At 36.7% G+C, this 64,793-nt stretch overlaps 1 protein-coding gene across 1 annotated transcript; it reads right to left on the reverse strand.

Annotated features, from left to right (window-relative positions):
- Positions 1-848: 848 nt before the first annotated feature.
- On the reverse strand, positions 849-60,686 carry ICOS (inducible T cell costimulator). The gene is made up of 8 exons (XM_054586123.1): positions 60,583-60,686; positions 57,890-58,089; positions 38,026-38,149; positions 11,329-11,405; positions 4,821-5,150; positions 4,035-4,141; positions 2,897-2,981; positions 849-912 (listed from the first exon to the last, which is right to left on the reverse strand). The coding sequence occupies exons 1-8, from the start codon at positions 60,684-60,686 to the stop codon at positions 872-874; spliced, it is 1,068 nt and encodes a 355-aa protein (XP_054442098.1). The 3' UTR covers positions 849-871.
- Positions 60,687-64,793: the final 4,107 nt, after the last annotated feature.

The raw sequence follows: 64,793 nt of genomic DNA on the forward strand, positions 1-64,793 counted from the left end.
TCATAAAATAAAGTTGCTTTTCATTCTGGCCAATGTTTCCTACCACTAATATGAACAAGTTAAGAAAGTACACCATTTTAACTGAATTTGGAGAGCAAAAATATTCTTGTAGGAAGAATATAGGTAAACTATATTTATTGGTCTGCAGCTATATATATTAATGTATATTTTATATATATATATATGTATTTTATTGAAGAGTAGAGGAAAAATATAGACATAGCTCCCTACACAGGGGATCTGTCAAGTAGTCATGAAGAAGTATTTTTAAACAGAAAATTGAGAGTAGAAGGCATCTAAACTCTTGGTGGAGTGGTGGACTGGGGTTCAAAAGTTGGAAAAAAGTACCATGTACTCATGTATTAGTACATTTTAGTTGCATGATGACACCTCAGAAATAAAATTTGAAGTATCTCCTGCTATTGTCTGATTAAAAAAGGAATGCATATCCTACAAGAAGAGGTAGTCTGTTCATGAAATGTGGACAGATGCTGGCCCTTGGCTGCCCATTTGCTTTATAGATTTAGTACCCTTGACATATTTTTAAAATGTTTGTAGAAGTGCTCATTTACTGGCTGGTGCATTGCTAGAAGCAGATGTGAAGACAATGGTTCCATCCCAACGAGGTCTATTTGTTGAGCACACATGAGCCAGGTTTTCTATAAAGCTAATTTTGAAAGGATGTTTGTTTTGTTAGAATTCAACAGTACTGAGGCAGTCTATTAAAATCTCTGCTGACTGATACAGTCACTGGTCCAGACTGAACAAAACACCAGTAGAAGATGTATGTAGTCAAATCAAGTCAGACTCTTCATGGTCCAGGAAAAAAGGAAATCTTGCACTTCAGGTAGGGGCAGATGGCCAACGCGGTTCATGCCGGGGGACTAGAGAGCCCCAAGTTACGAGTAACATCTGTAAGAGAAATTTAGTATAAATTCTTTAAAAGCTCTCCATGCGCCTGTTCCCTTCAACAAGCTTTCCACTTTTCTTTGCCTCATGTAAACCCACAAACATACACCCATGTACACACAAGCACATGCCCATCCAAACTCTTCTTTATCTTTAAAGACCCAGCACCACATTTTCCATGAAGTTTTACTCAGCCCACTCTCAACTCCTATAGCAGATATTATCTTAACTTTACATCTCCCATTTAGTACTTTTGACACAATCATGTGACCCCACCCTCCATGTAAATATATCACCTCTCCTAATGACATTACAAACCGAAAACAAGGACTATCTTGGGCCTTCCCTCCCTCTATCCAACATACATTATTTAGCACAGTGCAATTCACATAATAATCATTCAATAAATATTTGACAGAGGTGCTGAGCCAGGCTTTGCTTGTAATAGTGTATGTGTAATGCTTTCAGAATATAGAGAAGAAAGATCCTGACTCCCCTCAAGAAGTTTACACTCTGGCCATTTTAACAATTTTTTGTTTAAATATAATTGCAAGATATATGCTAGACTTGGTAGGTGGAACATGAAACCACCAACCCTTCATTTCAGCCACAGCTGGGGTGGACACTTCTGTGCATGCCAACTGTTTCGGTACTCTCAATGCAACAGCCCCATCATGCATTTCTCTGCTTTTCCGCCTCAGGGCTTTCCCTGAAGGCTTGTGAGCCAGCTCATTTCAAGCACAGGGTGCAGCTCAGGGATGAGGGAGGTAAATGTGCCCTGCAAGCAACCTCAGACCAGTGGTGTTGGGAGCCAGTGGTTAAATGCCCCACTTATGAGAGATATCTGTGTACTTCTCAGAGACCCTGTGGCCTCTAGCTGAGATCTGAGTAATGCAACCTTCATTTGCTTTTCCTCCTTACCTGTCTCTCCCTCCCTCCTCCCTAACCCCTTCTTCTTGGGGTCACTTTTCACCTAAACTACTTGCAGCCACATCTCTATCTCAGGGTCTGCTTTCGGGGGTCCGAACCAAGGCAGACATATTATTATGAGCAAAGAAACTGAGAGAGATTTTTTTTTCAATAGCAAAGCTATATTAAACACAACTTCTTTTGCTACTGTTAGAGCTACGGTATTCAATGGTATTCAACCTCTGGGAAACAAAGAAGTCACTGAACACCCTGGACATCAACTTCTTGCACCTAAAAAATGAGGAGATGGACTAAAAGTTCTTTCTCATACTTTATGATGACAGATGTTTTGTGCATTTCTTTAATATAAGTTCTTCACCACTGAGTTGTGGCAAAAATGCAATGGCTTCTGTCTCGCTGTAAACTTCATATCATTGCAACCTCAAAAGCATAAAACTTAAACATTTTCCACAATAGGTGCTTCAAACTTTTCAATGCTCCTCAACTTAATGATATTCAAGCTGACAGCACTTACTATTAATAAAAAAGGTCAAAGTCCCACCTAACTGGTTTTCTGTGGCATCCAAATTCTTTAAACTTGCATATTTTAACAATATCTTCACCAATTCTTCCTTCTTCCCCTTGGTAACACCAACCCAGATCTCTCTTCCAAACTCAGTCAAAAATCTCCATATATCTATATATCTCCCACAATGCATCACTCAGATTTTTTGCACTTAAGTGATATTAAGTAAATCTCATTGTACAACTTAATGAACTTTTTACCAAAGAAGTCTTAGAATCATCTAAATTTTTAAAATATCAATTGGAAAATTGCCTTGATGCAATAATGATTTATGAACTTGTTTGTTTATTTTTAATGATAGGTTACAAACTTGTTTGTTTACAATGCACTGCAGAAAATATAAATTCAGTTAAAATAAAAATTCAGTTTTTCACAGAAAATACTACAATTCAAATTTAGAGGCATTTCTCTTCGATTAAAACCATAAATTAAAATTCCAAGCTTACTGTGAAGAATGCTCTTTCCTCCCCAAACCCCTAAATGTTGCTGTACCTGTGAGTCCAGGCTTCTTGGTTGTGTTCACTGCTGCCATGATCATGTACTCACTATTAGGGTCATGCACACTCGATGGGTACTTCTGAAAGAAAAAGTAAAAAACATGGTTTGTCATCTGCTCTCTCCCATCTCCATCCCTGTTTCCTGGTTTGTTTACTTATTTTTGGGTTTTGTCTATTTGTTTATGATTTTCGATTCTTTGTTGAAGTGGAGTGACAAATGTTATAATGGGACTTGGACTCCTGGCTTCAGGCTAAGTAGGAGACTAATATTGAAAAGTAAATATGAACAATAGGAAAAGTAAAAAGAGCTTTCTGCTGAACTAACTTCCTCATTTTTGCCTTTATTGTCCTTTCCCCGGTAGGTTTAGATGACGGTCCCTATCTCCCTCTCTTCCTTCTGTATTTCTCTTTTTATATTCCATCATGGCACAGATACAAATAGTGTCTGACCAATGATCACACTGTGGATACACTTGAGTATTAGCATACTTGCATAATATGCAGGATGGTATAAGTTCTTTGAGAACCCGTGTTGTGAAAGACTAAAAAAAATATGCTCAGCACAGAAAGATTTTTGTTGTTGTCATTATTGTTATGGTGTTATCTTTTTGCATAGCTTTTCAGTGGTTTTCTTTAAAAATAAGACCTAATAATTCACCATGCAAAGAAGCTGGTCATTTGCTTTGGAGCTACTACTGGTTCCTTATAAGACTTTCTCACTGATTGTTTCTTCACTGACCAACGGAGTGAAACATAGCTGTTTCATCTTTGAACTGACTTGTAGAAAGCTTAGAATCAAATGTGCAGTCCACATTAATTTTTAAAAGTCAACACAACTGTTTTTATGTATTTACCTTTCTCCTAACTTTTTGTCTTTCATTGGCCTCACTTTTACTGAATGATAACAATATATCTCTGTAATGCCATTGAATAATTTTTAAAATAAAGCAGCTATAAAATAAATAAACTTTTGTTCCAGGTTAGTAGTTTAATTAGCAGGTATATATTGAGAAAAAGAAACCGTCTACCTGTTGATCAGTTTACTCTGGCAAGAGTGACATGTACTTTGATGAATAAATAACAACTGATATTCCTCAGTAAAGCAGATGCAGAGAGAGACAGACATAGCTCACCTTTTTTGTAAGCAAATATAAAAATATGCATCCAAAAATGCAGACTACAACAAAAGCTGCACATCCTATGGGTAACCAGATCTTCAGTTGGCAACAAAGCTGTGATTCTGAGTTAGAAAAAAAGATATGTTAAGGAAAAGTTCTAAGAAATCTTCTCTTTCAGAGCTCAACCACAGGTTATTTTATTCATTTACCAAGTTTAAAAGTACTATTTAATCAAATGAACTTGTCTTTATTACAACCATGTAAATAGCAAATAACATCATTTTAGTATTGTAGCAAGGATCCAAAAACTAAAACCTAAGAGACTCTGTGGCCGTATATGTTTACAAGTGTGGTGAATAGAAAGCACTTTTCTGTCTATGTTTTTATAAAAGAATAACTAGGAAAAGTAATGACATAAAACTGTGATTTTTTCAACCATCTCACTGCATTCCACAAACAAGCATAAAATTAAAACAAATGTTAAGTAAATAAAAGTAATAGTCATTAAGCCATGGGTTTCAGTATCTGTCTTCATTTTACTGATTTCCAATGGCATATGTGTTTTAAAGACAACATGGCCTATTTCTAAGTCATCAGTCTACATGATTAAATTGCATATTACTGATGAATAATAATAATTATTAATAAATCATCCTTTACATATTTTCATCATAAGTGATTGCCATCAATTGCACCTAAATGAACTCCAACACAAAAGATATTTGTTTGTTTTTGTTAGTGAGAAAAGTTGTCAAAGTGCATATGTACACTTACATTCAGAAAATGAAAACAATGTCTTACCATAAATATGCAAATACTCTCTGTTAACAATCTCTCGAAAAGGAGGAGGATCAAAAATTGATAGATTGCAGATGTAATAGCTGGCATGAGAACTGTCCAAGTTATCCAGAAAAAAAGAGACACTATCATTGGATAACTGACAGGATTTCAGATTCTCAGTAGATGCCATGTTTCCACTTCCCTTTGCTTTAGTGAGATTACAGAACACTTGCGTCCCTTTTAGCAACTGCATTCTAAATTGCCGGACATTCTCAGGGCACTTGCATAAAATTTGTATACCTCCATTGTGATATGTAAACATTTCAGATTTGGCAGAATGATTGATTTCTCCTGGATAAAAAGGAAAAAAACAAGGTCAAAGAGATGTTTTATGAATAGATTATCTTAGTAATTATATTTGAACCCAAAAGTAATCTCTTCATAAGGTCACTTCTATTGCACCAGAATGACAGAACTTCCCAACAAAAAACACAGAACACAATAGTTAGAACTGTTCCTTCGAAGAAACCTAACCAGAAGTTTGTTTGTTGTATATGAATATATAATATGCAATATATTAGGTAATATATTTACAAAGTATGAATCAAACAGATATGGTTTCTGCCTTTTGGCAGCTTCCATATTGAAAACAGATGGTAAACAAATAAATATGTAGTAATGCAGCATAATTTGTTCAAGGAGTACTAATCAAATAAAGGTGGTGGGATTTGTTCTAATTTTGATGGAGAATCAGAAAATGCCACTTTAAGGAAATGACTTTTATTATTGAAATTGAAGGAGGATTTGCACTTAGTCAAACAAGGATAGTTTAGGGGAGAGATCTGGGGAATGAAGTAGTTAAAAAAACTTTTAAAAGTACAAATAGCTTAAGTATGTATTTACATTGTACTCTCCTGCTACAGCTTAAAGAACAGGTGAATCATTTTCAAATGATAGAAATGTGTCTTCTCCGTACCTCATCCATTGAAAGCTACATCAAAGTCTGATGTTAAACTTAAGGCCCTAAATTTTGACTTACTGTTTCATTCTTTCAAATAAATTTTAAGCTTATAGGAAACCAAGGTTGTTTTTGTGAGCTACATTAGGATCACAGGAGGAAAAAACTGAAATTGTTTTGGCCTGGATGCAGATTCTGAGTTATTAGATTATAAATTCAAACTGCTCTTTGTCTTCCTTTATTTATTTATTTATTTATTTAATGTGAGAAAGTTTTATGCTGAAATTGTTTGGGAAAAATATTAATATGACAGTTCTTTATGTGTTTTAAGATCTGTGCTCTGATCAGGTGGCTCAGTTAGTTGGAGCGTTGTCCTGTACACCAAAACGTCACAAATTCAATCCCCAGTCAGGGCACAAACCGAGGTTTCAGGTTCAATTCCCAGTTGGGGCACATATGTAAAGCAACTATTGTATATCTCTCTCTCATATTGATGTTTTTTCCCCTCTCTCTCCCCCTTTCTTCTCTCTCAAAAAATCAATAAACATATCTTTGAGTGAGGATTAAAAAAATTAATAAATAAATACCTAAATAATATCTTTTTATTCTGAAATATTTGTGTATTTTTGCTTTTTATCACCCAGGTATATACTTGTTTTTTATAGCAAACATATTATTTTGTGTTTCTTCATTGTCATTTAATGTTATATCATAAACATTTCATTTCGACATAGTCATCATAATTATCCTTTTTAATGATTGCTTTAAAAAGGCTATAATGTTAATTTATCATAATTTGTTAAATAATTTATTAGGTATTGGGTTTTTTTAACATTTTGCTTTTATGTAAATATATTTTGTCAAATTATTTAAACATTATTATGACACTGTGTTTTGCCATATTACTGAAGAAACTGCTCTAATTTATAGTATGAGTTGTATTATGCAAGAAGATTCATTTACCACAACTCTCCTTGCACTAGTTGCCTTGATTTTATTTAAGATTTACCAGAGTTACTCATTTTTTTTTAACTGAAAAAAGTAGTTACTTTCATTTTTTTGTTTAAGAAGATTTTGGATTCTTATTACCTGTAAGCTTTTGAAAATAAAAATGCAAACTATTCCAGAGTGAATAAACTTACATCATAGACCGCAGATCATATTTAAAAAAATTTTTAAATACAATGACGAGCACACTCTAAAAAATAGTCAGACACAAGGGAAACAAGATAATAGAAACAACTGATAAATGTTTCTTTTCCTTTCTCTCTTCACCCCTCTTCTCTCTCTTTCTCTCTCTCAAATCAATAAACATATCCTCAGGTGAGGATTTTGTAAATAAATAAATGTTTTAAAAGTATAGAGAAAATAATGCTTATTTTATTTTTAAAATAGAGGGAATAATATAAGCAAAGGGGAAAGAACTAATAATATGAGAATAGATGAAGTCTATATTATATGACAATGAAAGTTGTTTTGTTTGAGACTTATTTGTCTGAGTAAATTATGTTGCACTATTATTGTTTTGATGCTTATATCTCTACCATCTGCTGTAGAAGATAAAATTAGTGGGTTTGTTCTCAGTTCCTTTAGAAATGACCAGAGTAAATTTCCCAAGGACTAAGAATGGCAGTAAGTAAACCACAGAAACATCTTGGTGTAAAAGTTTCTGTGGCCACTGTGTGTACAAACAAACGTAAATGCATTGTCTTCTATTTCTAAAGATGATTTTGTCATCAACTTTTCCCCTTTTGTGTCCACACACTGACTTATAACCTGACACAAAATGAAATGTAATGGTCAGCAGCACAGGATGGTAGAAGTCCAGTGCAGTGGTTCCCAAGGAAACCAGAGGAAAATTCTGGCTCTGGCATTAGCAAGCCTCTGTGACTAGTGTACCCTTCTAGACTTCAGTCTCTTCATCTGTGAAATAAGGAAGTGAGACCAAAACATCTTAAAGTACTTTATAACACTTACTATCTATGGATCCAGGATCAGAACATACCCACCATATGGGACAACAAATAACCAAGAAAGCTATTACTTTGGTGTTGGATCCTCCAGGGAAGAAACCATGTTCCCATAATCCCTCTCCATCCCAGCACCTTATTGGGTTGTTCCAGGAAGTCAAGAAAAATGAAAATGAATGAGACTATCTTACTTGTCCATAGAAGTGTTCAGGTAGGGCTAGGAAGACTACCTAAAGTTTTCTTGAGTGATAGTGCCAAGAGTTTGTGCCATTGACATCAAAGGAGTAACTGGAGATTCCTTCCAAAGTGTCATTTCTCCTGGACAGGCTTAATTTTTCATCTCATCATAGTTAGTCTAAAAATTACTTAGGTCCCTTTTTTATTATTGAATGTAGCGATAAGAAGCCAGACTTAACTTTCCACATACTAAATGCTTAAGCTCTCCATCTGGAAAACCACTTGAGGGCAAATCTAAGTCTGCAATTTGAATGATTTAAGTAAAGGTACCAGGTATGGCATTTAATCAATTGTTTCAAAATTATTTTGGCATCTATAAAACAGATATGCTCAAATATCTAACCACAAATTCTACTGAGTCTTTGGTGACACTTGAAAAACAGTAAAAAAGGAGGTTATACCTATAACCATAACTAAAACATTTAATGTATAGACAGACAATTTAAGGAACACCTATACATTACTTTTATATAACTACAGAAGCAGCTAGAATCTTTTCTTCACCCTCCCTAGATGCTATCTCTAAGGCTAATATTCAACCAGGAGTACTGATAGGATAGCACTGTTTTTATAGCCAGGGTCTGTTTTAACTGCTTGGGTGTCAAATCTGTTCAGTCAGTTCTTCTGCCATACCAGTATTTAAAAATTGTGAATGTCTCCTTTACCAAGTTTTTTTTTTTTCTTGCTCTTTCTTCCTTCTTCTTCACATACCACCTCTTAATATAAAATCATCACCCAAAATATCCTCTTCCACACTCTCTTATGTATGTTCCTCACTCTCCTTAACATACTCTCTCCATCTCCAACACTCATAAATTCTCATTGTCTGTCCATGTTTCCGACATCCTATAAACATCCCCACATTCTCACACACATTCCCTGTAACATAATTCAATCTTTGCCCAGCATCATATGCAATCAGACCTGGTATACTTAGAAATCATACATCAATTCTGATTCTTTCATGTACAGACCACTGATGGCTTTGACAGTTCAGATTATTTGTCTCTAAGGTCACATAAATTCTTGGGTATGTGAAAGATTGTGGGTTTGATCTAAGGTTGGCGTGCCACTAGCAACAACCAAGGTAAGTGTAATAAAGGCAGGCAACCACATGAAGACTGAGTCTCATTAGGACCACTGTTAAAATCTGTCTACTGGAATCAAGCCTAATTTCCTGTCTCTGTTTTATTTTGAGTAAAATGTATTGACTTCTTTTTCATCTGAAGAACAACTGTCCAAACTAGCATTATCCCTCTCTGAGACTACAGCAGTTTCCTAACTCTCTGTTGTCATTCTTGCCCATTTACCATCCATTCTCCTCAAGGAAACCAGAATGATTTTCTAACATATGCAATTGAATAGTGCCATTGCCCTGCTTAAAAAACATCTAGGGCCATTCCAGTTCACTTAGAATAAAATCTAATCCCTTACCCTGGTTTCCATGACATGCATGACCCACCCTATTTTTCTAATATCATTTATTTCAGCCATACACTACACTACAGTTATACTGCTCTTCTTTCTGCCCCACAAACAGAAGAAGCTGGATCCCAGGGCTTTGAAACTTGTTTCACTGCCTGAAATGTTCTCTCTGATCTTCACTTGCTTCTTACTTCTCTAGAAATCATTAACTACTCAATCCAGAGTATACCCCAAGTTATCTTCTAGCATATTACCTGAAATTAAGTTTTTATCATTATCTGAAATTATCTGGTTTATTTGTTTACTTGTTTGTTGTCTGGCTACCTCACCATAACATAATCTTTAAAATCAGGGACCTTGCTCATCTTATTAGAAATCCATCCCAAGTACCTATAATAATACCTGATATGTAGTAGATCAAAATGAATATTTCTTGGATGGATGGATGGATGGATGGATGGATGGATGGATGGATGGATGGACAGACGGACAGATGGGTGGATGAATGAATGAATGGATAGATGGACAAATAAATCTATAGATATTTTTAAATCTGGGGAGATGAAGCATTGAATATAGAATGTCAGAATCAAATGGCTATTAGAAATGATCCATTTAAGGCTTTCATTTTACAGTTACATTTATCAAGCTAACTTGGGGCCAAAAAGTGAGCATCTTGCCCAGGATACTTCCTTAACTGGGATATCAGATTCTAATGTAAATCATCTGTCTGAGTTTTAAAGAAAAAAGTTTTTCACCTGAAAATATACCCCAGGTTCATAAAGACTTGTTGAGATTATTAATTATTCTCTTGGCTCTTTTATGTCTAGCGATCGAAGGTCAGGTTTAAATCTAGTTGATTATTTAAATCTCCAGAGTGCACCGTAATTAAATTTGCCCAGTGTACAGGGGTCCTGGGACCAATAATTGTTCCAATACACCCAGATGTTTCATAACCACAGCATGCCAGTGATTTGTGATATAAACACCATGCTCTATCTTTTAGTATTTAATGCATTATTAAAAACACAAACAGGAACATGTTCTCTTGAATCCTGTTGATGAGTCTTAAAATCTGAATATTAACTCTTAGTTTTTGTTTTCATAGTGTGTCTGTTTACTTCTTGTTGGTACTCCCAGATGATAAGTACTCTAGAGCAGTGATTTTCAACCTTTTTCATCTCATGGCACACATACTTATTTCTAAAATTCTGCACACACCAAAAAATATCTTTTTTGCCCATCTGACAAGAAAATAGGTATAAGTTTGATTCATTCATGCCAGACAGCTATTGTTGTGTTGGCTGTTGTCATTTTTTTACTTGACAATCTAAGGGAAAAGAGGTCAGTGCCCCAATTAGTCAGGTTTTGCATGGTTTAAAAATTCTTGTGACACACCAGTTGAAAATTGCTGCTCTAGAGAACATGTACTACATCTTAATCACATTGACTCCTATATCTAAAGGGTACAATCTTCCCAATAGAGGCTTAAACCTGTTAACTGCTGCTAACTAAGATTTTTATAATATTACTGTTGATAACAATAGGTTAATGTTTTCAGGAGAAAAATAAGACTCTGTATATTATGTGATTTCTTCGGGTTTTTGAATTTTTCAATGGATAAAAGTATTTTCATTTTCATTTTTGGGGAGGCTATTAAGAAAATCCCTGAATAAAAATATATTCACCTGAGAATTGCACTATGGTATGGTTCAAAAGTTTATTTGTAGATTGGTTCTTTTAATATCTAAACTACATTTCTTCAGTATAAGGTGGTCATGCTGAACCCATCCTTCCAGGACTCTATGTAAGTAGTTGTATTGCCCCTCGTTCAAAACTTTTTGAGAAAAACATTCAGAAAATGCACACAGTACAGCAGCTGTGAGACAAATCAGCAATTTGACTTTATTGTTCTTAACTCAGACCTCTAACCACAAACCTCCAAAAGGTGTCAGAGTGATGGAAAGATAAGATCTCCGGAGTTCACAACTATTGATAGTGCTTATTACACATTTTCTGTAATCAAACAATGATAAGTTTTAGCTGAGCACAGCATGTGCATATGACTTAAGAAGAAAAGTTCTAAAAATTGCAATGTTTATTTTGTTAGATTTGATCTTTGACTAAGGAATTCTAAAAGTGTGCTTTCTACCACTTTTTTTCACCTTTCATAAAAACATTGTCATTTCTTATGAGTCTACCAGCTGAAAACTTTATATATGCATCATTTCTATACTTAACATTATTATTCAAAGTTATCCATAAGCTAAAGAAGGGATTGAAATCAGTAGAAAGAGTCAGCAAAATAAGCCCATTACAAATTCTTAATATTTGCTAAAAAGAAAGCCAAAAATGTGAAAATAATGAGAAAATTTTAAAACCAAATACACACACACACACACACACACACACAATGTGTGAGTTGTTTATAGTCTCCAAGGAACTCTGTAGTGGGGAATAAAACAACACTTGGTCCTCTAAGTAAAATGAAAGATTAATTTTCTTCTAGTAAAAATTGATTTTCTTTGAGAAAATGGAAAAATCCCAGAGGTGATATAAAACTTTGTAGCAAATATTCACAAGCTAATTAATTTGCAAACAAGTTATTTCGTTAGTTATTTCATTGCCATTGATTTGAAATTGCCCTACTAGGGAAATCACATGAGATTAAGTAGACTCAACTCTTCCAGGGAGAGGTAGAGGGACAGAGAATTTTATCAGTACCCATGAATATCCACACTACTTTCCAGCTTTCAGGTGCCATGCAAAAAGCGCTTCGGGCATGCAGATGAGGTGTTCATTGGCTGAACTCGTTTAAATGTAAGGTTCCGGCTCTCATCTCTACTCCAGTGATTCACACTTTTCTCTCAAGCCCACCCCACCCCTTGGCTCCAGGAAATGTTTTTAATTTCCTTTTGACATCTCAATCTGTAAATATCTGATAGATCAAGAGTAGCATTTCCAAACTAAATTCATTATTCACTCACAAACCCAAACCTCATCCTTTAAGGGAGTCACTAGTGTGACTCTCAGAATCTCAGGGTCTTCCTCATTTCTCCCTCCCTGACTCTCCTGATCCACCTGGTCACCAAGTCCAGTTGACTAGCTTAAGGGTATCTCCTGAAGTCAATTGTTTTTCTCTACCTCCATTGCCAATCGAGATCTTTTCATTTCTTCCTTCATCTGTGAAAGCATCGTCTTGGCTATCCTTTACAACAGCAGTAGAGACTGAGAACTCCCCTCTGAGTTCCTTCTCCAGATTGCTCCCAAAATTGTATTTCTAGAAAGCATTTACTCTCCAGCTTAAAGCTTCCATTACATTGTTGCTTATGAGATAAAAAATCAACTTTCTTGGCATGACACAAAATCCTTTGATAATCTTACATATCATATATTCAAGCCACATTGTGTTGTGTTTTTTTTTTTTTGGCCATTCTTTTTACAGTTACTTCTGTTCCCATAGATTAAAGTATCTTATTACCCCTTTATCTGCCTAGAAACCCTCATTCATTCTTTTAAGAACTATTTTGAATTGGTCCCTGAGACCCACCACCCTCTGACAAAGACTCCTATCTCTATTCTTTCAATAATATATTGCTTACACCAATATATTTATAATTCATTATGCTTACAGCATAATTATTTTGTCTATCTCATTTAATCATGAGCTTCACAAGAATAAGGACTGCATCATGGTCCCCTAAATAATCCCAAGACCTGGAACATATTACAAGCTCAATAATATTAAATAAATGCATACATAGAAGAAAATAGAGGTTGAGTTTGGTTACTAAATGTCCTGCAACAGGCTGAGGAGAAGAACAAGAAAAGCAAGGCAAGATCCTATTTACTAGATACTGAAGGATACTTGTTTCCCAGTCCAAAACCAAAGACTCATGCTGAATAATTTCCAGGCAATTCTCTGAAACCCAGTAGGTCTAGAAGTAATGTAAATATCTAAGCTTTCAAAAGCTTCCAAAAAATAATACCAACAATAACTTATAAGCATGGAGTGCTTCCTCTGTATTGAGTATCATGTTAAATGCATTACATGCAGTACATCATTCAATGTTCAAAACAACCCTTTCAGCCAGATTTTTTATTTTTATCCCATTTTACAGATGAAGAAACTGTGGCTTTGAATTACTGGCCCAAGGTTATAGAGCCAACAAGTGCGGAAGCCAAAATTTGGACCTAGACAGTCTGAGACTAGAGTCCACACTCTTTAAGCTACTAAATGCATTGGGATAAATTTGGAAGGTATTTTAAGACATTTCTTTTCCTTTGAGGTGTATTGGGTAGATAATAATCCCAAATAATTAAAGTAGTCACATTCATTCCACATTTATGCTGTGATTGAAAGGGTTATTATAACACCAAAAAATATAATTTCTTAGCTATGAAATTACATGTGCTTAGTACATTGAACCTGCAACAAAGTCTGGGTCTTTGTTCTGAAAGGGTCTAAAGTCTTAATGATTATTCTGTGATTTATCTACCTATAGAAATTTAAAAATATGGATTCACATATACAAAAAAATTTTCATCATAATTAAATAAGTATAAACAGATACTACTATGAAATTTTTGCTTTAGACCTAGATAATACAAAATGAAAAGAACTTTAATTGTCATGCAACAGAGATGCTGTTGCTGATGTTGTTTCTCATTAATGGATTTTTTTGGTGCCAAGTCCTAAGAAAATATAAATGTTATCTGCTAAAAGTTTGATTTCTCAAATTCAAAAAAGTTACATTTACAGTATTTTGCCATGTATAATGCACACCCACATTTTGTGCACATTATACACAGGATTATTATACCCATGATATGTAATTGTTATACCCATGTATAATACACATCCTTATTTTCCCTCAAAAATTTGGGCAAAAAAATGCACTTTATACATGGCAAAATGCATATATAATGCACAAATACGATCTTTAATTGCTTATTGAAAAAATCATGTCTACCTTATGTTGATGGCTCAGATAAACAAGATTCTACCAGAACTGGTGGTTGACTGAATCAAAACTCCTGATTCTGTCTTTCTCTCTCTTTTTTAATGCAAAATTGAAAGGGACATTTAAGTTTCAAGTCTCCACATTGAACTTAAAGAAAAAGTCATCATTAGCATGCGAAGGTAAGCAAGCCAAGTTGTATAACTCCAGGAGGTGGAGGCCTCTGATTTGTGTTCACATATACATATGTACAGAAGAATTCAGTGTTCCAACAGAAAAAGAATTTATCAAAAAGAAAAAAAAAACAGTAATGCTATTTACTATTGTGACATTTCAAGGCTCCCATGGCTTTGCCTAAGGACAAATACATTTGACATAATTCACCACACTCCTTTTTTTATAACTTCAAAATTTTTTAATTTGCTTTTGTCTTTTATTTATTTTTATTGGCCAATGAAAGTAGTCTCACAAAATTTCATAGACCTAAAATGTGCAAGCTAGTTCTCTCTATATACAGCAATGTTGGGATTTTGCTTTCATTCTGAACCGCATTTTGTACCACCACCAATGTCTTCCTTTTCTGTGCTCAGGCACATCTGTCTTATTACAGTTCCCTGGCCTTAATTTTTCCCTCCTACTCTTGGTGCTTCACACTTACTTTTTTCATGGTGTAGAATGCTCTTCCCCATCCTCACACCATTTACCCCATTTACTCCTACTCGTCCTTCAAATATCAGTTCAAGTGTCACTGTCACAGGAAAGGCTTCAATGAACCACACTTCCCAACCCCACTTCCATAGCCACACAGTATAGACAGGCTTCTTTATTACATTCTATGACAGAACTGAATTCTATTTGTAATTATCATGAATTCATGGGATTATTTGATTAATGTCTCACTCCCAACCATTCAGTTAGCTTCATGAGAGCAGGGAGTAACCTAATTTTGCTCATAGTGTACTTATAGCACCTAGCACAGTACTTCCTGCATGGCAAGTACTTGCTGCTGTATGAAAAAGATGGATGAGTGAGTGAATGAATGAATGAATGAATGGTTAATTCTGAAGCTATTCATTTGTTGTCTATGCTGCTAAAACATTCCATTGGGTAGTTAGACAAGCAAGTTGTCCCACACTGCTCTTGGGACTTACAAGTAGGCTTTAGTTCCTTATTTCTCATCCTTCTTTACTTAAGAGCATCTGAGCCACTTTGAGCCACCACAAGATCAAACATTTAACCGATCTGCTTTTGTTTTTTATTTTCCTGGAAAGAAAAAATAGTCTATTTCTTTGTACCACTAAAAAATTTATTTCTAGATAAGATTATACCTACTAAAAGTTGTGATTTCACTTTTAGAGTTAATAGAACTCCCCAATTTAATATAATTTCACCTTTCTTTTCCTACACTCAAGAACAAGGATCAGAGTTAAGGATAAAATAAATGTAATATTAAATAAAACATACAGGGTAAGAAGAAATAGAAACACATATATTAATTTAGTTGTAGGTAGCATTATTTAAATTGTTCAGATAGAGTCTGACATATACCATCTAAGAGAAAGAATTGAGTACTTTAAAATGATCTTTTTAAATGTCTGCAAGGGCTGGGGAATGTTTTTACATCACCCACTACTCCTTAGCCTTTTAGAGGCACTCTGACACTTTATAGGCCACCCAGAGAAGATTAAAATCAAACTTCTTTTTTCAAAGTCCTTCCATTTCATTTTCTCCTCCAGAAATAATTCCCAGCCCAATGCCTGGACTTTTCATTTTCAATCTGTTGACACAAGCCCTTTTGCCTTTCATCTTTCTCCAGAATAGTAAACCATTCTTCTACTTTATCCACTAAAAGGTAACTCCAAGCAGGTAATTTAAAATTTTAATGGTCTGGTGAAACTTTTTTTTAATCTTAAAACATAATATCAAAGGAAGCAGTACTAACTCAATGCCATCAACAGTGACATGGATGATAAATGCCCTTAGCCATCATGTACTCGGGCACTTCTGCAATTGTTCTGACTTTCAAAAAACCCCTTTCTATTTGGTGCCTAAATTTTCTTCCTTTGATTTTTCTTACTGTTCACTTGAATTAAACTTAATAAGAAATATCCAATAGGCCACTCACCTGTTAGAACTTCAACTTGGAAGCAGAAGAAAAAGAAATACCAAAGGTCAGACTTCATCTTTGCCAAGAACAGATAAAATCCTCTCCTTCAGTGTTGAAAAAAAAAAATGAAGCAAATTCGTCTTCTCAGGTGTTTTCTATTTGCTGGAAAGGAAGTGGTTTTTGTGTGGGGGTTGATATAATGTGAATGCAAGGATGTGTTTTTTAATTGATGGCAGTGGCTGTATGAGAGGCGTTACTGCTAAAGGGGACTAAGCATAATCCATGGATTGTTGATGATTTTAAAGACACAGGAAAACTCTACTCTCATTCTGGTTCCAATAAAACAAGTGAAAGAGATAATGCCCATTATTTTCAGAACCACCCTACTTTTTTGAATCAATAGTTATTGGGGATAACAGGATCTAAAAATAGCCACATGATGAATAACATATTCTGACAGATTTCCGTCTTATGCTATTTGTTGAGAGAAAGAAAGCCTTTGAAATGGAACAACAAATAAGTGAAATTATTACAGAAACTGAAATAAAGATATCTGAAAAAGAGTATAATGCAATAATCTGAGAAGTAATATTTGCATGGCATTCATTGTTGAGTATAATTTTCCAAATGATGGAGTCAGTTTTAATCCAACTTAAGCCCTGCTCTGCACATTGCAGAAAAATTTGTAGAAACCAGGAATTCTGCATCTATAACCTCAAATGAAATCAAGGAAGTTGAAAAGTCTACCCATGACTCCTCTATTCCTGCAAAGAGATAGAGTAAACAATGACAACAACAGTAATAATAAGTAATTATATTTATGTGTACACAAATGTTTTATATGAAATAATACATAAAATATATAAAATTAAATGCAAAATAGTATATATTTAATATGTATAAAATATTATATGAATATAACCAATATTTTTATATTGTTTCACATGTATTTCAGTAGATTAGTTGTGTATATATAAATATATATTATGTTTTATATGTGTATCAATCTATTTAATCCTCTTAACCATCCTATGAGATGGAAACTACTAAGTGCCCATTTTACAGATAAGGAAAACCAAGGCACAGAGTATAAAATAATTGATCCAAGTTGCTTCATTAGTAAGTAGCAGGGCTGGGACATGGAGAGTCCAGCTCCAGAGTCCTCACTCTTAACTAAGCAGGTAGAATCGTTAGTGCCACAGGCTCTGAGTATACTGTCCAGAGGTCTGAACCAGCTTCCAGGAGGCTGAATCCAGGCTGGGCTTCTGAGAAGTGACAGACAGAGCAGGACCAAGTCAGCCTATGGAAGTAATATCCAGGTGAGAAATTGAAATCAGTTGGACAAGGCAACCAAAGTATCAGTCCAAAATGTCCAGGCTGTAAAATAGAATACAGGTTTCAGGCTACAGACAGCAATTAGGGAGGTTGGACCAGAGTCAAGGAGTTCCAAAGGAAAGGTAGGAGGCTGAATCTGCAGTGATTTCCCTAAGCTGCAGAGGGTTTCCCAGGTACAATTTTGGGGGTCTCATGGGCCTCGGTAGTTGGTGTGAAAGATGCTATTGGAGGTGCTAAGCTAGTCCAAGCGGTAACGATTGCACTACCAGGAGCCCTAGGTACCTGGTACCCTCATTCCTTCCTTTCCCTTCCACTGTGTTCCCTGGACTGTATCAAGGGGAAATGCTTCCAGATGCATCGTCATTGCTTTGGAGTCCTTTTCCAGCAAAGATATGGGGAGTGGAGAATAACTAACTTCTTCTAAATTTTTTGTGGTGTAGCTCTGTGTAAGAACAGTGCGGAGAGCTTTTGCTTTATTTGATAAAAGCTGACACAAATTCTAAAGCTCGGCTGCAGTTATGTGAAGGAAAATAGGAACATCTAATAACAACTATTCATTGGGCACATACTATGTGCCAGGCACTGTGTCTCACATCAATTTTCTCATTCGGTTCTAACAGGTACTCTGTGAGGTAGATCCCATTATCATTCCCATTTTACAGATGAGGAAGCTGATAGTTAGAGAGATTAAGTAACTTGCTCAGGATCGCATACCCAATAAGTGACTGAGCCAGGTCAGACTCAGAAAAGGAAACTGAATTCCACACTCTTCACTGCCACACTATACTCTCCTGTATTGGCCTCCTCTTTTAGTGGAGGAAGGATACTTTTAGGTACTAGACAAAGTTACAAAATTTTTGAACACAAAAAAAGTTTTTCTAATAAAATATAGGTGCAATGTGTCTATCTTAAAAGGAGAAAATTACACAACAATGAATACAATTACTTATGGTTTTAAATATTCAGAATTACTTTTCCTATGCTTGCAAAATTGGGCAAAAAATTTCCATTCACCGCACAGGAAGCACTTTTGTTTGCTTTTATGTTATTTTTTTTTAATTCCATGACTTAAGAAGGTTTTGATTTGTGTGTACAGATGTCTGGGGCAAAGGTGGGGAATGGAAAGTCTGTTACATTAAAAGCAGAATGTTTATTATAACCTGACTTGTGGGCACAAGAGTTCACAATGTTTGTGTGCTCCCTTTTCTGAAGTTCCACACCAAGGCTATTGAGTCTAAACAATTTTGTTAAAAAGCACCCCCAAAGTATCTGTGTGTGACCTAAACTTGGCTCACCAATTTGAAAGAGAAGGGTTGTTTCCAATCAAAATTGTTTCTCCCCATTTCCTTATTGTTGAGTAGCAACACTATCCAGTCATTTAGCCAGAAATCTGTGAGTCAGCCCTCTCCGCTGTCCACTATTCACCAATAAGCTCTTTCTTAGACTTCTTGCTGTCTGCCATGTATTCTCTCTTTCTTGCCAAGGTCACTGACTTTCTTCCCCTACTCTTGTTCTATTTCCATGTGTCTCCACACCACAACCAGGGTAAGCAATCTTTTTAAAATGTAAATCTAGTTTATCTGTGCTCATCTGCTGAGCTTCCTGTCAGTCTAAGATAAGGCCCAAACTCCTTATAAGACCTTTTACCATAGTTCCAGTTCAGCCTCATCTCCTGACACATTTGATCCTTCTTCACGCTGTACTGAAAATGTCAGCCGTATTGAATGACCTGGCGTTCTCCAAATTCCCCAACCTAACACTTCCTCCAATTGCCAGGAGCCCTCTTCTTGTCCCCACGCCCCATTCCTCACCAACCAGCCTCTTGTGTTCTGCAGAAATCCTATCATCCTTCAGATCTTTTCTTACATGCCCATCAATTCATTAAAAAATCCTTTTCTGATCCATTTACTACCAACCACTTCCATAATTAGTGTCCATTAGGTAGCTTCTCTGCATCTTCCTAAAGCCCCTCTATATTCCTCATTCTAGAACTCATTATGGTACTGTAATGGCCTGTTTGCTTTCTTAAAGACTTTACTGCACTGTGAGCAGCATCAGAACAAGGACTAAACGTACCATCTTTGCAGCCATTATATGCAAGGTCCAACACAGTGCCTGGGGCATAGTAGATGCTCCATAATGATTTCTTGAATGAATGGCTGTTTGAAGAATCCTTCCCTTTTAAAGGAATTATATTACCTAAGGAACAATAGCCAACTCACACTTTGCTCTTTGAATCATAATGCATGATGTGAGGGAAGAAAACTAACAAGATGTTTTTTGGCTATCATATTGAAATTAATTCAATAAATATAATAATTAATCATCTTCATTTACCGTTTATCATTTGTTAATCTTCAAATAAAAGAACATTCTATTTTAACAACCAAATCCTATTTTCTCACTTAAAAGTTATTAATTAATCCATAAAGCCCAGAAAACTAATTGCATATTTCTGTGAATGGTAAGTAAATCAGAGTGTACAATATGACTATAAAGTGATATGATTGATATTTTTAACATAAATATCCCAACCTCATCACACTGGCAGCAAAGCTTTCATTCTGATGACAGTACCATTGCTCAAAAGATCATGAAGCATCTCCCTGGACCCCATTTCATCCAGCCTCTCCAGATTTCTGGATCCCTCAGTCCTCTTTTTTTCCTAGGTTGCCTTCCTATGGTTCCTTCCCTTTATTTATAAACTTGATATAATTTCTCCAATCATTAACACATACAAACACATTTCCTCAGATCCCATATCTCTGCCATCTACATTTCTCTGTTCTTTCTTAGGAAAGACAAGTCCACACTCAGTCTCTGCCCCTCAGTGCTTCCTAGATGTTTTTCAACCCACTGTGGATGAGTTTCTGTCTCTATCATTTCACTGAAATTTCTTTCCCAAAGCCCGCCCATTAACTCCACATTGCCAGTTCCAACCAACGCTATATCTTTCCTTTCCTTGACCTCTGTGAATCATCTGATGCTATACTTACTTTATGTTGATGTGATACTTTATCTTGAAACAGTGCCACCCATTCCTGACTGAGTTACCAGAACTAAGGGCCATTCTGCTTATTTTAGGTTGCTTTGCCTACCTCTACTGTGATTCATTCTGTGTTAAATTTAAAATCTAAGTCTCCAAAGAAAATATTTATTCTCTTAATTTCAAACAACACTTCATTGAAGCCCCTCTGTGGTCCCCATGGGTGGTCAGAATCACTGCTCTCTTATTTTTAACTCCCATCTCTCAGACCTCATCCAGCCCGGGTTTTTCTGCCAGCTATAATTCCTCTCTTCTCGTAAATGTGGATGTTGATATTCCCCAGAACTTGAGCTTCAATTCTCAGCCTTCCTCTTTCTATCTAGTCCTCCTCACTGATCAAATACATAAAATACCAACACCATTTTTCTTTTGAAACTCTTAAGTTGATTCTGAAAGTTATTCCAAAAATGTTTTGAACCATAACAATATAGTTAAAATAAGTATATAATCTTTCCAAAAGACTAAAACTCGAAAAAGACTCACAACCTCATATACATACATGGGCCAGGAAAATAGAAAAAAATGAAAAAAAAGTAGAGCTGGTATAAGGCAATAGTGAGTAATGGAAATTAGGGCAATTTAGAGAGCACACAAATTAGGAGAAGCAGCCAATAAAATCCAGTATACATTGCCACATGGGAATGTGAATCCAATATAGCCATATCTTCTGAGTCTTTGCAAATAAGTATGAAGCCTAGTCTTTGTTGGAAATATCTCACTATTTAAATTTTGCAATTTATTCAAAACATTTAAAATATAGTGTGAGCCAACTCTATAGGAGGCAAACAGAACATATCTGAAGATCCAGTTTGCCCACAGACTATCAATTTTTAACCTCTACTTCAAAGGTTAACATGCATTTGGCAGTATCTACATATACATATGCATATAAAGTCAGAAGATACTTGTGCTATTCTGCCTTCATCCTTAACCAGTTGTATAGTCCTGAGCAAAACCAGGGCATTTTCTGAACACAAGTTTACTCATTTGTAACCTCAGAGGATTCTTGTGCAGACCAAAAAGTAATGGATATGAAAACTCTTAAGAACTATTACATGATACCAAAAAATCTAGTTATTGTAATCAAATTATATTGACTTAAAACTTTGTGACCCTAATAATTTTTTGATACTTAAAAAAATTATTACATTTTGACTCATCCTGAATTTTTATACATAGGATTAAGACTGGTGAACTTCTTACAGAAAAACATGACAATAGTTTCATTGACTTATTTTGGGTGGCTATTCAGTGTAAGATTTGAATAACTTCTTAGAGTAATTAATGGATTTTAAGGAAATATAATGATCACTCCAAGCATATGAAATATATTCTATTTCAAAACATCTCTTTCTCTCACTCTCTTTCTCTCTCTTTATTTTTTTCTGCAAGCACCTTAAAGGCAAAGGTAAGCATCTTCTCCAATTGCTATTCAGTACCTAAATGTCCTTCACACAAGTTGCTCAGATTGGCTAGAACACAATACTGGAATTCAGTAGATATTATAGAGGTTAAGTCAAATTACATTAGGTTTCTTGGGTGAGCTTTTTGTGAATGGATGACACCTACTGGTATAAACGGAAAATCTTTTTCTTTTAAAAAAAATAAATAAACGTTCATCTATTAAGCCAAGAAAAAAGAGAGAGAGAGAATTATATCCAGCAGAGTCCAACACTGTCAAAAGTGTAATTGCCAGAGATACATATCAAGGATTTCATGAAATCATGAGAAAATGTTCATGACACAGTAAGTGGAAAAGCAAGTTATATGTATTACATATATATGAACTTAATGGTTAAATTGTTATATAAAAATTTACAAATAAAATTATATAATACCATACATAAAAACTATATGTAGAAACAATTCAAAGGATAGGCACTGAAATATTAATTTGTAGTATTACAAATGATTATTTTTCTTTTGTGTTTTCTGTACTTTTGAATTTTTCTCCTATGACCATGTATTGTTCCCATAACAAGAATAAACACAGTGTGTGCACATGTGTGTTTATGTGTGTTATGTGACAGTTTTTTTCTTTCCTAAAAGTTTTATAAAATTATCTTATACATGATGAAGCAGAATACCTAAAGCACAAAGGATGCAAGTGATTAAAACTACTGAATTAGGAAACAGAAACAAATTATAATTAATTAAAAGTTCTGTTTTTATTTTAAAAATCATTAACTGGAGCATGCTTAATTATGGGAAACTGAGGAATGCACCTAAAATTTGAAGGCCCGCTGATATTTTTCAATAGTCTGAAACACATTTAAAAGAAATATGATAAACAACAACATTCAAAACAGCAACATTTTTAAAAAGAGGATAAACATTGATCAGATATTGATTCTGATGTGACTGATTGCCAAGAAAATCCAAAAAATAATGAACTAGAAAGGCATTATGACAATTAAGGAAATTTAGTAAGGCAGCCAAGAAAAAAATAAATATTAGGAAAACCAAAGGAGATCTAAGATAACAGAAGGAGGAGATCCAAGCTGGTGTTGGAGTAGGTAGAAGCTACACTAACTGTCTCCTAGGACAAAACTGGAATTACAATTAAATTATAGAAAATCATTCTGAATAAATAACTGAAGACTAGCTGGAGAGAAGCCTTATATCCAAGGACTTACCAAAGAAACCATATCAGCACATCAAGATTGGTAGGAAGTATGGAGGCACGAGAGGGCTGGCTGGGCCCTGAGCAGCAGCAGCCTAAATTCTGACGGGATATTTCAAGAGCTGGGGGTTCCCCTTGAGAAGTGCGGGATATAAACCCCAAGCTGCGCTCCTTAGCCTAGAGCATCAAAGCCAGGAAATAAGCCCAAGTAACATCCAGCTGTGAAAAGCAACAGGGTTTCTCTCTACTAGGGAGGGACAGCTAGAGACACAGACAGCCTCTTAAAGAACCAACACACAAAATTTGGTTTGCAGGCACTTACCCTGGTCTCCAGCAGAGGGATGGAGCCATGTGAGGAGAGTCTGGGGTTAATGGCTGTGGGGAGAGAGCTGAAGGGTCAGCCTCCAGGATCACTGTGCTGAGTCATTCCTCATACTGCAGAAGCCATTTTTCTCAGACAGAACACTCCCCTCCAAGCAGCATCAGCCTTAGCTACAGGAATCCCTCTTGTCCCACCCTGTGGAGCTTAAGCCCTGCTGCTGAAGTGTACAGCAAGAGGCTCTTCCACTAACTAGCATAACAGACAGCCCACAGACGGAAGAAGATCTCTGGGAGCTTCAAGACTTTCGATGACCATCTCCTGGGCCTGGTGCAGGTAAAATCTAGCCTTGGTGTGCACCTTCGTTCTTTCTGCACACACCCATATTTACCTTTGCAGAGTCACCTAATATATAGAAACAAACACAAAGAGGAAGAAAAATAGAAGACAAAGAAACAGGCCCCAAATGAAAGAACAATAGAATTCTCCAGAGAACTAAATGAAATGGAGGCAAGCAATTTATCAGACATAGAGTTTAGAGTTTACAAGGATACTCAACAGCATAAAAAAAGACATAGAAACTAAACAGGACCAGTCAGAATGAAAAATACAATATCTGAAACAAATAATACATTTGAAGAAATAAACAATATTAGATGAAGCAGAAGATCAAATCAGTGATTTGAAGGACCAAGGTAAAAAGAAATGCCAAAGCAGATCAGCAAGAAGAAGAAAGAATTTTAAAAAATGAGGATAGTTTAAGGGACATTTGGGACAACATGAAACGTAATAACATTCACATCATGAGGATACCGGAAGGAGAAGAGAGAAAGCAAGGGATTGAAAACCTATCTGAAGAAATAATGACTAAAAATTTCTATAACTTAGTGAAGGAAAAAGACACACAAGTCCAGGAGCACAGAGAGTACTAAACAAGATGGACACAAAGAGGCCCACATCAAGACACTTCGTATTAACATGGCAAATCTTAAAACAAAGAGAGACTCTTAAAAAGCCGCAAGAGAAAATCAGTAAGTTACCATTAAGTGAGCTCCCATAAGATTGACATCTGATTTATCAAAGAAACATTTCAGAGCAGAAGGGATTGGCAAAAAATATTTAAGGTAATGAAAAGCAAGGACCTACAACCAAGGCTACTTTATCCAGAAGGGCTATCATTTAAAATGAAGGTGAAATAAAGAGCTTCCAAAACAATAAAAGGCTAAAGGAGTTTTTTACAACCATACAAGTATTGCAATTAATGTTAAAGAGCTTTCTCTAAGAAGAAGGGGAAAAAAAAGAATAAAAGGGGAAAATAGTTATAAAATAAAATAGCAATAAATATGTATCTATAAACAATCACTTTAAATGTAAATGGCTTAAATGCTCTAATCAAAAAACATAAGATAGCTGAATGGATAAAAAATAAGACCAATATATATGCTGTCTCCAAAAATAAAATCCCACCTCAGAACAAAAAATATATACAGACTAATAGCAAATGTATGGAAGAAGATATTTCATGTAAATGGAAAGGAAAAAAAAAAAGCTGGGATAGCAGTACTTATATCCAACAAAATAGACTTTAAAACCAAGGCTATAGTGAAAGACAAAAAAAGGCACTACATAATGATAAAGGGAACAATCTAAAAAAAGGATATAACAATTGTAAACATTTATGCATCCAATGTAGGGGTGCCTAAATATGTAAACCAAATCTTGACAAACATAAAGGGAGAGATGGACAGAAACACAGTCATTAATAGGGGATTTTAGCACTACACTGACTTCAATGGATAGATCTTCCAGACAGAAAATCAACAAGAAGATAGCCGTCTTAAATGAAACACTAGATCAAATGGATTTAATTGATATCTTAAGAGCATTTCATCCCAAAGCAGCAGAATATACATCCTTTGCAAATGCACATGGAACATTTTCTAGGACAGACAACATGTTAGGACTCAAAACAAGTCTCAAAAAATATAAGAAGATTGAAATCACATCAAGCATTTTTTCTGGTTATAATGCTATGAAACTAGAAATCAATCACAAGAAGAAAATTGAAAAATGCACAAATACATGGAACCTAAAAAACAATGAATGGGTCAACAATGAAATCAAGGAAGAAATTAAAAGATACCTTGAAAGAAATGAAATGGAACAACTATAAGCCAACAGATCGGACAACCTGGTAAAAATGCATAAATTTCTAGAAACATACTATCTTCCAAAGCTATCAGGAAGAATAAGAGAATCTGAACAGACAGATTACACCTATTGACATTGAAGCAGTAATCAGAAAACTCCCAACAAACAAAAGCCCTGGATAGGATGACTTCAGAGGTAAATTTTACCAAACATTCTGAGAAGAACACCTATTCTTCTCAAATCATTCAAAAAACTCAAGAGGATGTAAGAGTCCCCAGTTCACTTTATGAAGCCAGCACTATCCTAATTGCAAAACTAGATAAACACAATACAAGAAAAGGAAATTATACACCAATATCCCTGATGAACATAGATGCTAAAATACTCAGCAAAATATTAGCAAACCAGATATAGCAATACATCAAAAAGCTCATATACCATGATCAGGTGGGATTTATTCCAGGGATGCAATGTTGGTACAATATTCTCAAATCAATAAATGTGATTCAACACATAAAAAATGAAGGATAAAAACTACATAATCATATCAATAGAGGCAGAAAAAGCATTTGATAAAAATTCAGCACTCATTTGTGATTTAAAAAAAAAACTCTCAGAAAAGTGGAAATAGAGGGTTTAGGAAATACCTAAACATCATAAAGGCAATATATGACAAACCAACTGCCAGCATCATACTTCATGGGCAGAAACTACAAGCTTTTCCCTTAAGATTGCAAATAAGACAGGGATGTCTACTTTCTCCTCCTTTATTCAACATAGTACTGGAATTCCTAGCTACAGCAATCATACAAGAAGAAGAAATTAAAGGCATCCAAATTGCAAAGGAAGAAGTAAAATTGTCTTTATTTGCAGATGACATGATACTGTACATGAAGAACTCTAAAAATTGTACCAAGAAACAACTAGAACTGATAAATGAATTCAGTAAAGTAGCAGTATACAAAATTAATATCCAGAAATCAATTGCATTTTTTATGCCAATAATGAATTACCATAAAGAGAAATTAAGAAAACAATCCCATTCACAATTGCTTCAAAAAGAATAAAATACTTAGGAATAAATTTAACCAAGAATGTAAAAGACCTATACTCAAAAAATTATAAGACATTAAAGAAAGAAATTGAAGATAATACAAATAAGTAGAAGCATATACTATATTCATGGATAGAAAAAATTAACATCATTAAAATGTCCATACTACCCAAAGTAATCTATAGATTCAATGCATTTCACAGAACTAGAACAATGATTTCAAAAATTTATATGGAACCACAAAAGACTCCAAAAAGCAATAATGATCTTTAGAAAGAAGAACAAAGCTGGAATAATCATACTACCTAATATTAAGCTATACTCTAAGGTCATAGAAATCAAAACAGCATGGTACTGGATTAAAAGAGACACAGAAAGCAATGGAACAGAATAGAGAGCCCAGAAATAAATCCACACCTTTACAGTTAATTAATATTTGACAGAGGAAGGAAGCACATACACTGGACAAAGAGAACTTATTCAATAAGTGATGTTGGGAAAATTGGACAGATACATGCAAAAAAATGAAAGTATTCCACCTTCCTATGCCACATACAAGAATAAATTCAAAATTGATTAAAGACTTAAATTTAGACCTGAAACTATAAAAATTCTAGAAAACATAGGCAGTAAAATCTTGGACATTGCTCGTAGCAATATTTTTTCTGATATATCTCCTCAAGCAAGGGAAACAAACAAAAAAATAAACAAATGGGACTATGTCAAACTAAAGAAGTTTTGCACCGCAAAGGAAATCCTCAACAAAATAAAAAGACAACCTGCTGAATGAAAGAAAATTCACCAATATCCAAATGATAGGGTATTAATATCCAAAATGTGTAAAGATCTTATAAAACTCAATACAAAACAAAAAACAACAATCAATCCAATTTTTAAAAAAATGAAAAGGACCTGAATAGATGCTTCTCCAAAAAGGACATGAGAGGGAGCATTGTGGGTAGAGGGGTGGAGCAAAAAAGAAAAAGGACTCATGGACACGGACAACAATGTGTTGTTTGTGGGCAGAGGCTAGGTGGAGGTGAAGGGGGTATAAGGGGGGTAAATGCTAATGGAAAAATACAATAAAAATGAACTATTAAGAAAAGAAAAACCAATAGTTTATACGTCAGAGGAAAAATGAGTAGTTATAAAACTATAAGGAGGCAGTAACAAGGGGTATACATAACCTATATCAAAAAAGCTACAAAAGGGACATACAAAAGATTTAAGTAGATAGAAATTCACACAATGCTTCTGGAAGACTCTCTGTTATAAAAGTATTAACCCTCTCTAAATTAATTATAAATGTAATGTTTTTCAAACCAAAATACCAATTGGATTTTTCAAGTTTGAGACTCCATCCAAATGATCCAAGAGTTCTTTTGAAAGAATAAAGTTGAGAATAACCTAGGCAATTAATGGACTGGGCATGTGAAGTGACAACAGGGTTGAGCCCTAAGAATGGGTGTAAGAATGAGTTAAAACAAATATGAAATCCAGAAGCAAATCCACATAACAAAATAATTTAGTAAAATGATAGATACATAGAACTTCAAGTCAGTGGGGGGAATTTGTACTTTTCAGTAAATAAGGAATTAAGAATAATTAGTCAACTATTTGAAAAAAATTAAGTTAGAGTACCATGTTATACAATACAGTAAATATAGCAAAATAAAATTCATGATTCAATATTAAATGTAAAAAAATAAAACCATAAAATAATTTGAAGAAAATTCAAGTTAGAAAAGTATACCCCAACTGCTTAGAAGGATAAATTCCTTCATAGTTATTTCTTAGGTTATTTTTTCATTGGTATCTTTTTATTTTCATCACAATTGTGTGTTATAAAAAGTAATAAAGTCATTTTTGGAAAAATAGACAGATAGCTATTTGCCTATACTCAGTGTAAAGAAAGTATCCTACACCAAAAACAAAGAAAAATAAAAATTTGGGGGAAGAATCAAGATGGCCGAGGGGTGAGTGGAAGTCACACTGACCTCCTCCCAGGACCAACCTGGAATTACAACTAAATTGTGGAGAAATGACCTGGAACAAACAACTAAACAATAGCGAGAGAGGAGCCTTATAACCTCGGAGACATAAGAATCAGCTTTAGTGCAATCTAACCAGTAAGGAGTGCAGTAGAGACTTGAGAAGGCGGGGTGCCCACAGGAGGCAGCACCAGAAAGATACTGAAAAGGCCAGTTGGATCCCCTGGAGAAGAGTGGGATCTAAACCAAAAGCAGGGATCTCTAGCCCACAGCACCAGAGCCCAAAAAGTACACAGATATCAGCCAGCTGTGAAAAGTGGCAGGGTTGCTCTCTGCCAGAGACAGGTGTCTGGAGATGCAAAGAACTGTTTAAAGAGCCAATGCATAAATTTTTATTTGCAGCAATTTAACCCTGGTCTCCAGCAAAGTCAGGGCAGAGTGGGCTAGAGACGCCTGAGGAGATACTGGGGAAGGAAGCTTTGGGGAGAGAACTGAGAGAGTAGCTGGTGGGATCCCAGTGCTGACTCATCCCCCATGCGGCAGCAGCCATCTTGCTCAGGCAGAGACCACGCCCCCTGAGCAGCACCAGCATCAAAGGACCCAATAGCCCCTCCCCAAGGTGGGATTCCACCCCACCCTGTGCTGTCTAAGCCGCCTTCTGAGTACAGAGTGGCAGCCACAGATAGTAGATCCCTTGCTAAAGGGAGTGCACAGAGGTCTGGAGACACTTGAGGAGAGACTGGAGATGGAGGCTTTGGGGAGAGAACAGAGAGAGTAGTCGGCAGGATCCCAGTGTGGACTCCTCCCCCATACAGCTACAGCTAGAGAGGACCCAATAACCCTGCCCCCAGGAGGGACTCCGCCCCACCCTGAGCTGTATAAGACAGCCTGCTGAGTCCAGAATGAATAGATTAACAGCTGAAGGAGAAAGCCACAAACAGTAGATTACTGGAAGTCTCAAACAGACTGCCTAAGGTCAGACAGGGACGACATCTAACATCAGAGGCAGATCCAGAGAGTAAAAACAGTGATCTCCAACCATAGAAGTTCACACCACAAAGTCAGGACATCAAGACAGATCAACTTAAGAATCAGAAGCAAAAGAGAAGAGTCTCACAAATAATGGGAAGACAAAGAAATAAATCCCACTCGAAGGGAAAGGAGGAATCCCCAGAAAAGGAACTAAATGAAATAGAGGCAAGTAAACTATCAGATATTGAGTTCCAAACAACAGTTCTAAGGAAGCCCAATGAGCTCAGTCAGCTCAGAGAGAATTACCAAAAACTACAGGGAAACTATGAGGAACTTACTGCAAATTATATCAGCATGAAAAAGGACATAGAAACTATCAATAAGAGGCAAGAGGAAATGAAGAATACAATTTCAGAATTGAAGAACACAGTAGAAGAAATCAAAAGCAGGCTCGATGAAGCCGAGGATTGAATCAGCGAGCTGGAGGACAAGGTAGAATAAAGCTCCCAGAAAGAGCAAGAAAATGAAAAAAGACTCAAAAAGAATGAAGAGGCATTTACAGAAATGCAGGACAACCTGAAACATAATAATAACCATGTAATAAGGATACCAGAAGGAGAAGAGGATGAGGAAGGGATAGAGAACCTGTTTGAAAAAGTCATGATGGAAAACTTCCCTAATCTGAAGAGAGAAAAAGTCACACAAGTCCAGGAAGCACAGAGGGTCCCATTCAAGAGGAACCCAATGAGGCCCACTCCAAGACACATTGTAATTAAAATGGCAAATATCAAATACAAACAGAGAATCCTAAAGGCAGCAAGGGAGAAAGAGGTAGTAACATATAAGGGAGCCCCAATATGGCTAGCAGCTGACTTCTCAACAGAAATGCCAGAACCCAGAAGGCAACGGCAAGAAATATTCCAAATAATGAAAAGCAAAGGCCTGCAACCAAGACTGCTCTACCCAGCAAGGCTCTCAATTAAAATGGAAGGTGAAATAAAGAGTTTCCTAGACAAAAGAAGGCTAAAAGAATATACCTCCACCAAACCAGCATTGCAAAATATGTTAAAGGGACCTCTTTAAGATGAAGAAAAAGTTTCTATGAATACCCACGTCCTTTCAGAGTTGCCAATACTTGATATTACCAATATTTTTAATACTAATTAATCTGATTGTGACAATGATGTTATTTTATTTGTTACTTTACTATTTGTTGAAACTAAACCTGTTTTTGTATATTTCTTGCCTACTTCTATTATTTTTTTTAAAAAAACTTTAAATGACTTTTTGTTATTCTTTATCCATTTATTGATTAAAGGTTTGTAAAACTTTTTTCCCTACAAAAAAAAACCCCACCTATTAACCATGTTTTAAATGTGTTGCAAATACTTTTCTATTCTATTCCTTGTCTTTTACTTTTTTATATGTATATTACTATATAGTTAAATGTTTAATATAGTCATATTATCAATATTTACTTTATAGCTTCTGGGTTTGAATATTTTACCTCAGGTCATGAAAAATATTAGTTTTCTTTTCCTCTAAAACTCCTTAGATTCTACATATTGATTTTTAACTCATCTGAATATTTCTTGTCTAATGTGCGAAATAGGGTTCTATATTTGTTTTATTTCAAGTAATGGTGGTCCGTGCACCTTATTTGTTGAATAAGCCTTATTTTACTCATTAATTTGAAATATCAACTTAATCATTATTACATTGTCAGACAGATATATACATTTGTCTCTAGAATGCTCATTATATTTCATTGATCTGCTTGATTATTTCTGTACAGGTGTCATGTTGGTTTAATTGCTGAGAATTTATAATGGTTTTAAATTTTTTTAATAATATTTTATAATTAACTTTGACATTTAAAAAATAAATAAAATCAATCTGCATTTAAGAAAGAAAGAAAGAGAGAGAGATGGAACCCCTACCTTTTGCAACAACATGGATGGAACTGGAGAATATTAAGCTAAGTGAAATAAGCTAATTGATGAAAGACAAATACCATATGATCTCAATTATTAGTGGACTCTTCAAAAAAAATAAACTAATGAACAAAATAAAAAATAGGCACAGAGATATGGAGCAAACTAAAAGTGACCTGAGAGGATGGGGAAAGAGGACAATGGTGGAAAGAAAGAGAAGGGACCAGATAAAGAACATGTATGAATGACCCACGGGCATGGACAACAGAGTGGGAATTGACTGCGGGAATGGGGGGGAGGGTGGGATGGGTGGAGGGGGGTAAAGGGGTAAAAACTGAGACAACTATAATAGAATAAACATGATTTATAGATTAAAAAAATTAAAGAAAAAGAAAAATTTTTTAAAACCTTGATAAATTAAATTTATAAAAACTCACAAATTGCCATGCACTAAAAAAACTAATATTAAATGTCAAATGGTGAAGGCATAAAAAATATTAGCAACCTATTTACAGCAAAAGACCAATGTGATCAATATATAAAACATCTTACAAGTCATTCATAAGATGAACACTCTAGACCCAGCAATTCCACTTCTGGGAATACATCCAAAGAAGCCCAAAACAGTAATTTGGAAGAATATATGCACTCCCTATGTTCATTGAAATGTTATTTACAATAGCCAAGATTTGGAAGCAGCCCAAATGCTCATCAGTAGATGAGTGGATAAAAAAGTGCTGGTATATTTACACAATGGAATACTATGTGGCCTTAAAAATGAAGACCTGGAGATTATTATGCTAAGTGAGATAAGCCAGTCAAAGAAAGACCAATACCTTGTGGTTTCACTTACATGTGGAATCTAATGAACAAAATAAACTAACAAACAAAATAGAAACAGACTCATAGATAGAGAACAGGCTGACAGCTATCAGAGGGGAGGGGGTAAGGCGGTTAGGTAAAAAAGGTGAAGAGATTAAACAATGAAAGAGGAAAAAAACTCATAGATAGACAACAGTAGGGTGATTACCAGAGGGAACTGGGTAGGGGAAGGTAAGAGAGATGGAAGGAGATTTGACTTGGGGTGGTGAACACACTACAATATGTAGATGATGTATTATAGAATTATACACCTGAAACCTATGTAATTTTACTAACCAATGTCATCCCAATAAATTCAATACAAATAAATAAGTAAATAAATAAATACATACATACAACTTCTTAAACAGATGTATTCTTAACTTTGAAAATTAGATAAAAGGTCTAAATAGGTAATTCACAAAAGAAGAAAGGCAGAAGTCCAAATCCACATTAAGAAAAAAAAAGTTCAAGCTCACTAGTAAGCAAGGAGAAAGGAGATACACAAAACTATGCGATACATTTTTGTCCTACCAAGTTGGCAAAAATATTTACATAACATTTCAAAGATATTAAGTAATATTTAAAAAGTATTAAATGATATCTAAAAGATATTAAGTAAAATCTAATGTTTGGTTCTGGTAAGGAAGTAAGTAATGGCATTTTTATCCAAAGCTAGTAAGAGTGAACATTCATACAACCTTCTGAAAAGGAATTTGATAATAAATATCAGTCTTACAGCACATCACAGAGTCTCCTAATCAAGCAGCACCTTCCTAGGAGGCCTGCTCTACCACTTAATTATACATTTCAGACAGGGCCCCCACTGAAGCTCCAATGGACCGCAAATCCATATACGGCTATGCATCTACATTGTAAATTATGTCTAAATGAACTCCAAACATCCAGATTTTTAAATCTGCTTTATACCTATTTGGAATCATCCAAATGATTGAATGAATTTTATTCTTTTAATTGTTTAGTGTTGCATGGACAGCCTAAGCAGTAATGTGGCAGAGTATGTAACTATTTTACCTTTGAAAGTTTGTGTTGGAAATAGCCTCAGGAAGGTATTTATAACCCGAAAGCAAATAATAGCAGGACAAATAGAAATTGTAATAGGAACTATTCTGCTTTCCTTCCCAGACTGACTGAAGGAGGTCTTAGAGTATAGTTAATGCAATGCAACTTAAAGAGATATAAGAAACTTGAGCCACTTTTTAAAAAATTAATTTATTTATTTTCCCAAATACATTTGTCTCTGCCTTCCCCCCACCACTTTCCCCTGCCCCCTCCTCCCTCTCCCTCCCTCAATCCTTCCCCACTTTGGTTTTGTCCATGAGTCCTTGCTATATGTTCCTTGACTTTCCCCTTCCCTTTCTTTTCCCCCACCCACCCCTCCCTTCTTCCCTCTTGTCTCTGTTGGTTTCTTTTTCTTTCAGTGTTGCTGGTCTTATTTTCCTTGCATCTTTATTTTGTTGATTAGGTTCCACTTATAGGTGAGATCGTATGGTATTTGTCTTTCGCCCCCTGGCTTATTTCGCTTAGCATAATGCTCTCCAGTTCCATCCATGCTGTCGCGAAGTTTAGCAGTTCTTTTTTTCTTTCTGCTGTGTAGTATTCAATTGTGTAAATGTACCATAATTTTTTGATCCAATCATCTACTGATGGGCATTTAGGCTGCTTCCAACACTTGGCTATTGTAAATTGTGCTGCTATGAACATTGGGGTGCATAGGTTCTTTTGAATTGGCATTTTGGGATTCTTAGGGTGTAGTCCCAGCAGGGGAATCACTGGATCAAAAGGCAGTTCCATTTTCAGCTTTTTGAGGAAATTCCACACTGCTTTCCACAATGGCTACACCAGTCTGCATTCCCACCAACAGTGTACTAGGGTTCCCTTTTCTCCACAGCCTCGCCAGCACCTGGTGTTTGTCGATCTGTTTATGATGGCCATTCTGACTGGTGTGAGGTGGTATCTCATTGTGGTTTTGATCTGTATTTCTCTGATGGCTAGTGATGCCGAGTATCCTTTCAAATATCTCTGGGCCCTCTGTATCTCTTCCTTGGAAAAGCGTCTGTCCAGGTACTTTGCCCATTTTTTGATTGGATCATTTGTCTTCTTGGAGTGGAGTCGAGTGAGTTCTTTATATATCTTGGAGATCAAATCTCTATCTGATGTATCATTAGCAAATATATTTTCCCATACAGTTGGCTCCCTTTTCATTAATTGCTCCAGTAGACTTGTTGATAATACCTTTTTTAAAAAACCTAAAATTAATGCCTCATATTCTTGTGGATGGCCTATATCTACATTTTACATTATCTCATCAAATAAGTGATATTCTCTACAATTGACAGGTGGCTTCTATTCCCAAGAAAAAAATGCCAGCCAATGGCCTATATGTAACTTTATTTTTCTGTTAACAAATGTATTTTCAGCAGTGCTAATTCCCCTACCCCTGCAGTGCAACACTAAAGCACAGACCAAACCCAGGCCATCCAATAGCAAATAAGATATGTAGACCTCAACGTAAAGTAATATTGACTTTAAAATCACAGAGAATATATTATTCAGGAATTTCTATTATAAGTCACAGAAACCCAGACTGGCTTAAGAAAAGAAATCATGAGTCATGCAACTAAAAGTTCAAGAGAACTTCAGGTACAGCTAGATCCAGGAATCTACCATTACTGGTGTCTCCTTTCTACTCTTTTCTGTTTTGGCCTCACATTGAAGCAGGTTATTTCAAGGAACTCTGGCTTTATATCCCCCCACCTTTGCAACTGTGACAGTTTATAAAAAGAATACACTGCATCAGCAGAAGTCCTATGTCTGATGCCATATATTAATGGGGCACATGCCTTTTTCTTTTTTTAAAAAAAATAATCTCTGTGGCAAAAAAGATGCAGAGTCCTTGATTGCTGTTACCTGTGGGCTCCATTCTTAGAGATCTATGCCCCAGCCCAACACCATGAACTAAGAGATGGGAAAATGTGGCCCCCAAAGGAAAATCAAGGTGCTGTTATCAGAAAAGAGGAAAAAGAACACCGGGCAGACAAAAGCGGCAGAAGTCTGCAAAGACGGGAAAATGTTTCCTTCATCTTGACACTGGGGACCAAATAAATGTTCAAGGCACAGTATGAAAACTCATTGTGGTAGGATGTAGAACCAGACATTTAGACTAAATCTCTGACAGTGATTAACAGGAACTTTCTCTTAGTCATTTCATCATTCAAAATAGAGGAGAAAATGAGAGCCTAAAATTAGCACTCATTGTTAGTTCCAAGGCCTTGAATAGTTACCTCATTTGCAACAACAACAACAAAAAATGAAACACATTGAGGAGAAGGATCTCTTCCACTCTGCTCTGTGCTTTAGGAGGATGAACCTACTGACCACATCAACTCTGTCAGCTTCTGGCTTCCATTAGCTTTCAGCTGTGAGAGCTCTCCTGGGAGAGTGCAGGGCAGGAAGAAAGTGAATTTGAGTAGTAATTCCCTGGGCCTCCCTTCAAAACCATAGCTTCCGGCAGAAAGCCTTCTCTCCCAGATACAGCTACTCCTACAACTCTGTCTGGGTTCTGGTAACATTCCCTCTCCTTGGCCTTCAGGTCTAGAGGTGGAATGGCTTCCTTCCGCTGCTTGCCCTGGTATGTTCCTCCATCTCATGCTAGTTTTCTTTAAACCTGCTTATATCTTTCAAATAATCTCTTTATTAAACTTCCTTCAGTTATTCCTGCTTGAGTTTACTGCCTCTTTCCCTTGAAGAGGGAAAGTCCCCCATAGATGTAAGGACCGATTTTGTAAAGGGATTAATTGTAAGTGCCTGGCTGTATGTTAATTGTTAGTTCAGCAGTGAGGCAAGGAAAAGGGCTCCGTCTCACCCCACCCCTCGCCTATTGATCTATGCATTGATGAGTGAATTTCCTTTAAGTGGAGATAAAGCCTTTCATTATGCTTTATAAAGAGGAACATAACACACAAATCTCTCTGGCTTAAAATTTCTTCACTCCAGGAGAGATTGCCATCAGATTCTCTCTTGAGAGATAAGACCGGTGATTGAGGGAGACAGAGCAGTGAGGCAGAGTCTGATAAGGATAAAGAAAATGGTGACAATACAACGAAGGATCCAGGGGGAATAAAAAACTTTGTGTACCAAAAATAGGCTTTTTCAAATTATAACTTTAAAGACTAACTTTAAAACTAAGCCTTTCTTCTCTTGCAGCCTAGAATAAATGAGGCTACCCATGGTTAGGGACTGAATTGTTTCTCCCTGAAAATTTGTATGTAGAAGTCCTAGCCACCCTCCCACCTCAGGACTCAGAATTTGACTGTATTTGGAGACAAGACCCTTAAAGAGGTGAGTAAGGTAAAAATGAGGACATTTTTGGATTAGGTGGACTCTAATCCAATATAACTGGTGTCTTACAAGAAGAGAATATTAGGATGGACATGCACAGAGGAGATATGATGTGATGACATAAGAAGAAATTAGCCATGTGGCCTAAAAAGGGATCCATGAGGCATTGTTCTGGGTTCCCATCATAATATAAAGAGAAATGTTCACAATGCCCAGAGACCTTGATGCCCTGCAAATAGAGGAGGATGTCCACATATTCCTTGCAACAGGAACACATTTGGTGCCACCAACTTTGACTTCCAAATAGAAAATATATCTACAGCAGGAAGAGTGATGGCATCTTCACCACAAAGAGAACCTGAGAGAAGCTTCTGCTGGCAGCTCGTGCCATTAATCTGGCTTGGATCTCAGTCACAGTCTGTCCTCCAGAAATAGTGACCAGCAGGCTGTGCTGAAGTTTGCTGCTGCCTTTGGAGCCACTTCTATTGCTGCCACTTCACTTCTGAAAACTCCACTAACCAGGTGCAGGCAGCCTTCTCGAAGCCATAACTTCTGGTGGTTACTGAGTCCAACCAAGACGAACTGCCAGCTTATCACAGATGCCTTAAGTTAACCCACCTACCAATGCCCTGTGTCACAAGTTGCGCCTCTGCACTCTGTGGACTTTGCCATCAAGTGCAACAACAAAGGAGCTCACTCAGTGACTCTGATGTGGTGGACGCTGGTCCGGGAAGTTCTGCACATGCGTGGCCCCATCGCCCAAGAGCACCTCCAGGAAGGAGGCCACGCTAGATCTCTCCTTCCACGGAGATCCTGAAGAGATTTAAAAGGAAGAGCAGGCGGCTGCTGAAAAGGCTGTGACCAAGGAGGAGTTTCAGGGTGAAAGGACTGCTCCAGCTCCTGAATTTGCTGCTACTCACCCCACAGTTGCAGACTGGTCTGAAGGCGTGCGGGTGCCCTCCGTGCCTGCTCCGCGCTTCCTGCTGAAGGCGGAGCGCTCAGCCCGGCGCTGAAGACCGGTCTGCAGCTCCCACTGCTCGGCCACTGAAAGTGTGGGAGCAACCACTGAGTGGTCTTAAGCTCGTCTTAAACAGAACATGGAAATTCGGTTGATGAAAAAATAAAGTTCCTAAAAAATCATTTAATTAAAATAAAAGCTAAGGATTGAGGCCTGGAATAGAGCCTTTCCTCATGGCTCTCAGAAGAAGCCTATCCTGCCAACACTTTGATCTGGAACTTAGAGTGTCCAGAATTGTGAGAAATTTCTGTTGAATAAGCCAGCCAGTCTGTGGCACTTTGTTAGGGCAGCCCTAGCAAACTAATATACCCTCCCCGCCATGTTTTCCTGGAAAAAAAGACTTTTCTTCCAAATCCTCCTCCACCATCCAAGAAAACCAAATCAATCCACTGTTTCAGCATCATGAAGCTGCAAATTTCACATATAAATCCTAAGAAGAGGTAACCACTTTTAAAAATCTATCCATTTGTGTATGTCATTAAGTCCATCATTCTGGACAAAAAAATTGCTAGTGCATTTATATCATAGCCATTTTTCCAAATTAAATTATGGTTGGTCTACTGCTCATCCTACCAAATAATAGGACAAAGCTCCATTCCTAAAGCAAGGATTTGGCCTTTTAGGACTTAACTTGTTTTCTCTCCTCACACAATGCTACTGTACAAGGATCACTGAGCAAAGAGGAACGTCAACTGATGTGAAGAGAAAGAAATAAAATAAAGTAAGATGAGATCCCTGGAATGTTGAGGTTGGTTCCATACCTAACCCATAAGTGTTACTTCAACAAAGGTTGTTTGTAAAGCCTTATCTAAAACTTCTGGATCTCCTTCATACCCTGACCTACCCAAAACTCCTTAATTGGCAGGATTTGCTTGCTGAAAATTGGTCTCTTCAGTGTGGTTTTTGTCAGTGCATTACATGAATAAGGAAATTTCTATCTAAACAGCAATGGAAAGCAAAGCAAAGAAAGAGCCCCACACATTTATTTTTTTCTCTCTAGAGGAATAAATACTGCTGGGATACCTCCTCCTCCTATTGCAATTATTAAAAAGTAATAGAATTCTCCTTTGGTATTTGTGCTTGGGAACTCATTGCCTTAGAAATAAATATAAAAGCATCAATTAGATATGGGACTGATTAAAAAACAATGAAAATCAAAAGCAAATTGCTAACATTTTAGAGAATTCAGCCTCAGAAATGGAATAACATATATGACAGAAACCCCATTAATGGAGTCATTTGTTTCACTGTCTCATTTTAGTTCCAAGTTCCAGAGTTGTTCATTTTTATTTAATTTAGTGAGGCTCCATGTTCTTAACAATAATTTCTAGGAGTTTTTCTTTCAACTACATAAAATTAGAAGTTTTGCCACATTCTTAAATGTGATATTTATTACACCCCCTGCCTAGGCATGTTTCCAATAAAATACAACTTGATTTCAAAGCACAAAACCTGGATTCTCTTCACAGACTCTTGTTGGCTCTAAATTCTGTTGGAGCAACAGTGCTTCATCCAGAGGGTCCACCTGCCTGGTGCAGAAACGGAGATTTGCTTCTGGAACCAGGCCTTCTGGATTTGAACCCAACCTTCTGGTCTTACTAGCTGCTGGCCCGTAAGTAAGTCACGACTTCCAAGTTTCGTTTTCTCATCTGTAAAATGAAGATAATGACAGTGCCTGCCTCATTCATTTGTTGTTGGAATTAGATAACACAAGTTAAGTACTTCCACTAGTATGTAATACAGTTTATTTGCTCAGCAAGTATCAGCAACTGCGGGTGTTAAGGGAGCAGGGAAATAGCATGAGTTCTCACCTTTTATCTGCAGGCCTCAGGTCTACCTCCTGCAACACTTAAACAGCCAATGAAAGGGCTGGGAATGCCTGTGTGAATCAGGGGGTGACCTACGCGGTTAGCTGGTCAAACCTCTAGCTGTCTTTGAGGGGCCCTAAGCTGGGCCTGTGGTGGCGCTGAGGTTTTGTGACACCAGCATTCTTAGTGGGTTTTGTTTTGAATAAGCAAAGAGTGAATTACCTTTTAAAAAACCACTTCAGACTTTCTCTTGCTTGACCTTTAAGATTTAGTAAATATTTAAAACTATTTCTTATTATGTGTGCTCAAAAACTGAATATAAAAAGATGACTGATATGAAAGGTAAGAAAGGAGAAGAGTCCATGAAATGAGCTAAAAGCAAAATGACATTATTTTCAGATCTGAGGTGAAAACTTTTCTTATATTATCTCATAATGGGAAAACCTTCAGCAAATCTTTAATTCCTGTCATAATCCATCTATAACAATGGTAGAAGAGAGAGAAAATTACTTTTGCCCAAATCATTTCCAAATTGACGGCCTTATTTGATATACTTAGTTTCGCACTGACAGTGTTTTCCTTAAATACCCCCAGAATTTGATGCAATAATATCCTTCAAGGACATAAATTGTCCAAGCCAGATTCTAGAAGTATCATTTTGCTGCCCTTTGGTGCATAAGATAAGAAAAACTATGTGTGCCATAACCTGGAAAACTCACTTACCTGCTCCAAGGAAGCCATGGGAAATGTTTCCCTCTGTGGAGAACAGTACCCTCCAGTTGCCCAGAATTTGAACCCAGAAAGTGTTAAAGTAAGCTCAAAGGAATTTTTAAAAAATATCCAGGATCCCCTTTTAAAGATGCCAAAGGAAGCAGAAATCCCAAGGATTCAGAAGCTGCATCCTGATCTATCAGATGTCAGAACACAAAAAGTCAGAGGTGAGCAGTGATTGACAGGTGAAGAGAGTCAGAACTTCAGCTAAAGGGTGGGACATGAAAGAGAAAACCATGGGTGGGAGCAAGAAAGCATCACCAGGGAGGAGGAATAACACTTGAAAGGGGAGAGAGAGACTACCAGGCGGAAGAGAGGAGAAAAGCAATCTCCCTAAGAAAAAATTTAATGAGGGAGATAATTTATCGAATCACCCTTTTCTGCCTCCTCAGACTTAATTGTTTTCTTAGAGGTTTCTTTAAGGGCACATATCTGAAACTGAGAATTGATCTCAAGTTCCCCAAATTTCGAACATTCTTATGATCACTTGATGGTTTGGGGATGGGGGTTGGTTTTGTTTTCGTTTCTGTTTCTTCTATTTCCCAGGTCCACTTGGTTTACAATTATCTTAATATTTTTATTTTTATTAAATTTGTTCCCATATTTATATTTTTAATTAAAACTTAAATAAATTAATTTTATATCAGTAATTAAATGGAGAGCCAGTATTATTTTCCACAAATAAAAGGTGATGGCAAAAACAAATGGACTAGAAACAAGTAATGTTTTCAATTCTAGCCAGGGAAAGAGAGAGTTTGAGATTAGCAAACGTTGGGGAGGCACTAAGATATAAGAGCACTAAATGAGACCTGATTTTTGGTATAATCAAAAGGAATGAAAGAGAATTGAAATAGGAAAAAAAATATTCTCACGTTCCGAGTGAATGTAATTTAATGAAATGTGTAAGTACCACCTGAAATCATTTTTCTTACACGCCTCTTAAAACTAGTGGTACTTATCCCACACTTCATTTTTTTAATTTTATTTATTTATAGAGAAAGAGAGGGACAGAAATATCAAGGTGTGAGAGAGACATCATCAGTTGCCTCTCGCATACCCCCAACTGGGAAGCTGGTCTGCATCCCAGGCATGAGCCCAGGCTGGGAATCAAACCAACAACCTGTTGGTTCATAGGTCAGTACTCAGTCCACCAAGCCACACCAGCCAGGGTTGTTTATCCCACACGTTAGAAAGTACTGGGGCTGTGAGCACCTCACTCCCCCAGAAAGGACCACACTCTTTACAAATTAATACATGTTCTCATTAGACCAGCCAGCAATGTTATAAGACTTTAGCTAACCTGAGCTCTCCTCCTCCCAGGAGTTAATCACCTCTAGGAGTTCTAAGGAGGAGTTCTAAGGGGAAGGCCCATGGCCAGAACTGGGAGACACATTACTCCAGAGAAATGCTAACAAGGAGTCAATGGATCCCTGGGTAACATCCCATCACTGCATCCACCCATGTTCTGCCCAGTGCAGCAGCCTCAAGACACATGTGGCTACTGAGCAAATCGAAATGTAAAATACACCAGATTTTTGAAGACAATACAAAAAAATGAAATCCACTATTAAGAATTTTATGCTGATTACATTTTGAAATGATAACATTTGGGATACATTGGGTTAAATAAAATATATTCTTAAAACCAAATTCACTTGTTTCTATTTAATTTTTGAATTATTTTATTTTGAACCAATTTTAGACTTACTGAAAGTTGCACAATTGTATAGAATTTCCATATACTCTTCAGCTAGCTTCCTTTTAAGTTAATATATTATATAACCTCAGTACAATGACCAGAACCAAGAAATTAACATTGATACAATCCTATTAACTAAACACCATTCTGTAATCAAACTGTACCACCTTCATCCACTGGTGTCCTTTTTCTGGTTTCAGGATCCCAGTCAAGATATCACATTGAATTTAGTTGTCGTGTTCCCTTAGTCTCTTCCATTCTATGACAGTTCCTCAGCCCTTTTTTGCCTTTCATGATCTTGATGGTTATAAAGAGTACTTATCTGTGATCTTACAGAATCTCTCTCAATGTTGGTGTTTTCTCATGGCTGGAATGAGGTTATGGCTTTAGGGAAAGAAAAATCACAGCTGAGAAATGTCCATTTCAGTGCATCTTTTCAAGAATTTTATGATGTCACTATGTCTTGTTGCTGCTGATTTTTACTTTTATTTAACATGGCTACTGTAAACATTTTAATTACATACATGGTTCACAATACTATTCTATCAGATAGTGCTAGTTGATACCATTCATAAAATAATAAGCATGTGACTTAAAAGAGCATGTTCATAACAGAAATATATGTATTTAATTATGTTTTTCTACGCTGTTTTGACATTTTCGCCTTTTAATACTAGTAACAACTAACATTTATTGAGAACCTACTCTATGCCAGATTCTTTTGTAAACACTTCCCTCAATTATTAAATCACTTAACCCCTAAACAATCTGATAAGATAGATGCTGTCATTATCCCTGCTTTGCAGCCAAGGAGACTGAGCAGCAAAGAGATTGTAAGTTCCACAAGGTCCCTCGGCTTGTTAAGTGGCAGATCCAGAATTCGAACAGAGCGAAAGAATTCCAGAGCCAGGGTCTACAACCACTAACTACACTTGTTTAAAGCCACAGCACCAGTTAATTCAAATCCCACAGCTCAAGCTTTCTCAACAGTAAACTCTGTTTTAGTTTTTCTCTTTTTCTACATGATATAGAGTGGGAAAATTGATATTTAAGCTTCTGTACACTATGCTAAGAATTCAACACATGTTATTTCACTTAGTGGTTATAACAGTTCCATTTTACTGATAAGAAAACTAAGGCTCAAGAAAATAGCAACTATCAGAGGCTGGGATTCACATATTTTACTCACTCTCTCTCCATTATACTCTACATTCTCTAGTTGGCTCAAATGCTTACGTCTTTCATTTCATCAGATTTTAATGTTTAATATTTTTAAACAATCAGTGCAATGCTATAGAGATTCTATCCATCAGCAGGTTTTAGGAAGGAAATGGTGTCACTTTAGTACAAAGTACAAAATGGGTTAGGCTCCAAGTATGGAAAACCTAGTCATCTGTGTAGGCAATATACAGTAACTCTTAATTAGATAGAACGTCTAATGGAGAAACCAGAGTATCTGACCTATTTGTAATTATCTGGGATAATTATTTTTGCAAGTAGCACCAATACTTAGCCTCCATAGCTTGGGAAGTGATTATCAAAACAGAGCTGCCTGTGGTTGAATACAAAATCCATTGTGCTCATCAAGATGCATTCCAGTGGCTGAATGACAGAATCTTCTTTAATAAAGGAGTAGAACTGGGCACCACTTCCTGGGACTGTGCTGCTTAAGTGGAGAGAGACAGAAACGTTGCCCAAATGAAATATTCTGATGGCTCCTGAGACTAAAGCAGAAGGACACAGTTGTTTCTCTTTCTTCATTGAATTGCCTCACAAAAAGTAATGAAGTGATTAAAAAGAGTTCTATATAATTAGACATACTTGGAGTGGTGGACGTAGCTAATATTATTAAATGTTAAAAAAAAATTTAATTTTTCTCTTAAGTTTCCTGCTTTGAAATCTCAAGATTACATCCCAGAGCCTTCTACAGTGCCCAAATTCAGCCACTAGGGAGTGCTGCTGAATCGTAATTCACACAAAATTCACAACTTTAAACCGCTTTTGTTTCTTCCACGGTGGGGGATGTGGTTCATTTCATAGGCAAGTGCGCAGCGCAGTGTAAGGGGCAAGATTTTGGGAAGAAAAAAAAAGAAAAACCACCGTTTTAATACAGGCCCATAGAGCAAATTTTGTGAATTCCTGTATTGCCATCAGAAGCAAGCAAATCTCAACAAGAAGAGATGAACTCATTATTTCTTGTAGTGATATCCTTCCTTGAATTACTCTCTTGAAAATATTTTGTGTTTGCACTGAAGGAAATGGCCGCCTTTGCAGTTTTTGTCTTGCTTTGCTTTGGGGATTAGTGAGAGAGCTTCACCTCAGACATCTGAGAAGAAAACTGAGACCTCCTTGGAGGGTCGTAATACCCCAGAGAGGGCAAGAAAGGCAACTGAAATTGATATACATCCACCAGGCTCATCTTGGTCACATTCCCACATCCTTTGACTGCAAACACACCTTATTGTCCACCTGTTGAGCTCATCTGACCAGCAGTAAATCTGTACCCCACAGAGCAAGATGAGTAACTTGAAATAAAATGCGTATCCCCACATGCAAGAATGAAACAAAAAGGGGAGGCAGAGGCTGCTGAGAACAGGTCAAGTCCCTGGTGTCCACTGGGATATGTCATGAACCACTTGAAGAGACTGGACAGTCAGGAAGCAGGTATGACCCAGCTCACTGAGAACACACATTCTGAAAGTCCAGGACAGGCCCAAGTAAGGTGTATTATTACCCTTGTTTTACAGCTGAAGATTGGGATTACACAGCTCATCAAAATACGACCCAAGTCACACAGCAGACAGAAGCCAATTGACTTCAAAGCCTGTGCCCTTTCACCGTACTCGCCTGTTCCTACCGAGTGCTTTCAGTGTACCAGGCACTCTCCCAAGTGCGTCACATGCACCATTTCATTTACACCCACGATAGGTGTAACAGATAGGTACTGTTATTATTTCCATTTTAAAAATGAGGCAATTGAAGCACAGAGAGGTTAAGAAACTTGTTCAAGGAAACAAACATACTGAGGAAGTCAGGGGGCATGGATTCAAAACCAGGACATAGGCTCCAGAACTGCTGCTCTGAACCAAACTACAATCCAGGGTATCCTCACAGCCCCTCCTCAAGCTCTCAGGCATTGGCTGAGTTATGAATTATCAGGCCAAAACCATGACTGCCAAAAGGAAAATAAAACAAGTTGCTGTCCCTGAGCAGGGCATGAGATTAAGTGACACTTCTTTAGAGCCGGATTCCATGTTTAGCACTTGTATACAGCAAGGGGGAAGAAGGACTTCCCAAAACTGGAATTTATTTATAAAAATTATGTATTTTATTTCAAAAAATGTGTTTAAACTTTAGTCACCTTCAAAGTACTCTCCATTTGATGCAATACACATATTGAGGCCTATTTTTCCACTGCTCAAAACAGTTTCTAAACTCATCGATTTTGATGCCTTTTACTGCTTCTGCCATTTTTTTTTTTCATCTCTTCCATGTCAGCAGAACATTTTCCTTTGAGGACTTTTTTCATCCAGGGAAACAAACAAGAAAAAGTTGCTCAGTGTCAGATCCAGTGAATAGGCAGAGTGGGGTGCCGGGGTCATGAGTTTTTGGTCAAAAACTGCTGAACACTCAGGTTGGTGTGGGCAGGTGCACTCATAAAGCACCCATCACGAAATGGGCAGATGCATTGAAAGAGTCTTCACAAAAATTTACTGAAGGTAAACACACCATCTCACAACACTACCAGCTGGTACACTGATAGAGACCGGTTCCTAGAGCACTCACTTAGCAGGGAATGCCTGTACTACAAGGGGCCCACTCTCCGGAAGATAATTCTGGTTAGTTTGGGAGGGTTCCCCCTCTCTTATATGATATCATTTGTTTCTCAAAATATTCCTGGGACAGAGGAATAATTATCCTCATGTGCAGGTGGAAAAACGTGTACTGGAGAGGTTACTTAACCTACCCAAGGACGTACAATTAATAAATAACAGAGACAAAACTAAAATGTAACATCTGTTTAACTTGGAAGGATTTCCAAGTATTGTTGTATGAGAAAAGCAAATTCTAAAACAATATAGGAAATGAACATATGTAAAGAATTACATAATTATGGAAAAAACATGGAAGGCTACATCTTAGGTTGTTAGTTTAGTTTATAGAAGAAAATATGGTAAGAATGTAAAAAGTACATATACCACACATTTTTGCATCTATGAAAATTATACATGTGTATAAGTAAGTGTACCTATATATAGCTATAAAATTTATACAGAAGTTACAGTAAATAAAATTAAATAATTTAAATTAATTAATAGATATTTGATTAAATTCAATAGTCATTTCTAATAAAAGCTCTTAATATACTTTATTCTTATGGATGTGTCTTTCTAATCCTGGATTGTTAACAGAAATAAACAGTAAGCATTACCTTTAAGACTGAAACTCAGGATGCATTCAAATTAAAGTCAAAAACAAGGCTAGGAATACAACTATTTTTCTCTGTTATTCAACATTATTCTAGAAGTTCTAGTTAATGTAATAAGTCAATGTAAGAAAAGGAAATGAGGGGTGAAAGTGTTAGAAAAGAAGTGTTTCACATCTCAATTCCTTTTGTGCTAATGATTGTGTTATAAAAGAATATATGTATATACATCAAAACAACAATGCCTTTACATGACATAAGTCCAACCCTACACACCATTTTTAAATTGGCAAAAATTAATATTGGTACCATTTTAACTCCTCTACTTTGTACCACTTGCTAATTTCTCCTTCAAGTATCAGAGCTATTATATTTCTCTAAACTCTAAAGTTACCATCCTCTTCCTTTCACTACCCATAATCTAAGCTCACTGTCCCCTGTGGTAGAAGAAAAATGATTCCCCTCCACACACAAACTAATTCACACTAATTTGTGAATGGCCATTAAAATGTCCATATTATCCCAAATGTGTACATATGTACATGTGTGTATATATGCAGATACACACACATATACCTAATTATATATACATACATATGTATATACATATATACATAATTAATACACTTTATTTTTAGAGAACTTTTAGGTTCACAGCAAAATTGAGTGGAAATTATAGTTTTTATATAACCAATGTTCCCCACACATAAACAGCCTCCCCTACCATCACAATCTCATAAGACTGATACATTTATTGAAAGTCAATGAGCCTATCTGGACATATCATTCTCACCCAAAGTTCATAGTTTACAATAGGGTTCACTCTTGGTACTGTACTTTCTATGAATTTTGACAAATGTATAATGGCATGTATCAATTATTTTAGAATTATATAGATGAATTTCAATGCCCCACAAACCTATTCAACATCTATTCAACCCTCCCTCTCCTCTAATCCTGGGCACAGCTAATCCTTTTATTGCCTCCATAGTTTTGCTTTCCCAGAATGCTATACACATATTTTGCCATATGTAATATAATTTTTTGCCCTAATTTTTTAGGGAAAACTTAAGGATGTGCATTATACATGGGTATAATGATCACATACCATGAGTAAAATAATGGGTACAATAATCCTGTGTATAATGTGCACAAAAACATGGGTGCACATTACACATGGCAAAATACAGTAGTTGAAATCATACAGTATACTGCTTTTCAGATTGGCTTCTTTCACTTCATAATATTTGCTTCCTCCATGTTTTTTATTAAGTAGCTTAATAGCTTATTTCAGCTCATTTCTTTGCTAGTACTGAATAATTTCCATTGTCTGGATGTACCACAATTTATTTATTCATTCACCTACATGACAGCTTGGTTGCTTCTACATTTTGGAAATTATGAATAAAACTGCTATAAATATATGTGTGCAGATTTTTGTGTAGACATAAGTTTTTGATTCATTTGGAAAAAGTAGTAAGGAACATAACTGATGGATTATGTGGTAAGAGTATGTTTAATTTTGTAAGAAACTGCCAAAGTGTCTTCCAAAGTGCCTGTACCATTTTACATTCCCACCAGCAATGAATGAAAGTTGCTCCACATCCTTGTCAGCATTACATCATGTCAGTGTTCTGGATTTAGGCCATTCTAATGAGTATGCAGTGGTAACTCATTGTTGTTGAACACCTTTTCATGTGCTTATCTGTATCCCTTTTTTGGTGAGATGTCTGTTCAGGTCTTTGCCCCATTTTTTAATCAGGCTCTTTTTTTTTTATTGTTGAGTTTAAAAGCTTCTTTGTATATTTTGGATAAGTCATCTGTCATATTTGTCTTTTGTAAATGTTTCCTCCCACCTTGCAGCTTGTCTTCTCATTGCCTTGACATTGTCTTTCACAGAGCAGACGTGTTTCATTTTGATGAAGGAATCTTTCTTTATCACTATACTACATAATTGATTATTTCTTTCATAGACCATCCCTTTGATGCCATACCTAATAAGTCATTGCCAGATCTACGGTCATCTTGGTTTTTCTTCTATGTTATCTTCTAGGGGCTTTATAGTTTTATGTTTTATATTTAGGTCTGTGAGTTTAAGGTCTGTGTCTATATTTATTTTTCCATAGGGATGTCCAGTTGTTTCAGCATCATTTGTTGAAGAAACTATTTTGGTTCCATTGTATGACCTTTGCTCCTTTGTCAAAGGATATTTTGACTATATTTATGTGTGTCCGTTTATGGGCTCTCTAACTCATTCCATTGATCCACATTCATGTGCTGATTAATGATGGGTTCACCTGACTATATTTATGTGTGTCCGTTTATGGGCTCTCTAACTCATTCCATTGATCCACATTCATGTGCTGATTAATGATGGGTTCACCTTCTGAGAAATGCATCATTAGGTAATTTTGTTATTGAGCAAACATCATAGAGTGTACTTACACAAACCTGGTGGAATAGCCTACTACACACCTAGGCTACGTGGTACATACTATGTTGCTCCTAGAATACAAGCCTATACAATGTGTCACTGTACAAAAAATACAGAAGATTAAATCATACACGAGAGAACATGATGTAATCAAGAGATGTGGTAAACACGAGATGTCTGGGGCTACTGCCAGAATAACACGGCATACTGGTTCACAGCAAAATTTTTTTATAAGTAGAAAGAGTACACTCTGATATGATCATAAGAAAGTATAGTTTAGTAAACACAAAACCACTAACATAGTCATTATCAAGTATTGTGTACTGTACATAATTGGAAGTGCTGTACTTTCATATAACTAGCAATGCAGTAGGTTTGTTATGCCACCATCACCACAAACACATAAGTAATGCATTGTGCTCTGACTTTATAATGGCTAAGATGTCACTACGCAATAAGAATTTCTCACCTCCATTAAAATCTTATGGGACCACTATCGTATACAAGGTCTATTGTTGACTGAGAAGTTATGTGGTATATGACTGTATTTGTTTATTCTTTTACCAATAACATTGTCTGATTGCTGTAGCTTTATAATAAATCTTGAAGTCAAGCCGCAACAACCCTTTGTGTTCTTCTCCTTCAGTATTGAATTGGCTATTCTACGTATTTTGCCTCTTCATATAAACTTTAGAATCAGTCTGTACACATTCACAAAAATATTTCTGAGATGCTGACTGGGCTTGCATTGAATCTATAGATAAATTTAGGAAGAATTGATATCTTGACAATATTGAGTGTACCCATCCATGAATATAAAATATCGCTCCCTTTATTTAACTTTTCTTTGATTTTGTTCATCAGTTTTGTGCTTTACCTCTGATAGATCTTATATATATTTTATTGTGTTTATACCTAAGTATAACATTTCATTAGGGGGTGTGCCAATGTAAATGGTAATGTATTCCCCTGTACTATAAACTTTTCCTGTGATTCACGTTTCCTTTTCTCCTCTTGGGTGGGACAGGATGGCTGGAGGACACTAGGTTTGGTTAATTCCTTCACCAAGAAACTACATGAAAGGCTAGAGCAGGCTGAGTTTGGTTTTTCTTTTCACCCAGCTAAGTGAGGTTCTGATAAAACCACAGCAGACTAGCTCTGGTGAAATAGTTTCTCCTGAGATCAGGAGAATAGAATGTTCTGGCATATTTCCAAATGGTTACTTTTCCCATTTCTCTGCCAGAAGCACACTAGAATCTTTCTCCAAGATTTACTGTGAGACATGATAGAGCTCCTAGAGGTAAAACTTGTAAAAATGTAGGGACTTCTCTGAACCCCATAACTGAGTCTCCTTAACGTTTCTAATTCTGTTTTCTACACTGAACCTCCAGAAATTCATCGATTATAGTTCAGGGTCTCCTATCCTAAACCTGATTCTTGAAGAGGTTTCTGCCCTGGTTAGTGTGATTCTCTACATCTACCTGTCTCTCAAATTTTAGGGACAGCAGTTGGTCCTGTGACCTCAGCTCTCTGAGGAATCTATGAAGAGCTGTTAAGTTTTTAGTTTGTTCAGATCTTTACTTGTTATGATGGGATGGTACTTTCTATAGTTCTTTGCATGCTGGACTGAACCCAGACATCTGTTTCTTTCTATTTTTAAGGAAAATGCTTGATGAACTAAATGAGGCACTAGTTACCAGAATTCCAGTCAATGAAGCAAAAGGAATGTTAAAACATACAGATAAATGTCATTTTGGAAACCTTTGTATTAGTCACGGTTCTCCAGAGGAACAGAACCAACTGGGGTGTGTGTGTGTGTGTGTGTGTGTGTGTGTGTGTGTGTGTGTGTGTGTGTGTGTGTGTGTGTGTGTGTGTTATGCGCTCCTGCAATTATGGAGGCTGACAAGCCCAAGATTTGCAGTCAAAAAGCTGGGGACCCACAAAAGCTGATGGTACAGCTCCAGTCCAGATCCAAAGAACTGAAAACTGGGAGAACACACAATACAACACCAGTTCAAAGACCAGTAAGCTCTACAATCAGAAAGCGCTGATGTTTCAGTTCCAGTTTGAAGGCAGGAAAAACCCAATGTCCTAGTTCAAAAGAAGATCAGCAAGCACAGAGAATTCTTTCTTACTTGGGAAAAGGTCAGCTTTTTGTTCTATTCAGATCTTCAACGGACTTAGTAAGGCCCATGCACATTAAGGGAGGCGATCTGCTTTACTCAGTCTACCAACTTAAATGCTCACCTCATTCAAAAATGCCTTAACAGACACACCCAAATAATGTTTGTGCAAACATATTAGCACCCAGGGCCTCGTCAAATTGGAACATAAGATTAATTAATCATCACAACCATATGGAAGAAGTCCTTGCTAAGACTCTAGCTTCAGAATCAGCTCCTGGTTGTTCCTGCTTTCATAGCATCTGTCCTTCCTGTGTCACTGAACCCATAGACTATTTAAAAGCTCCAGGGTTTTTTTTTGTTTTTTTTAGGTGTTTTTTTTTCCAGTGGATTCTAGGGCAGCAGCAGCAACAGCAGGGAGGGATGGGCAATGCTGGCTGCTATGAAGGTAAATCATGCCTCTGCAGAAACAGGTGAAATAGGATCCAAAAAAGTAAGGGCTACGTGGAATGTTAACATGCTAAGGGTGATAAGGAATGCACATATTCATACACATACACAAATTTAGTGTTTATTTTATCTATAATATAAATAATTATAAATATTAGAGGCCAAGCATATAGATAGCAAAAGGAATTTTTTAACTTTAAATCATTCTGTCAAAGAGGAAAAAATACATTAAACTACTGTGCCAATGACAATATGTCTTCAAGTTCTACAATAAAATTATTTTCAACTTACATATACATAATCAAGTATGAAGGCCAAATAAAAACTTTTTCAGACTTGCAAAGGAATCAGATATTTACCTTACACGCACGCTTTCTTAAGAATTTACTTGAGGATATAATTTAAGAAAACAAAGGTATCTTCTCAGTTTCCTCAGAGGTAACATGAGGGCCAAAGACCAGGACTTTGGTCTTTAAACTGCTCATGATAGAAACCAATGCTCTAACACAGGGGTCCCTGGGGTGAAGAATGACAGAGAGAGTGAGACAGACCCCAACACCTGCCCCCATTTCAATGGGAGAAACTTTGTTTGGAAGTGCTCTTGAAAAAAGATTTCTATGGAAGGTTTCATCTGAAGAAAGAGTTCTGGAGCTTTGAATCATTTGGAAGCTTCTAGATCGGACACTCTAAAAAGTCCCCTAGGTTCCAATACTTCACAAGTCTGTGAACACAGACTAGTTTGATCAAACAATACCATTTGTTGGAATGTGGAGCAGCAGAGCTTCATTTTGCAAACTAAATCATGGCATCTTTCATCAAAACTGAAAAGGCTTTCAGAGATGTGCCACAATTGGTCTTACCCTGCTTGAATCTTTCTCTTTAAAGTTTATTTTTCATAGCAAAAATCCTAAGGAAGAGAGTTTGATGATATGGAAAGAATGATAGGCTAGAATTCAGACAATCTGGCTTCTAATCCTCACTGCATTGCCTTGAGCAAGACAGTCAGTCAACCTCTATGGACCTTCATTCCTTTCCTTACATAGAGACATGGAGAACACTTTCTTAGTTCAAAAGGAACAAGAGTGCCATTCAAAGCAAGATTCTAAGTCCAATGTTGTGAAAATATATAACTTTTTAGATAGAGAATATATTTAGAAAATACTTAACTTTTTATTTCATTATACTAAAGACATCTACAAAGCACTTCAGGCTCTCCAAAATTTTTCTTGGCTTGCCAGCAGAAAATTTACCAGCTGTTATCATTATGAACAAGATAATCATGAAATCATTGAAGTCAATAGAACATTGACAATGAAATACTTTAAACTCTGGATACTTGTCTTTAGGGGTTTTTGGGGGTCGCTTTATTTGTTAAGGCACACATTTTTTTAGCCCATGGGTCAGTATTGATTTATAGACCTGATTTAGAAAGTTCAAGAGCACATGTACTGAGGTAAAAAATCATTTAGGAATGCTAGGTAGGTCATGAAAATGTTTTGTAATTAGTTAGCTAGAATGATTCTCAGAGGTTGCCAGGCCAAACTTTAATGTCTGAAACTTGGACAGATGTGAATTGACCTGGCCAGCATTCCATAGGAATGAAAACTCCAAACTGGATCTCAGAAGGCTGTTCCAAGGTTAATAATTTCTCCATTTCATGAATTTCTTCCTGTTGCTTAACCAAATGCTCAACAATTTTAACCCAGTTCTTCCTATTTTAATGATTAAAAATGTTTAAGTTTCATGCCCTTCATGTTACAACCTCTCTATTTCTGAGGACTGATATTAAGACTCCAAGTTAATCAGTCTCAAACCCTTTAAGCCATTTTCTAGTTTTTCCCACTCCAACATTTTCCTAGTTCATAAGAGACAAAAGAGTTGAGAACATAAGCTTGTTAGATAAACTAAAGAGAAGAAGAGAAAGAGGAAGATGAAACTAGGAAAGAATAGATATACAGTTAAGACAAAGTTAGAGAGAGCCCTAAAAACATAGTAAGCATAGTTAATGTAGTTTCCACATACAGTTCCTAGAGTCCTGAATTTGACAAAAGTGAAGTTTCGGACCCATGGACAAAGCCAAAGTGGGAAAGGATTGAGGGAGGGAGGTGGGGGAGGGGGCCAGGGGAAAGTGGTGGCGGGAAGGTAGAGACAAATGTATCTGAACAATTTAAAAAATTAAATAAATAAATAAATGTTGGATCAGATTTTTTTAAAAAGTAAGTTGATTAATCAGTGGGGAACTTTGTTAGCTTTCACTTTGCCAAGTAATAAAATTAAAAATATATTTTTAAAACAACAAAGACCATAGTATAAATTACCAGACATATTCATAGAAAGAATATATTCTCAAAATAACAGTTCTTTAAATGGAGTTAAAAGTGCACTACATCAATCATGTTTTTCTCATCTAACTTCAGACAAGTGAAACTTTGTCAAAGAAAAGTACTCCTCTTTCTTGTTCTGACATTTGAAAAACATCACTCTACTCCATTGTGAACATGAAATTAAACAGAAGAACCCAAAATGCTATAGGCAGAGGGTGGTTTCAGAGTGCTACATAGGAAGCACTCTGATATATATAACTCTCAGGAGCCTTCTTGAATGCTCATTAGAAAGTGCATTTTCCAGAAGAAGCAAACTATCAACCTTCACCACACTTTGAGTAGATGCAATGGATTTTTGTATATTGATCATAACATCCTACAACCTTGCTGAACTTGTATATTATCCCTAATAATTTCCTGTGGATTCTTTACAATGTATATATAGTTATATCATATGCAAATGAGAGAGTTTTATTTCTTCCTTTCCTATATGGCTGCTTCTATTTCCTTTTCCTCCTTAATTTCTCTGGCTAAAATGTCCAGTACAATATTGATTAGAAGTGGCAAGAAAAGACATTCTTCTCTTGTTACTGTTCTTTGGAGAAAAACTTTTAGTCTTTCACTATTAAGTATGATGTTAACTAGGGTTTTTTATAGACAACATTTATCAGGTTAACAAAGCTCCCTCTTATTACTAGTTTGTTGAGTGTTTTTTTCATGAAAGATACTAGATTTTTGTCAAATGTATCTATTGAAACAATTTTTTATTCCATTAATATGACTCATTACATTGATTGATTTTTGTATGTTGACCCAACTTTGCACTCCTGGGACAAACCCCATTTAGTTTCAGTGTATAATCCTTCCTATTTGCAGGTGGATTCCGTTTGCTATTATTTTGTTAAAGATTGTACAACTATATATGTAAGGGACATTAACAGTAATTTTCTCTTCTTACAATATCTTTGTCTGGTTTTGGTATTTGGGTAATAATGGTCTCATAAAATGGATTTGAAAATATTCTTTGGGGAGTACTAAAGCAAGAAACAATGGGCAAAAGCAGTAGAAAGATCTCTGAGTGAGATAAAAAATAAAGAGAGGCTTAGCCTTATTAAACAAATAGCCGGTCAGCAGGCATGTTATAGACTACACCATAACCAAACGTGTTTTTGGAAAACAAGAATTTTACACAGATAGTAGAAGCAAGATACAAGCTAGACAAAAGGAATAACTATTGTAGTGACCAATTTTGGCTCATTCTTAATGGGGAAAAATCTTAAGTTTAATTTTAAATTATTTCTTTTTTAATTTAATCTTTATTGCATTTTTTTCCATTACTATTTAGTCTCCTCATACTCCCCTCCCCCGAGCAATCACCACACTATTGTCTATGTCCATGAGTCCTTTTTCCTTTTTGCTCAATCCCTCCCCCTCTCCCTCCTTTCCTTCCAGCCTTCATCCTGCTTTCCATCTATGAGTCTTTCCCCATTTTCCTCGTTAAAATTATTTCTTGAATACAATTATGTTCAAGTTAACTGTATAGAAAAATGTATAAAGTTTTCATTTCATAGCCATAGTTCAGTTGTTTTCAATCTTTGTAACAGAGATTGTTAATTACCCACCATTATCTTGTCCCTTTTTCACTTTTAGTAATAGTAAGATATATCTGGACACATAACTATATATCCAGAGCTTCCATTTCTCAGCCACCCTTGCACCAAGGTTTAGCCATGAAACTAGGTTTTGGAAGTAAAAGAAGGTGATGTGCAACTTACAGGTCACATCCTTAAAAAGACAGAAATGTCCACTTCCCTTTTCCTGTTTGTTGAAATCTGGAAGTCATGGTGGAAGTTAGCTCAGCCATCATAGACCACATGATGGAAGCCATATGTTGAGCATGGTAGAGCAAGGAGGATCCCTACATCACTGATCATCATGAATTCTTTCACTAGGACCATTAACTAAGAGAGAGAGAAATCTTAGTTACCTAGTACTCAGTAAATACTGTTTAGCCACTGCTATTTTGGCCTTTGTTACAGCAGCCAAATTAGTTTCCTAATTAACACAGTCATCTAAAATTTCAGGTTTAAAAAACAAAACAAAACCTCGAGAGCTATTGAAGACTAGTATTTTTATCTAACAGGCTGCTGATTTCAATTATAGTCATGATATTGATATAGTCACGATATAGTCATCAATAAATGAACAAAAAGACCAAATAAGTAATATCCTTTACTGAATGTTGCCTTGATAGAGATTTATTATTATTATTATTATGTCCATTTATTTCTCCCTTTTCCTTCTATCTTGAACATACTCCTGTCAAGTCCTTTCTCCCCATCCCTCCACCAAAACTGATTTTATCAGGATCAGCAATGACCTCCATGTCATGAAATTCTGTGGTTAATTCGGAGTCTTCATTGTACTTGTCTGTTAGCATCTGAAGCATTTGTATATTTTCTTTTCTTTGAAACACTTCACTTAGCTTACAGAACACTTCACTCCCCTGGATTTCCTCCACCTTCACTAGCTACTCTTTCCTACCATATGTTATCGGAGTGCTCCTCAGTCCTTGGGAATCTCTATAATCTATCTACTCACCTTCTTGGTGATCTTATCCTCTCTCATAGCTTTAATGCCATATAGATACTGCACCTCCCCAATTTTTTCCAGCTTACTGAGGGCAGATCCTATGAAGGTAGTAATCCTTGTCTGCTTCTTCCCTGGTGCATCCTAAAGCTGGACCTGCCATGTGTCAGTACGACAAATAAATATTTGTTAAATGAGTGAATAAATAACTAGATGATTTGCTTTATATATAATCTCTTTAAAGTATTTAATATTTACTTTCCTCTTGAAAAATATTAGTGGGCAGGAAAATCTGTACCCTTGTTCAGCATACTGAGCATATGCAGAATAAATTCCAACTATGAATTTCTTTCTGGTGGCACAACCAGGCTTTTTCACTCTCACTGTTCTTGGCTAGCTAGGCACAGGCTGTAATGACAACGTTCTCAGTTGGTTTTAGGAATTTATAGCACTGCAGAATATGGACTGATGTGCCAAAGTCAATAATAGGCTTAAAGAAAATGCATGCTTATTAGTATTCAACTCTTCATGTCTATGAACTCTAATCCCCAAGACAAACTCTGTTAGGATCATAAACAATGCTCAAAATCTAACACTTTCAAAGGGTGTTCACAGGGTCTTCTTTGCTTCTGGTCGTATTTAACAGCCAATTATACTCAGTGGGATACCAGAAACTTAGAAAAGAGCACATATGCCTAATTAGAAATATTATCAGTTAAATGCAGGCTCAGTTAGTCCTCATACAACCTGGGCTTGCCCAAAACTAACCCAGGAACTGAAATTAGCCTTTCCTTTCAAAAGTCATGATAGTAGCGTGCACAAGTTTGTTGAATGGTCTCTGAGTGAGCAGTTCAGGTGGGTGTCTTTTTGTATGTCTTTCAGTGTTATTACATGCGTGTGAGAACGTGTTCCTGAGAGAGCAGATCAATGTCTATCTTCTGAAACTACTCTCTTCAGATCTCCAGAGGAAAAAGAAGGCTTACCATTACTTGAAAATCTGTTTAGAAACAGAGAAAGCAGAACATTCAGGAGACAAAATACTTTCCATCCGGGAACCTCAATTCTCAGAAATAAGGTAATATCTTCAGATCTTGTATTTGATAGATCATTACCAGTGTTTCAGTTTGGCAGTGCTGGCTCACCTGCCACATCTGAGAGAAGTGGAAAGGCTAAGAAGAGGTAGCATTGTGAACCCAAATAGCTGCCTACACACCCATCTATTTCTCCCTTCTTCCTTGTAACAGAACTGTGTTTATTCAGATAGCCAACCTTATCTTTTACACAGTTCATGGGACTGTTGGCCTGGTTCTCATATCTAGAGGTAGACTGTGATTCATCTAAGCTAGGGGACATAAGTAAATATTTTGGGATTGTCTGCGACATAAGCCCCTATCACATATTCTTTGTTTTGTACTTTTATGTTTTATAACCCTTTTAAAATGTAAAAAAACTTTTTTTAGATCATGAGTCATATAAAAACAGACCACAGGCTGAATGTGACCCATTGGCTATAGTTAGCCAACCATTTGTCTAGACCATGATAATTTCATTTCCCCTTTGTCAGTAGCTGCTATTGAAGAGAGTATGTGATCCAGTTCTAGCCAAAGAGGTATAAGAGAAAATCTACTAAGGGCTTTTGAGTGAAGTTCCCTCATCTCTCCTGCCCCCAAGACACTACTGCAACCATCTTGCCATATGAACCAATACATGGAGACAGAGCTAGGAGGCTGCAGGTAGATACAAGACACAGAACCTTAGTTGTACCAGTGTTTCCAGTTACCTGTAGCCCAAAGAGTAAATTTAATCAGTCCAGATGATAACAAATTCAGGGCAGAAGAGAGGAAGAACAAAGAGAATACTTGGAAAGATAAGATGTCAAACAATGTTTCCTCACAGTCCCTAGATATCCCATCCTTCCCTTTATCTTTGTCCGCCCTCTCTCAAATTTCATTTTATAAAGATGCTCTGAATGAATATCAATTATTTTAGTTTTAAATATCATAGGATTAGAGATTAAAGAGACATTAAAAATAACCTACTGCAATTTCTTCATACAGTGGATAAGAAAATGGAGCACAGAGAGAAGTAATTTGTCCTTTATTACACAACTAGTTGGTGGCAGAGATGGGAATAAAAACCAGGTCTCAAATTCAGGTCTGTTTATTAAAACAAGTGATCCAATGTCTAAACCCTAAGAGGGATGGTCTCCTAATAGCACTTATCATGAAAATCTAAAAATCAAGATTTCCATTGCAACATCAAAAGATAAACATAAGCAAGAGTATGAGAGAGAGAGGGAGAGAGAATGAATAAGGGATTGGCTCACACCGTTATGGAGGCTGACAATCCCAAGATTTATCACCAGCAACTGGAGACTCAGAAGAGTCAATGTGTCACTCCAGTCTGATGGTGGCAGGCCTGAGACCTAGGAAGAGCTGATATTTCAGTTCAAGTCCAAAGGCAGAGAAAAACCAATGTCCCCAGTGGAAGCAGTCAGGCAGAAGGAGTTCTTTCTTACTGGCAGGAGAGTTAGCCTTTTCTTTCTGTTTAGGCCTTCAACTGATTGGATGAGGCCTGCCCACATTAGAGAAAGCGATCTGCTTTATTCTATCAATCTAATTATTAATTTCGTCTAAAAATACCCTCAAAGGCACACTCCAAAGAATGTTAGCCCAAATATCCGAGGACCCCATGGTCCAGACAAATTGATGTAAAATTAACCATCATAATCTGCTATCACTGAATTTCTGGGATTTCTGGGTCTGGGTAAAAGGGAGGCAGAGGTGTACACACAGCCTCCAACACATCTACCTTTGATAACTGCCCCTGGCTCAGAAGTTTTGGAGGATCATGTTACCAGAGCAGGAAGAAATACCAAGGTCTCTTTTCTAAGCCTATTTTTTGGAGTTGGGGAAGAGGTGGATAAACTAGTGCGAAACATAATAACCTCCTTTACAATAGAATTTGAAACATAAATTCTGACATTTAAGAATGAAATGGGAGATATAATAAAAAGGTAAGATGTTGTTTAGATAAATCTATTGTTAAATCACAAGGATTTTGAAGAGGTGGAGAATTTAATGAGAACAGAATGATGTTTTTGTGGGCTCTCTAGAAAGCAAGGGCCCCCAAGTTCTGATGACAGGAGACAATTTTCATTTTCCCAAAGGCTTGTGCTCTCAGAAGTGTCAGGCAGCAAGAAGGGGGAAAAGCCATAATACAAAATAGAGTGGAGGAAGGGGCTTCCTTACTGATTGGAATTTTGGCAAATCACAGACCTCTCTGCTCGTAGTTGCAAAGATCTTAAAGCCCCATTATGAAAGATTAAAGGCCTATGGTTGAGGTTAATTGATGTTGACACCTAACACCCTATGAATGTTCAAAAAACAAAATAACAGTAAGAAAAAATAAGAAGGAGCTCTATAGAAGTCATGAAGAGTAGTAAGTATACAAAAAAAAATTTAAAGTAATGTCAGCACTTTCTAATGGGAAGTGAAAGACAGATGAGGAGCTTACTACTTAAAGAAATCAAGAGAGGCCCCACCAGAATGAAGGCTCCATTCACGGCCTTAAATAAAATGCCCTGTGAAACTTCTGAGTGATGAACAGGAATGATTTTTAAGTAAAGTACATTTTGCAATTTCATTGCCTGGATTACATGGTCTAGAAAGTCCAGTCACAGGCAGGAAGGAGGCTTGGCCACCATTTGATAATGTGATTCTATGGCTCGCACCGGCACTGGTGTTAGGGAGAACACCCAGTAAGACCACAAATGTAACACACCTGAGCAACAATATCCTGTTTTTAAAAAATTAAAGAGAGGTCGGTTAATTACCGCACTTTGGAGATCAAATCTGGTTCCACCCTTCTGGGCTGAGAACCTTTTCTACCAAATATTGTGTCTGGAAACCGCCCAAAAAGGGTGTATGTGACCCCCATCCTACCTGAGAATTCATTTCTTCACCTTCTGCCAGATCAGAAAAAAAAGGGTGGATCTGATTCTTGAGGGCACAGAAATGGCACATTGTTAGCCTGGCCTCCTTCAAAACTGTAGCAAGGGGTAGAAGGATTAGAAGCAACATGTCTGGAACTGGGCTATAAATTAAATAAAAGAGCCAGAAGTAAAAATGCCCACTATCTACGTACTATCCAGGCCATTGTCAAGGAACTGAATTATTATCAACTTAGCAGAGTTAGCCTTCAAGATTCTCCCCTCTAGAATAATCTTACCACCTCTATAACTAGCACATACCTCCAGGGACCAGCAGGAGTGAACCAGAGACCCTAAGCAAAGGGAACTGAATGGTTGTAGAACATGTGTGTGTGTGGTGGGGGGTCAGGTATCTTGGCTGATGGTTTCCCAAACCATATTATTACACCAAAATAAATTATATACAGTGTCTGGCACAAATAACGCCCCCTTTTTTATTACAAAGCCTTTTATTACAAAATCATAAGCTTGCAATTCTGTAACATAACAATATCACACTCAAGCACACCATATGACATTTTAGGTAAAATGTTCAAATTAAAACTACAAATTATTACCCATATTATTACCCTGCCAACCATACTCAAGCAGGCTTTACATACCTTGTATGTATGTACGTGTGTGTTGTGTGTGTATTAACCTCAGGAAATAAGGATGGGGTTTTTTTAGTAAGAAATGCTGTGGTGTTTGAGGACATGATTGTATAAATTGTATATGATAAAAAGATATTTCATGTTCTGACTGCTTAAAATACTTAAAACTACTGACAAGCCCAGAGACATTACTACACTGAATTCCCCCAATAACACTGGGTGGTAGGACCCAATTATTTTCTCTGTTCTTTAGAGAAGAAACGAAAGTAGGACTCAAAAATGAATCGAACTGTCAAGCAGAAATGTAGAGGTCTGGCCAGGGGTTAAGGCTGACCTTCAGATTCCAGAGGGTTTGGCTTGTTCCTCCAGTTACCTTCATACTTTTCTTCAAAATTGAGAAACAGAAAAGGAAAGGGAGAAAAAATACAGGAATCTTTCAAAGACATTTGTTTCATTTCATTTGGGTTTTTTTTTTTTCCTTAGAATTTTTAAATCGCCTAGGAAAGTGCCAGACATTTTGTAAATAACAACAGCGAACATGCGCTTGTGTAAGCAATCTAGTGCTAGTGCTGTCCTACATTTTTAACAACCCTTAAAATAGCTGCTTATCTATCAAGTTTACTCTTTTTTCAGGGTTAAAAGTACAGATAAAATAAAGCTGTAGCTCTCTTTTGCTTTACTAATAAGCATGTGCATTAAAGATGACTTTAAAGGAACTGTTGATCCCTAATTCCATTGGTATTCATGATAGCCAGTGAGAAAGAGTCCCAGGAGAAAAGATATATGGGAGAAGCTGAGTTCATGACCCTTAGCAGGAGAGGAGTCATGAGCTGCCTCTGCAGCCTTAGACTGGAGAGTCTCAGTCCAGTGTGTTCAGATCCTGAGCCAGCGCCATTCTCAAAGGAACAAGTTAAGGTGTCTGATTTTTTGCCAGCAAGGTACAGATGATGGACTAAGGGAATAGGGTCTTCCGCCAGAAAAACCAGCTAGTGCTAATGGACAAAGGATGACCAAGTAGATCTTGGTGTTAACAGGTATTTGGAGGGATAGGTGTAGGCTGTTCAGGAAATGGGAGTTGAATAAAGTAATTCTCCATTTGTGTACATGAGAAACAGAGAATGGCTCTTGACGCAGTCGAAGTCCTCATGTCTCATGTTTCAGGATATGAAGCATTTTAGGTAGTAGAGAGAATATAATCTTTATGCTCTGGTTCCTTCTCTTGGCAGATCACTCCCCATCTTAAGGAATCTGTTTACTGAAAAGATGGAGGCTTTCTGGTCACATTCCTCAGAAATGGTGTGAGAGAGGCCTGTCACATCCTTAGCGCAGCTGGAGCCCTAGTCAGAAAAGAAATGGTCCATATTGTAGAGTAACAAGAACTAGGTATGAGAATCCATGTGCTCAGTGACCCAGAACAGAGACAAAATGTCTCAGAAAGCTTACCTGGCTCCAAGGAAACTTAACTGTGCCCATCCCAAATATTGCTGAGTAAACTCCAAGCTCCCAAGTCTTTCTTCCTAAGTCACAGTCATCAGCCTTTCTTTACCAATACATTTTCTTTTTTGCCTGGGTGTCCTCTGAGCCCATTCCTTAGTTCTCAGCACTCTCTTTTTTAATGGTTTTAATGGGCCCACTTCTCGAGCCTAAAAAGCCAGAACTGTAATGTCTCACTTGACCGCACTATGTCATAATAGATGACCTAAAGAGTTCCTTATGTTCAAAGTGTCTGGTGCTGAAACATAAAATTACCTTTTTTCTCACTTCTCCAAGTCCACATTTTTAAATGAATTACTTTAAGAAGAATTCTAGAAACATGAGGCGGAAACAGAAAGATTACCCTTCTGGCTTTATTCCACAGTTGTCCATGACAAGAAATGTCAATTGTACGCAACAACTTTTCTGATGGAGAACTTTATCTGTGGTTCTCAACCCTGGCTACACATTAGGTTCACCTGGGGAGCTCTTAAAAATTAATGCCTGTGTCCCAGCCCTGGTGGTTTTGATTCAATTGGTCTGAGTTGGAGCCCAAGCAACAACAGTTTTTAAAAGATCCCCCAGGTGGCTATAAGGCAAGCTCTGGCTGAGAACGACTGCTAACTTCATAAACAGTGTCTCACTGAATCCATTTTTATGAGTCAGAATTCTATGTTCTCCTCCGAGGATAGTGGCTCAGAGGAGATATTTCCTTGATTCATGAGCTTCTCTTGCCTGTCACGTACATTTTCTTCATAACTGACTTAGATTGGTGCTATGACTCATTTCTCAAAAGTCAAAAAAGCCCAAATTCCATTTTTGGTAGATCTGAACAACTACAACAATTTTCATTCTCTTGCTTTTGAAAAGTGCATTGTACTTTACAGGTCATTTCCCTGATGCTCTCACTCAATCCTAACACAATACTGAGGTAAATATGTCAGATGTTATTCTCTGAGTTTAAAGATAAAAAGAGGAAATTGATGACTAAAGAGAGGGAGTGATTTCCCCAGGGTCACACTCTGAGGGGAAGTGGTAGAAATAGGTCCAGATCAGGTCTCTTATCTCAGTCTTCTCTTCTTCACATCCCCCTCTGCTGCCCCCAGTCATGATTGCTACCTAATCCTACTGAGCTGGAAATACAACCTGATGTTGTTTACTTTTTACTATGATTCTCATTCTTCAGACATGTGTGAATCACCCAGAAATCTTGATGAAAATGAAGAATCTGAATCACTGCATTTGGGGTGCAACCTAAGACTCTACATTTCTAACCTGCCCCAAGTGACACTGATATCTTGATCCATGAACCACCCTTTGAGTAAGAAAGCCATAATGAAATCACAAAATATGTCTCTTCAAATAAAATTGAAGAAAAGAATTAAACTGAGCTTCATCCATCTTCTGGTTGCTCATGAGACAGCATACACTTATTGAAGCAAAACTTCAGAAGCTTGGAAGTTTGCTCTCTGGCAAGAATATGTGTTATTCTTTTGTCAGCCAGATCATTATCGTGCTCATGTCTGGAATCAGATCAACAGCTGGAGTTGCAGCAGCCACTGGCTATAATTTCTCTTTCTCTCCCTGTGCTCTGCTCTAATTCTCAGGCCAACAAGATAAGCCCAATGGGGCCACTGGGCCATCTGGCCATGCAGCTGGCCTGAGCTTCTGAGTCTGAGAACACAATGGTGATTCACTGCATAAAATCCAAGTACTTAGATGACATTGTCACTTCCTAAAAATAAACTCCCAAGAAGAGTTAATATCAACAAAGGGTTTTGTCTTGAAATCTGTTAAAACAGTATTGTATTGACATGGATAGTGTTGTTTTTCACTTTGTTCTTATCCTTAAAATTATAACCTAATTGTTAAAACCTTTACAATATACCAGAATGTCCTAGGGAGCATAAAGAACTAGGACCCCAAAGCCTTGGGTTTAGTTCCATTCTTGCCATGGACTAGACAACTTGGGGCAAATGTTACAACCTT

This window comes from Pteronotus mesoamericanus, unplaced genomic scaffold, assembly GCF_021234165.1.
Source record: "Pteronotus mesoamericanus isolate MK-2021 breed Mesoamerican mustached bat unplaced genomic scaffold, CSHL_Meso_final contig_90, whole genome shotgun sequence".
Classification (NCBI taxonomy): domain Eukaryota; kingdom Metazoa; phylum Chordata; class Mammalia; order Chiroptera; family Mormoopidae; genus Pteronotus; species Pteronotus mesoamericanus.

Excerpts from the sequence above, each read along its gene's own strand:
- ICOS (XM_054586123.1), bottom strand. The coding sequence starts at position 60,686 with ATGGGGGTCACATACACCCTTTTTGGGCGGTTTCCAGACACAATATTT. Across the intron at positions 38,150-57,889 it reads ACTTCTCTCAGATGTGGCAG|TGGCCGAGCAGTGGGAGCTG; the intron begins GTGAGCCAGCAC and ends CCACACTTTCAG. Across the intron at positions 11,406-38,025 it reads GACCAGTCTGCAACTGTGGG|AAAATGTGTAATAAGCACTA; the intron begins GTGAGTAGCAGC and ends GTTTGATTACAG.